At 50.5% G+C, this 70464-nt stretch overlaps 2 protein-coding genes and 1 pseudogene across 3 annotated transcripts in view; all 3 read left to right on the top strand.

Annotated features, from left to right (window-relative positions):
• The window catches only part of Emc8 (ER membrane protein complex subunit 8), a 10075-nt gene extending 9632 nt beyond the window's left edge, over positions 1-443 (top strand). Inside the window, exon 5 of the mRNA XM_034522239.2 lies at positions 1-443. This exon is cut by the window's left edge and continues 22 nt beyond it. Coding sequence (XP_034378130.1) covers positions 1-138 — 138 coding nt within the window. The 3' untranslated portion in view covers positions 139-443.
• Positions 444-22975: 22532 nt separating this feature from the next.
• C18H16orf74 (chromosome 18 C16orf74 homolog) lies at positions 22976-51866 on the top strand. Of its 2 annotated transcripts, XM_034522241.2 has the most exons (4): positions 24490-24739; positions 30294-30339; positions 48909-49049; positions 51431-51866. In XM_034522241.2, the coding sequence occupies exons 1-4, from the start codon at positions 24653-24655 to the stop codon at positions 51487-51489; spliced, it is 333 nt and encodes a 110-aa protein (XP_034378132.1). In that variant the 5' UTR covers positions 24490-24652; the 3' UTR covers positions 51490-51866. The 2 variants fall into 2 exon arrangements, with proteins under 2 accessions (XP_076772091.1, XP_034378132.1); XM_076915976.1 differs by lacking the exons at positions 30294-30339; positions 48909-49049; positions 51431-51866 and adding an exon at positions 27163-27339 and having other exon boundaries at positions 22976-24739.
• Positions 51867-61281: 9415 nt separating this feature from the next.
• Positions 61282-61922, top strand: LOC117722991 (large ribosomal subunit protein uL15 pseudogene; annotated as a pseudogene).
• Positions 61923-70464: the final 8542 nt, after the last annotated feature.

The following is a 70464-nucleotide window of genomic DNA, read 5'->3' as shown; positions in this document are numbered from 1 at the left end:
GAGGCACAGAGGATCTCCGCCTCACTCCTGGACAGCCGCTCCTATGAGACGCTCGTGGATTTCGATAATCACCTGGACGACATTCGGAGCGACTGGACAAACCCTGAGATCAACAAAGCAGTTCTGCACCTGTGCTAGGCGTGGCCAGGACTGGAGAGCGCACTACAGAGAAGATGAAAGCTTATTTTTAAATGGAGAGGAATAGTGGGTTAGCCCGAAGGGAAGCTGCAAGTCTGATGTGTGCCTTGAAAGGAAGGGATGTGGTCAGCGTCCTGCAGGGCGGGGCTGTGGAGAGAGAGCCGAGGGCTGCCTAGGCTTTGGGGTCTCAGTCCTGTACTGCCGGGTCCTGCCCGTAAAAGTTCTCTCTGCTTGTCCCAGTTAACAGGAATGGGACATGTCTGCATTCCCATTAAACAGTTCTATCTAGCCTTTTATAATCCTGAGAGGATGTATTTCAGTCTTTACTCTGGTGAGTGTGTGGGTCTTCTTAGCCTAAGCCTGCTCCAGGATCCTGACACTGGCACATCATCTGAGCAGCCAAGTAGACATGGGCTGAGCCAGCCACACTGCTCCACAGGCTGCACTGTGGGATTGGGCAGTGCTGTTGCCTGAGAAACCACAGCACATTGGTGATGAGAGCAAAGATCCCAAGAGAAACCAGTTCATCCTGACTCAGCTACTCCACGAATGAGAGCTGCTTTGTATTTACAATGGGGGGTGGGCTTAGCACCCATGATGTCCCAAGCAATGTGCTTGTTAGCTTGGATCATTTGACCAAGCGTTCTTGACCATCTTAGGAAATAGCATGTAGGCTTTTTGGTACATTGTTCCCTGTACATTAGTTCTTAATAAGTGGGAGAGCCAGGGTCACCTTACTGAGTGGACTCTTGGAGTGCTTTCTCCTCTTTATTGGACATTTTGCTTTTTTTGTTTGTTGGTTGGCTTTTGTTATTGTTCAGAGGAAATGTTTAGTTTTGTTTGGTTAAGAATATCCCTTTATGATCCTACTTGGTGTGGTGTTCACTATGAAGGAGCCTGACCCTGGACGAGCAGTGATCCGGCAGCCTTTGCTTCTTAAGAACATGATCACCATGCCTCCAGCTCCCCTGAACCTTCTAAACTGATTTCCTCTGTGTCTGAGCAAAGGAAGATGTGGGGCACCAACCCCACTCTTCCTCACACCCCCCCCACCCCGACCCCAGTGCTGCCTTGTTTATTTTTGAGATAGGAAGTGTCAAGATACAACCAGGGCTGGTGGGCAGTAACTCAGTTCTGTCTGTCCTAGCACCAAAGAGGAATCACAAATTCAGTCCAGCTCTTCATAATGAGTTTGAGGCTGACCTAGACTGGAGTGGGAACCTGTTCTGAAAAGACTGACTTGTCAAAGCACCCTTGCCTAGCTTTGAACTCCTGTCATGTGTTCAAGGACAGCTGCTCCTTTACAGCGTGGCTAGCAAGTGGTCCTGATGGACGTCTTTCCTGAGAGCAGAACCCAGGGCCTCAGCCAGGAGAAACTCCCTATACTCAGGTGGATATTGAAACCTCTTCTACAGTACCTACCCTCTGTCCTGGTTACATTTCTGATGCTCTGATGAAACACCAAAACTAATAACTCAGAACATAGGGGAGGAAGCTAGAGGCAGGAACTGAAGCAGAGGCCATGGAGGAGCTGCTTACTGTCTTAACCTCCATGGCCTGTTCAGTGGGCTTTCTTACGTAACTCAGGACCACAGTCTAAGGACAGCAGTTCCTCAGTTGATAGTCCCTCTTCCCAAGTGACTAGTTTGTCAGTTGGCAAAAACTAGCTAGCAGTGTCTTAGGGTTCTCAGAACTGACAAAATGGGGAAGGTGTGTGTTTGCACTTTTGTGTGTGTGTACGTATACCTATATATGCATATTTACATGTGTGTGTAAAACAGCGTTTATTAGTCATAGGCTATGGTCCAACTATTCCAGCAGTGGCTGTCTCCCATTGGATAGTCCAACTTTTTCCTGTTCGGTCTGCAAGGCCAGATGCTGATCTTAAGTATATGCACAAAGTGGGCTCCAGTGGCATCAGAGGGATGAGTTTATGGGTGAGCAGGCAGTGAGCAAAAACTTCCTTCTTGCATATTCTCTATATGGGCTGCCACCAGAAGGTATGGCCAGACTCAAGCTGAGTTTTTCCAACTCAGATACAATCAAGAAAAATCCCTCACAGGTGTGCCCAGCAGCTTGGGATGTAGTTACTTAATTCCATATAATGTAATATAGTGATTCCAAGTAGTACACTCGAGTTGACAACCAAGAATAGCTACCACAGACATCACGATTGGGCCATAATCTTTCTTGTTTATCTCCAAGTTGCTTCTGGTCAGTGTTTTAGCACAGCAGAAACTGAACTGGGGTGCCATTGAAAAGTGCACATGTAGTATAAACTAAAATATAAAATGTTTTAGACATTCAGAAAAAACGAGAAAGGATTTTGAAGGCCCCACCATAAAGCAATGATGAAGAGATAGATCTGTCTAGCGTGCTTTAAATGTTTAGTGTCTGTGTGTATCAGTTTAAAGAAAATTAATGAATTTCCCACTTAATTTTTGTTTTTGAGACAGTTTTATTATATAGCCTTGGCTGGTCTAGAACTTGGTGTGTAGACCAGGCTGGCCTTGAACATGAAGATCCATCCACCTACTTCTGCCTCCTGGGTGCTGGGATTAAAGGGGCTTTTTCACTTCTAGAATTGCCTTTTAAGATGGGGACTAGAGAGATGGCTCAGCAGTTGAGAGAGCTTGCTGCTTTTGCAGAGGACCCAGGTTCAATCCCCACACCAACATGGTAGCTCACAACTGAAACTCGCTTCAGGAGATACAATGCCCTCTTCTGACCTTCACAGGCACCAAGGCACATGGGGTATACAGACATACATGCAGGCAAAACACCCATACACAAAGAATAAATAGTTTCAAGACTAAAAAAAAGAGAATTGCCTTTAAGAATGAAGGATACTAAGCCAAGCCTGCTGGCCTTTAATCCCAGCACTCTAGAAGCAGGGAGATGTCTGTTAGTTCCATTCAGCTTGGTCTACATAGTTCCAGGACAGCTGGGGTTATTTAGAGAAACACTGCCACTAAATAAATATTTAAGGATACTACCTAAGCATGGTGACATACACCCATAATTCTAGTGCTCAGTAGAATTGCCACAAGTTGAGGCCAGCCTGGGCTACATTTTGAGTCCCAAGACAACCCAAGGCTATAATAAGGACCTGTCTCAAAACAACAGGAAATAATACACAATGATACTAATATGTTAAACACAACAGCTTCATCAGGAACAAAGTGGTGAGCTGACCGTGTGTGTCCAGTGCCTGTGGACTGGAAAGCAGCTTGGAAGTCCCGGGAAAGTCTGTATGGTCAGCAAGATGGCTCAGCAGGCAAAGGCACCTTAAGCCCCACATGTTAGAAATGTGCAGGTTGTCCTCTGACCTCCACACATGCACTGTGACATGCACGGTTGATAAATGTTATTTTTAAAGCCTTTGTATAATTAACATCATTTATTCTAAGCTTATTTTTGATGTCTAGAGAAACCTATTGTTTCTGTGTGGTACTTTCCACTCCGTGCGAGACCTCCATCTCAGCTTAGGCAGGAAGCTCAAGTGTCCAGCCAGCTGGAAGGGGAGGGAGGAAGAAGTGGTGAGAGGGTCTGTGGGGGAGGGGTGCTCATGGTGCTAGAGATTAAACTAGGGCCTCATGTGTTCAGTGAGCACTCTTCCCTGTGATACCCATCCTCTGACCTATAAATATTTCATCTTCAAATTGGCTGCAACTATCTGTGTGCCTGTGATATCCTCAGTAGGACCTGTGTCATCCTTCACAGCCGCTTCTGAGAGCTTCCATCCCCAAAGACCTGCTGCCTGAGAGCTGCCCCTTACAGGTTTCTGAAAGGCTGCAATCTAGAGTCTGAAGTGCTGGCTCTGGAATCAGATCTAGGGCCTGCAGAACAGTTAGGGACCCACCTCTGCTGCCCCAGCTTTCCAAGCAGGCGACACCAGCACAGCCAGGACCTGACCCATACTAGAGGTGAGCTTTGGTTCAAGCTTGTACCATCTCACAAAGTGGAGTAGCATGCAGTGTTTAGTGCTGGCTGAGAAAATTCCAGACGCCATCATATGTCTAGTGAGTTACGCTTCCTAATACTTGTGACATCCCGTGGGCAAAACCCCTGCCCACCAAGAAAGGGGAGTCAGCAGTGTCCAGCCTCAGGATCAGCCTCGCTCCCAGGTTCTCTGTTACCTCCCCTGGAAGGGGTCTGGCGTTTCTGAAATAGATGCAATCTTGGACCCTCCTGGGTTCCCAACAGGCCTTGCCCCCTTAGAGAGATGGCTTAGCACCTGCCAACTGGTGCCAACAGCCCTACACCACACTGGAAAGTCCAGAATGGGTTGGGTGAGCCCCTTGTGCTACACTGTAGTTCTGTGGCCCATGGCATGTCCCTGTCTACACCCCTCTGATAACACCCACAGGCAGGGCCATGCACAGCAGAGAACATGCTCGCCTAGTAATGTCTAGAATGTGTCACTGGCCACATGCGTCTGAGGGCGCCAGGCCATGACAACGGTATGTATCAAAAGGCCAAGTGATAAAACATTGAAAAGCTGGCACAGCCACCTCATCCCTCCATGTCCATCCCTTCACCTGTCTCCAGATGTCTTACAGATGGCATGTGTGAGACCCAGGTTTGGTACACTACTGCAGAAAACCCTCTCTCTGCACTCGGTGCCCTACCAGCCGCAGCCCAGTCCAAGTACCCGTTATTACAGAACCAATATAGGAAATGAGGAACAGGCAGGTACCTCGTATGAGTGTATATGTGTACCTGCATCTGCCTCTTGCCGTTCCCTCCACTAATGAGTGATCAGAGATGCAGCCACGTTGCAAGCAGAGGTGACCAGCGTGATGCCTGCCTGTGTTTGAGAGCACCTGCAGTGAAGAAAGGCATGGTGGTAATGATCTGCCTCTGGCCAGAGGATTCAGACCCAATGCCAGGGTTTTCAGCAACCTGAGCCAGTTTGTTTCGTTTGGTCCATTGTCTGTCTGTGCTGAAGACTGGCCTTGACTCAGTCTTGTCTCTTCTCCCCAAATGGCAAGTGCAGCCATGCCTGGGGTAGTTATCTAAATATCAAAGTAAATAGCATGGCTCCAGAGCCAGGTGTGTGCCAGCCCTCAACTGTAGTCCTAACAGGAAGAGGCAGGAGAATTGTGGGGTTCAAAGTCAGCCTTGCTACAAATTTGAGGCCAAACTGGACCACAGAACCTTGTCTCAAAACAATAAACAAATAAAAACAAGCAAAGAGGAAAAATACCACTTCTGAGTAACACTCCAGGGATTGTGACCTCACAGGTGGCATAGATTTTTTAAACAGGGTGCATACATAAGTGATCGATTGTGCTACATTAAAGTTTCAAAAAAATGTTCATAAAAAAGGGCAATTAGGTTGACATTCAGGAAGCAAGGCTGGGAGATGGCCTAGAAGATAACGCGTGCCGTGGAACCATGAAGATCAGAGCTCAGATCTGAGGACCACAGAAAGCCAGACAGAGCCACAAGCAGCTGCAATGTCGGCACTGGTGTCCCTAGAGCTCGCTGAATCAGAGCTCTAAGTCAAGGAAGAGACCCTATCTCAAAACAATAAGGTAGAAGGTTGGAGAATTGTTGAGCAGTTGAGAACATGACCTGAGTCAGCTTCCCACTCACATTGGGTGGCTCCAGCTCAAGAGCCAACACCATTCTGGCCTCTGAGGGGTGTGAGTTCACACACACACACACATGCACACATCTCAAAAAAAAAAAAAAAAAAAAGAAGCCAGGTAGGTATGGTGGCGCACACACACCCTAATCCCAGCACTCCAGAGGCAGGTGAATTTCTGTGAGTTCCGGGACAGGCTGGGCTATGTAGAAAAAAAACCTGTCGCAATAAATATAAATACAGTGGGGAACAATCAATGAAGATATTGAACGTGCATTCCTGGATTAAAATGTGTACACACACACACACACACACACACACACACACATGCAAAAATAAATTAAAATCTGGGAAGCGGGTATGGTCATGCATGCTTTCTAATCCTGGCCCTCTGGAGGCTGAGGCAGAAAGATCCAGAGTTCTAGGCCAGCCTAAGCTACATAGACCTATTCAAAAAAGTTGAAAAGCTTAGCAAGCGGCCCATTGTGAGAAGGTCCTTGCAATAGAGTCACCTAATGAAAGACTTCCACGGCCGTGCTTACTAGCACGTGCCTGTGGTCCTACACGTGGTCCTAGCACTTGAGAGGCTGAGGCAGAATCTATGCTGTGAAACATTTCCTTAAAACAAGGGAACTACAGAAGTGTATCGGCAGTTAAGAGCACCAGTTGCTCTTACAAATGACCAGGCTTCCTTTTCCAACACCCACATGGAGGCCCACAACTGTCAGTAACTCCAGTTCTGTAAGATCTGTCTTCTGGCACCAGGCATGTGCATGATACAGAGACAAAAAAGCAAGAAAAAAGCCTGTGTTAGTTTGAATGAGAATGGCCCCCTGTGTTCATTAGGTTTTACTGCTGTGAGCAGACACCATGGCCAAGGCAACTCTTATAAGGACAGCATTTAACTGGGGCTGGCTTACAGGTTCAGAGGTTCAATCCAGTATCATCAAGGTGGGAGCATGGCAGCATCCAGGCAGGCATGGTGCAGGAGGAGCTGAGAGTTCTACATCTTCATCTGAAGGCTGCTAGTGGAAGACTGACTTCCAGGCAGCTAGGATGAAGGTCTTATAGCTCACACCCACAGTGACACACCTACTCCAACAGGGCCACACCTACTCCAACAAGGCCACACCCAATAGTTCCACTCCCTGGGCCAAGCATATACAAACCATAACACCCTCATAGCCTCATGTATTTAAATTCTTGGGCCCCAGTTGATGGAACTGTTTGAGAAGGATTAGGAGCTACTATCGCGGAACCATGCCTGCCTGCCTACCTGCAGCCAGGACGGTCATGGACTCTAACCCTCTGGAACTGTGAGCCCCAACTTAAATGCTTTCTTTTAGAGTCAGCTTTGGCCACAGTGTTTTGTCATGGCAATAGAAGAATTAATTAGACACCAAACAGATATATAAAATAGGAATGGAAATAAAATATGTTTCTAAAATAAATAAATAAATAAATAAATAAATAAATAAATAAATAAAAGGAACTGGAGAGAAGACTCAGTGGTTAAGAGCACCGGATGATCTTCCAAAGGTCCTGAGTTCAATTCCCAGCAACCACATGATGGCTCACAACCATCTGTAATGGGATCTGACACCTTCTTCTGGTATGTCAGTGACGGTGTGTGTGTGTGTGTGTGTGTGTGTAAAATCTTTTTAAAAAGAACAAAAGAAATTCAAATAGTGTACTCATCTATACATATAAAAATTACTGAGTCAAGTGGCTCTAACTAAGCAGGCATTTTCCAAAAGTCACCCAACAGCTGGCAGATACACAAATATGTGTCATTGGTGTCCCCAAGCAAGAACAAGTTGAAAACAAGAGGTGACTCCTAAACAGGAAGTCACGTCCTAGCACCTGGAGACCTGAATGTACATCTGATGCACCCACACTCACAACCTCAGAGCTAGTTGTCTCACACCAGGGGGTAGGGTTCTGGATATGCATCCTCAACACCAACCTCTGGATTGAGAGTCACAGCTGACAGGCTCTCCAGTGCCACTCCTACAGGCCCCTGGGGGCTCCTGAAGGCCCCTAGTGTCTCACATTTACCATGAGTGTCTAACACCTGTCCACACCTTGTCTCTCCCAGAGCTCAGACCTAGACCTTACAATGTCTCATGTTCTTGGGCTCAACACTACCCCCTGAAGGGCTTAGAGCTATTTGGGTGCCCACTGGAGAGCAGCTGCCCAGGGTGCCAAGCTCTGCTCAGAAGCATCTGTTTTGCAAGCCTTTTCAAAGCAGCAGGCTAGGGCCCTGAGCCTTGAGATGCTCTGAACACTTATATCAGGAAGCTGACAGTCACTGTGTTCCAGCATCATGAACTGAATGGAGAAGGGGGTTCTGTGCATTTTAGAGAACCTGATGAGCGAGGAGAAGGGGGAGGGCAGAACTCAGAATTTCAGGCCACTAAGAGCATCTCTGCACAGCTGTTTCCTGAGAACCTCATGCCTCATCCCAGCATCCCTGGAGCCCTGCCAATGGCTGCCTTGCCCCTGGACTGCCTCAGTGTTCCAACTGGCCACTCAGACCTCCCATTTGCAGTGTCTGATCTGGGCTAACATTCTCCAGGGTTTCATGCCAGGGTTTGAACCCAAGGCCTAGCCCATGCCAGGCAAGTCTCTCAATGAGTGAGATCCCCACTCCTTTCTCACCACAGCCTTCCTGGGCTCACCAGAAAGCTGAGAAGAGGACCCTGCTACAGCAACAGAGGAAGGACTGTGTTGGTGGGGAGACTAGAGGTAACAGTGAGAGGTACCCTGGAGGCTCAGAGCACAGGGAGGATCCAGCAGAGAGGAGTCTAGATGGGGCTCCCACCTACCTACCCCAGGCAGCAGGGAAAGTCCACTCCTTCAGAGCAGTGACAGGGATCGTGAAGAGGAAGCCAGAGGCCCTTCCAGCCTGGAGTTTCCAGCTGCTGTCCTTCCCCTGGGGCCACTACTGGGGGGTGGACAGAGCTAATGATGCATGGGCCTGGAACCAGGGTCTCAGGCAACATGTCTCATGTAATATGTGTAATCCAGAGTACCCAGTGCCCTCACCAACCCACATCTAGCAAGTGTGGGTTCTGGCCACACAAGCTCCTCCAAGAAAATACCTAAGAAGGGCAAGATATTCCCAAGGAACCATGAGAGAAGTCACCTGATCACATACGGATTTTCCCCATCACTGGGCCGTAAAACTTTGGGGCTAGGAGCTCACGCCACCCTCTCTTTCAGTAGCTACTAGGTTCGTACACTTCCTAGTCTGCTCAACATCTTGCCTAGCACCCCCCACCAAGCACCCTAAGCAAGGTTCTCTTCAGCATCCTCTCTAACATCCACACACAGTATCCCTGCCCCCTCCTTCCCGGACTCCTGCAGCATCCCTGTCCAGCCTCCTGCCCAGCATCTCTGCCAGTCTCTTGCCCAGCTTTCTGTCCAACATCTCTGCTCAGTGTCCTTGCTCAGCCTTCTTTAAATACTTACCTCTAACAAGATCCTGGAGAGAAGACTGTCTATCCATCACAGCCCTAGTACCTTGTCTCTCCTGGGAGTGATTTGGGTGGGAGAGCAAGAGTCCCTCGCTGAACATGGCACTGGCTAATATACTATTTTCTGCTCCCCAAGGGTCTGCAGCTGCAGCAAGACCTTACATCCCAAGACAGTTCAGCCAAGATTGGTGCTGCCTCATAGAGGCTGAGAACTGAGGTCATCTGACGACTGTTAGCCGGTCTCTCTCACAGGCTCCATCACTCTCTCCCAGGCACATTGGATTCACCAGTCGGAGCCTTCCATCTCCACCCACTGAGGTGGGTCCCCTCCCTCCAAGGACTGAGAGGAGGAACCAAAGTCAAGAGGTCTTCCTCACACACTGGCAGAAACGGTTACCCACCATCCTATAGGGGCCATGATGCAGTAAGTTGGACAGTCCTCGAAGGCCTAACCTGTCCCTGAGGACAGACCATCTGCACTCATTCCACTGAGAAGTGGCAATGTAGTTAGGCATTCTCTAGATACCATAATGTGAGACCACAGAATCTAAACATCCAGGCAGGTCTCAGGAGAGGAGCACCTGCCATTTCTGCAGCCCACTGCTCCCCTAGCTGGCGTACCAGGGTGGGGCACTGGCCCGTCTCTTGCACTTTCCACTTCTGACAGCTCCATGGTTTGCTTGCATCTTTTAAAAAATGTATTTTAAGATGCGTGTGAGGCTGGGCGGTGGTGGCGCACGCCTTTAATCCCAGCACTTGAGAGGCAGAGACAGGTGGATTTCTGAGTTCAAGGCCAGCCTGGTCTACAGAGTGAGTTCCAGGACAGCCAGGGCTATACAGAGAAACCCTGTCTCGAAAAAACAAAAAAACAAAACAAAACAAACAAACAAAAAGATGCGTGTGATTGCTCCGATCTGTCATCCTAGTTCTCAAGGAGGCTGAGGCAGGAGGATTGCCATGAGTTCAAAGCCAGGCTCAGCTATATAGTGAGTTCAAGCCAGCCTAGAAGACAAGATGAGACTATTGTTTCAAGGGGAAAAAAATCATTTCAACAAAAACAGTTTGGGCCAGGTGGTGACGTCATACACCTTTGATGCCAGTGCTCAGAAAGCAGAGGCAGGCAGATCTCTGAGTTGGAGGCCAGCCTTGTCTACACAGCTAGTTCCAGGACAGCCAAGGCTACATAGAGAAACCCTGTCTTGGAAAAAAGATAGATAGATAGATTGGTAGGTAGGTACACAGATAGGTGGGTGGGTGGATGGACTGACAAGAAGGGAGGGAGGGAGAGAGAGGGGGGAGGAAGAGGAGGAGGAGGAGGAGGAGGAGGAGGAGGAAGAAGAAGAAGAAGAAGAAGAAGAAGAAGAAGAAGAAGAAGAAGAAGAAGAAGAAGAAGAAGAAGAAGAAGAAGAAGAAGAAGAAGAAGAAGAAGATTTGTATAGCTAGTGTTTAGGTGCCTGTGGCGGAAAGACACCCAGCTTGTTTGTTAGTGGTCAGTCACATCCTAGGACTGTATAATCTACCCAGTCTTGTGAGACCTAGGAGCTTGTGCCCAGGACAAGCCATGACCACATCTGACCTGGCCATGGCCACTGAAGGAGTATATGGTCCCCCAGCTGGGGCTCTTGGGGTTAGGAACAGTAGAGTTGAGACCAAGAGGGCATGCTGGTCTGATCTGCAGTATATACTACGGCCCCAAGACCTGAGGGTCTGCCCTTAGTCAATGGGACCTTTCTCAACACAGGTGTAAGAGAACAGCCTGGTGTACCCTGGCCCTGGCTTGATCCCTCAGCCTTCAGGGGTCCTCATGCACCCCAAGTGGGCTTGGCTACCTTTGGCTCCAGGCCATCTCCGGGGAGGTAGGAGGAGATGCTCCTACCATTGCTGCTTTCATTGTCAAAAGCACAAGGCCCAGGTGCCTTCTGCGGACAGGCTTGGGGACAGCCTCTGTGGCTGGCATACTGGTTCCAGGATTAGGGGGGGCATGGAATGTTCTAACTATGCCCTCGCTGAGAGTGACCCGGTCTCACTAGGATACCTCTGGCACCCAGCCTCCCTTTCCCAGGGCATTCCTATGACCTCACAGTTCTTCACTGGAGCCAGTCACAGCTGGCCACATGCAGAGAAGGGTCTTTGCTCTCTCTCCTCAGCATGAATCCTGCCACTCGGGTGTCCTTTAGTCATCACAGGCCTTGGGGAGAACAACACCATGTGGAGCTAAGAAACATGGCAGACACTGGCTTGGAAATGTTGTGAAGTTAGGCAGCCTGTCACTAACCAGCCTGTTCAGACACACTGGCCAGCAGGCATGGGTGTGGCTCAGGGGCAGATGCATGCTTAGCATGGAGTTCTGTCACCCACCACTCCAGGCTCAACCCTTTGTCCCCTCAGGCCCTGCATACACCTAAAGCCCCCACTGTTTTCTACTAAGGGTTCAGGTGAGATACCCACATCTGCCTCTCCTGGGATAGACACCTGGCTGCCCCTTTCCCACCCTTCTTCCTCCCCAGTTGCCCCCTTGCTCTGCCTAGGCTCCCATTGGCCCACCCCTTGAGCCCCAGGGCCAGACAGGGCAATCCGAAGCAAGGGGATTAAAGCTTCGAATGCCACAGGGGACACGCCAGGCCTGGGCTTAGGGATAATTTCCCTTCTCTGCAAAGGCCAGGCATTTAGTCCACATGGGCCAGGAGGGACGGGGAGCAGCCCGAGGGCAGATGGCCACCACAGAAGAGCAAGCCACTGTCCCCAGCCTGAACGAATTCCCTGAGACTAAAGACGGCCACTGAGCTCCTGCACCAACAGGTAGGAGGGCCGGAGTGGGGCGGGGAGTCCAAGAAGGTATGTGGGTGCCCACCTTCAGCCTCCAGGGGTCTTCACTCCCCCTTGTGCCCAGCCAAGTGCTGTGAGCTCCAGAACCTCTTCCCAGCGAAGGCCAAGAAATGTCATCTTTATTTTGTTAGAGTGGCCATCATGTAAGTTGTTATATTTTAAACAGAAAAGTTTACATTTATTTATTTTCACGGGGCGTGGAATACCCATGCTGCATTGTGGAGATCAGGTAGCAAGGCACCGGCGTTGCTTCTCTCCCTCCACCATGCAGGTCCTGGGGATCAAACTCAGGTCCTCAGGCTTCATATCCAGCACCTATTTCTGCTAAGCCATCTTTATCATTCCCTTGTTGGGTTATTTTAAGTTAAAGACACATCCACCTATACCAGTGAAAGGGGCCGGCCCTGCTGCAGTCCCGGCTTGCCTGCTGCAATCTCTGCCTGGCTGGAGCTAGTGAGACCCTGCCAGTATGGAAGGAGTGCATTTCTTCTCTCTGCTGGTTGGCAGTGCCCTGTGTGTGGAGGTGGGGGGGGGGGTGTCATTTGTTGCACCATCCGTTTGCTCCTGGAGTTGAACCCTTGCCTTAGTCAGAGGTTTTCTGAGTTCCTCCCTAGCAGAGACAGCCAAGGCTCACTCTCTTCCAGGACAGCCTGTGCAGATAGCTGAGAGCCCTCGGTGCTGGTGTCCCCTAGAGTCAGAAGTGGCTTTCTGGGCTCCCACGTAGGCTTATTCACATAGAGGACAGGCCCAGAAGGACCTGTAAGTAGCCAGAGAAGCCACCTCTGACTCCCAAGAGGCCACTAGTGCCAGGTGCTCAGAGGTGACTTAGCATCTGCAGACCTTAAAATAATTCTTGAGCCGGGCATGGTGGCTTACACCTGTCATCTCAGCATTCAAGAGCCTGACGCAGGAGGATTGCCATCAGCCGGGGCTGTGTAGTGAGTTCCAGGCCAGCCTGGCCTATAAAGAGTGAGACCTTTTTTCAAACACAAAACAGAACAGAGAGCTAGGGATGTAGATCCCTTGGTAGAGTGTTCAATGTTCAGGATGCCCTGGGTTCATTCTCCAGCACCACATAAACCAGGTGTGGTGGGACAGACCTCAAGTCCTAGCACATGGGAGGATGATGCAGGATTGCCTCAAATACAAGGTCAGCCAGGGCTATGCAGAACCAGGCCAGCCTGGGCTATGCAGGACCATGCCCAGAACAAGAATTTTTGTTATGTCCCCAAAACCAACCAAAGAAATGTCTTTCCAAGCACAGGAAATCACAAAGAACACCTGAATATCAGCCTAGTATTCCCCAGATTTGGGACTTCTGATACAACTGAGTGATTGGGTGTGTGTGTGTGTGTGTGTGTGTGTGTGTGTGTGTGTGTGTAAAGCAACTGCATCCCCAGGGAAGTGCTTCCCAGACACCAGCAAACAAAATCCTGTCCACTGCTCCAGCTGTGACACATCTGCTTGCCCAGGCCATACTCTATCAGATTATTGAACTGGTGACTACAGTGTGGAAATTGCTCAGGGTTTTCCCACAAAGCACTGTGCAGCCAAGAGCTGTGCCCAGTCACCAGGTGATGAGGTAGGGGCCAAATCAGCTGAGGTCGAAGAGTCCACAGGCCCTCAGTGGCTCTTGGTACCTGTGGCACTTACCAAGCTTGGCCTTACACTAAGACACTGTGACTGTAACTGGCTGCTGCAGACACCCGTTTTGAGACTGAGGAAAGAGCTGTCTTGAAACAATGTTTCTAGTAATGATGTCCTTAGTGAGGCTGTGAGACAGACCTGACTAAAGAAAGATGGTGCTCCAGTGAATGTCACGTGCCACTTAGGTTTATTTTGTTGAGAGGGGGGTCTCTTGTGACCCAGGCTGGCATTGAGTTCCTGATCCTCCTGCTTCCACTCCTTGAATATTAGAATTACAGGCCTGTGCTACCATACCCAGGTGTTTGTTTGTTTGTTTGTTTTTATATTTTTGTTTTGTTTGTTGATTTGTTGGTTGGTTGGTGTTTCTTCTTTTTGGTATTTTCAGACAGCGTTTCTCTGTGTAGCCCTGGCTGTCTTGGAATTTGCTCTATAGACCATGCTGGCCTTCAACTCACAGAAATCTGCCTGCCTCTGCCTGCCTCTGCCTCCCAAGTGCAGATTAAAGGCAGGGGCTACCGCATCTCTGGCTTCTTTTTAGTTTTTAAATGTATCTTCTAGTAAATCTTAAATGGTGTGTGGGATTCTGTTAATCCTTTGCCTAGCCAGTCCGCAGTCACAGTCACAGCAGAGACCTAAGGAAAGGTTCATAGACAATGGATGGATGGACACGTAGACAGCCAGATGACCAGGTGCCAGACATCTGAACTGAAGTACAGAGTGGCCAAGGCCTGGCAGCTCCCTCTTTGCTCTCAGACATCTAGACTGGTGTAATGAAGGGAGCCTCTCCTCTCTCCTCACACTCCAGGAAGCCTCAAGCACAGTAGCCCTGTGGGAGGGGCCTCTGAGCCCCCTGCCCTGCAGTCTAAGTCACCAGAGCCACCTGTCCTGGGACTAGCTCCCTGGCCCCCCACACACACTTGCTGTTGCATGTGACACTCTCACCCCCTTGGCACCATCCCCGGGGTGCTGGCCCCGAGCCTGGAGGGCAGAGCTACTCTGTGAAGGGGTGCAACCATCACCCTGAGTTCTCAAAGAGGAAAATGCCAGCACTGTGGTTGTCCCTGGGCACGGTTCCCAGGCCAGGGCAAGCAATGTCTGTACACCATGGTGTCTGCTTTGAAGCTGCCGGGCCAGCACTTCACCAAGGTCTGGGCTGGCACCCAGTTTGCCTGGGAATGGATGCCCTACACACACACACACACACACACACACATGCCCTACACACACACACACACACCCCACACACACACACCACACTGAGTTGGAAACACACGAAGTTGCCTAAGCTCCTGACCAGAGTCTGGAAGTCTGTACAGCTCAGGTCTGAGGGCCCCGAGCCCCTCCCTTCCCACTAATCCTGCCTAGTCTAAGGACAGACTTCTTCACAGAGGAGTGTCTCCTGGTCTGTTTGCTTTTTCCATAACTGGGAGTTTCAGGGCAAGTATTCTCCCTACCTCTGAGCTACATCCCCTGACGTCTTTTCACTTTTTAATTTGAGATAGAATCTGGCTAAGTTGAACTCACTCTAGCCTTGAACTCATACCGTAGCCTAGGCAGGCCTTGAATTTGCCATCCTCCTGCCTCAAACTCCTGAGTGGCTCAGATAACAGACCTGGCCATAGAGCCTGGCAGCATTTGTAGCTTGGTACCCTGAGCTCATGCTCCACAGTTTCTTGAGATCCTCCCAGATGTGCCAGGCTGGATGCAAGCTCTGACCTGAGTTTGGGACTGTCAAAGCTTTCTTGTACCTGGTTCTCTGTGGAGGTGTGGCCAGGTGAAAGATGACATAGCTGTCCTTCAAGGACACCTTGGCAGATGAGCAAGAAGACAGTCCTGCAAAGGTCACCCCCGTCAGGTGGCAGAGCTCCTATCCTTGTCACAACAGCTCAAGATTTCCCAAATTCTGACTTGAGCAATGTGAGTTCATTAACTCCCAGAGGATTCCGTGGGCTGAAGGAAGCACAGGACTGACTGACGTTAGGAGCCAGCTGGATCCCACCACCCTAGAGGGCGGATCCCGCCACCACGAATAGCCACACATGAGCCTCTCAGAGAGTCACTTTCTCCACAGTCCTCACCCTGACCTCACCCCTAAACCCCTTGCTGTGGGAAGTCCTCCACGGAGCCTACCCACATTCAACTTTCAATACCGTTTATTTTGCGGCATCCTTCTGTGCTGACTTGAAGTCCGTGTTAGTAGTTTCCGGAATGAGTCCGGTGCGGTTGTGTTCAACATTGCTTCCATTTGCTTTTGAACGTACTGATGTCAGGGAATCCGGTGTCCTGGACAAACTTCAGACGCTTCTATCTGACACTTTCTCAATATGTCAGAATCGTGCTTTCCCATGCTTCTAACTGATCTTGGGGCAAACAGCACACCCTCAGTCTTAGGCCACAGAAGGAGGCACAGGCAGGTGGAAGCCAGCAAGCGCTGCACCTTGCAGAAGCTTCCAGAACAGCTTTATACCCACACAGAGGTGGAGCAGAGGCCCACGTCCTTCTCCTTGTGGTGACTGAAGGACAGTCACGGGGCCCTTCCACAGCAGGACAGGGAGAAAGAGCTTTGCCACTCTTTCTTGTGGCTGTAAGACACTCATCAGTTTGTTCTTTCAACTCTGGGATCTTTTCCCCCCTTAAAACTGTTGATATAGCCAGGCAGTGGTGGCTACATGCCTTTAACCCAGCACTTGGGAGGCAGAGGCAGGAGGATTTCTGAGTTCGAGGCCAGCCTGGTCTACAGAGTGAGTTCCAGGACAGCCAGGGCTACACAGAGAAACCCTATCTTGAAAAACAAAACAAAACAAAACAAACAAACAAAAAACCTGTTGATTTAATTTTACATTTACTTATTGTGTGTCTCTCTGTGTGTGCTGTATGCATGTGAACCACAGTGTGCATGTGGAGATCAGAAGACATGTAGAACTCAGGTTTTTTCCATCTATGTGTAGGTGTCAGGGATCAAATTCATCTTGTCTGGAGGAGTGGCAGACACCCTTACCTGCAGAGCCAACTCAATGGCCCCTTGAGTTGATTTGATATGAATTTCAGTCCAGTACAAAGAAATTACAAAAAAAAAAAAAATACAGAAAGAGATACATGTGCTCAAAACAAACCAAGAACGAAGCAAAGAGATGGGCATGTGTCTGAGTGCAAAGCTTTTGCCTGACATGTGCCAAGGTCAGGACTCTGTGCTCATGGGAACTTTTTCTAGACAGGATTTCAAGTAGCCCAGGATAGCTCAAATTCACTATGTAACTGAGAATGACCTTGGGAACTTTTTAAAACAGTATCTCAGATAGCCCAGGCTGGCCTCAAATTCCCTATGTAGTTAAGGATGACCTTGAACTCCTGGTCCTCCGTTGCTGTCATCTTTCCTCCCCTGGGTGCTGGGAATGCAAGTGTGGCTGGCTCCCCAGTGGGACATCTTATGGCTCTCAAGAGCTCTAAGTTGGCGCACACCCCACTGCATTTCCAGGCCTATTTTTCTTCCTGTAGTCATCTCATTTGTACTTCCAAGCAGCAAGTGAACCTGCTCTGGGATCGTTCTCTTCCCGCACCGGTCAGCGAGCCCTGCAGCTATGCAGAGTCCAGCCACCACTGACCATGGTTCCCACTGCCTATGCTCTCAGGCCCCGGGCTGCCAGCCTGGCCTCCTGGCATGCTAACCTTGAGGCGCTCATCCTTCCTGCCCTCCTGCTTAACTTCAAACCCTGCTGCCTGCCCCTTCCACACCTCAGCTTGGAGTCCCCATCCCATCTTCCTAGGCTCGCCCATGTTAGGGCTCTGTCTTACCAGTCTAGTGGCTCCCAGAGGTGGAAGGCTTGCCTGACTCCAAGCTGCCAACACCCTCCAGAACCTTGACTTACAGAGACCTGAGAAGCCATGTCTGTAGTGAAGAACCAAGAATGAATGAGAGACAGAGACAGAGAGATGGAGAGAGACAGAGAGATGGAGACAAAGAGGAGAGGGAGACTGACAGGAGAGAGACAGACAGACAGACAGACAGACAGAGACAGAGAGATTGACTTGAGCTCTTGATTGGGATTGGGAGGAGACCTGACTGCTGATCACTATGTGACCCTGAGCTGAGCAGGGTGTCTAAGACCCCTGGGTATCCCTGCCTTTATCTCTCTCCCATGCCAGCCCCACACCCTCCTCCAGGGCAGCTGCTGCCTCTCAGTCCTCTTCTCTCTTATACCCACGGTGCCCTCCTGCCTCCTTCTGGCCAGTGGTCCACCTCTGCAGGAGGTTCTGGTAGCCCTCATTGGTGTGGTCATTATATCATACATGAGTAACTTTTATACCTTAAAGCTGCCCGTTATGAGTGCACGATTCAGTAATTTCCATAAATGGATGGCTCTTTCAGCCTGCTTGCTGCCCTTCCTTGGTCCACCTGCAGCCCTGGCAACCACTAATCCGATTGCTGTCTCCGGATTTGCCTGCTCTGGACGCTTCCTGTCAGTGGGATCACACACTCTGAGGCCTTCTGTGTCTGGCGCTTTTTTTTTTTTTTTTTTTTTTCCCAGAACACTATGGGTTTGGAGGGTATAGGAGGGTCATTCTGCTTTGGTTTTGGAGACATATAGCCCAGGCTAGCTTTGGACTTGAGATCTTGTCTTGCCCCCTGAGTAGGGATCATGGACATGTTCCATACCCATCAGGCAGTGTTTTGAGGTCTGTGTGCAGGGGAGCAGGGGAGTGTCAGCAGCCCAGTCCTCCCTCCCTGGCTGCCTGATAGACACTCATAGTGGCTCATCCTGATTAGCAACCTGACACACCTGGGAAGACAGAACCTCAAGTAAGGAATTGTTTCCATCAGACTGGTCAGTGGGACATCTTCTCAGTGATGTAGGAGGGCTTGGCCCACTGTGGGTGGTGCCACTCCTAGGCTGGTGGTCCTGGATGGTATAAGAAAGCAAGCTGAGCACACCGTGGTGAGCAAGCCAACAAGCAGCACCCCTCTATGGTCTCCGCATCAGTTCCTGCCTCCAGGTTTTTGCCTTGAGTTCCTGTCTTGACTGGTATCAGGATGATGAACTTTAAAACGAAATTAACCATTTCCTCCCCAAGTTGCTTTTGGTCCTGATTCTCACAGCAACAGGAGCGAATTGAGATAGCAACGCCAAAGTTCGGATGGATGGTGGTGGTTGTTTGCATAACAACCCGTCGTGAGCAGGTTACCCAGGCACACCTTCGTGAGTTAGCATGGGCATTCTCTTTGGTAGAGCGGCTGATAAGCAAATTTCTGACTCTAGAAGAATCTGCAGAACTGTTTCCCAAGAGATTGTACCATATCCCCAGCACCCACGCCCACATCCTTACCAAATATCTCTTTTTCCCTTTTCTGTGCATGTGTTTCTGTACATGTGTTTATATGTTGTGTGTGAGCACACGCATGCTACAACATGCGCATGAAGGTCAGAGAACAACTTTGAGGGACCGAGTTTTCTCCTTCTGCCACGTGTTCTCCGGGGATTGAACTGATTGACCCCAGGGTTCTCAGGCTTGGCAGTAAGTGCCTCTACCCACTGAGCCATCTTTCCAGCCTTTGTTTTATTTTGTTTTTTAAGAAAGGAGTTTCTCACATAGCCCAGGATGGTTTTAAATTATTGTTCTTTGTGCCTCCCCAGCTCCTGACTGCTGAGGTGACAGGTGGACCCACCACCCCCGTTTTGTGGTTCACTTTTGAACCACACCCCACCACCCCATTTTGTGTGTGTTAGTACCAAATCCCACAGGATGGCTCTGCCCTCATCCTCATTGACGGTGTGGAGCATTCTCTCTGCCTGCTGCAATCTGAATCTATTCCTTGGAGTAGGGGCCCCTAAACCTTTCATTTTATTCATTAGTTGTTACTGGGTAGGTTTGGGGTACAGGGACTAGAACCCAAGGTCTCCTGTGTGCTGAAGGCACTCTGTCATCTGGTCCTTGTGCTTGCTCAGGGGCTGTGTTACACTGAGCCATCCCCACAGCCTAGGCCTTCATTGGGTATTTGCCTTTAAAAAAAAATCCTACATATATCTCCTTGTGTCTGAGTGCCACGTGAATGTGGGAGCAAACTGAGGCCAGAGGTGTCAGATGCTGTGGAGATAGAGTCACAGGCAGTTTGGGTGCTGGGAATCACTCGGGTCGTCTAGAAGAGCAACACTTGATTTTAACCACTGAACCTTCTCTGCAGCTCCTCCTTGTTTTTCAATTCTGAGAGTTTTTTACATATTGTGGCGCACGCTGTTTATCAGATAGATGATCTGCCGGCACTGAGTCCCAGTCTGTGGCTTTTCTTTCCATTTTCTTTAGTTTTGTTTGGTTTTAGTTGCAAACGTGTTTCCCATACAGTGTTTGTCATCAGGTTTCTTCCCTCCCTCAACTTCTCACAGATTCTCCCCGCCTCTGCTTTTAAAAAAATCAATTTTATTATTTTAAATACTACGTGGGTGTATATATCTGCACGTGAATGCAGTGCCTGTGGAGGCCAAAGACATTTGACCCTTGGAGCTGAGTTACAGACGGTTACAAGCTGCCTGACCTGCGTGTTGGGCGGTTTCCCGGGCCCCTTCTCATGTTCTTTCTGGCATCCTCTAAAGGTTTCATGTTTGAGGACCTGGCCATCGATTCTGTGGCTTTCCCTCTATTGAGGTCCTGGTTTTGTTGTTGTTTGATTAGGTTTTTTGTTTGGTTGTTTGGTTATTTGATTGGTTTTTTTGTTGTTTTGGTTTTTTGAGACAGGGTCCCATGTAGCCCAGGATAGCCTTGAACTCACTTTATAGCTGAGGATTGAACTCCGACCTTTACCTTCTGGGTGCTAGAAAGAGTTTATTTGGTTTCCAGATCATAGTCCATCTTTGAAGGAAGCCAGGACAGGAACTCAAACAGGACAGGAACCTGGCGGCAGGAGCTGATGCAGAGGCCATGGAGGGCTGCTGCTTCCTGGCTTGCTCCTCATGGCTTGTCTAGCCCACTTTCTTATAGAACCCAGGACCGCCAGTCCAGGGGTGACCCCATCCACCATAGTCTGGGCCATACCCCATCAATCATTAATCCAAAAACAATGCCCTATTGGCCTCAAACTCAGAGATCCACCTGCCCCTGCCTCCCAAATGCTGGGATTAAAGGTGTGCGCCACCACAACCCAGCTTACTTATTTTTTGTTTGTTTGTTTGTTTGTTTAGGGTTTTTCTGTTTTGTTTTTCGAGACAGGGTTTCTCTGTGTAGCCCTGGCTGTCCTGGAACTCATTCTGTAGATCAGGCTGGCCTCAAACTCAGAAATCCGCCTGCCTCTGCCTCCCAAGTGCTGGGATTAAAGGTGTATGCCACCACTGCCCAGCTATTAGAAAGAAAGAAAGAAAGAAAGAAAGAAAGAAAGAAAGAAAGAAAGGAAGGAAGGAAGGAAGGAAGAAAGAAAGAAAGAAAGAAAGAAAGAAAGAAAGAGCAAGCATTTAAACAAACACCTTTAATCTTACCATTTGGAAGGTAGGGACAGGAAAATGAGGGATTCAAAGGTAGCCTTAACTACATAGAGAGTTTGGGGCTAGCTTGGGCTATCATAGGACACTACTCAGAATTAAAAGCTTAAGCCTGATCCTTGAGTCTGAGAGAGCTGGAGGAGCAGTTTCCTGAGGCTGCATCCAGCTGTGGGGACTTCAGGGGCCTGGGCTCCTGTACCACTCTCCTGACAGCTGCTACTGAGGTCCCTTATAGAGGAGTCACCACTGCCCTCTCTCTCAGTGCCACACACTAATTTATGCACCGGGATGTGTGTGTGTGTGTGTGTGTGTGTGTGTGTGTGCGCGTGCACTCCCCAAGAGTTTCCTCTCCACAGGCAGGGCCAGTCCCCCTTCCCACACAGCCCACGGTAGCTTCTCAGACTTCTTGGCAGCTGGTTTCCTCTGAGGATGGGTGCTGGCATCCACTGCACCCCCAAGCAGGCCTCCCTCCTTCCCTCCCTCCCTCCCTTCCCTACTTTCTTTCTTTCTTTCTAAAGATTTTTATTTAACTTATTGTGTATGTATGAGTACATAGTCTCTGTCCTAAGACACACCAGGAGAGGGCATCGGATTTCATTACAGATGGTTGTGAGCCACCATGTGGGTGCTGGGAATTAAACTCAGGACCTCTGGCAGAGCAGTCAGTGCTCTTAACCGCTGAGCCATCTCTCCAGCTCTCTCGGCCTTTTTCTAGTCTTCCCGTCTACCATGACAGCCTCTAGGACCTCCTGATGCTGTTTTTTGTTCTCCTTGGTCCTCAGAGTCTAATGCCAGGAAGGGTGGATGCACCTGACATAGGAAGTACGTGGATCCTTTGGAATGGCACACAGGAAACTGTTCCTGAGGCTGATTATTCCTTGGGGTGGGGAGGAGAAGGTAGGTGGGACCAACTGTCCCACTGCCCATGCAGATGGAAGGGGTCCCAGAACTCAAAGGGGACCTGACTTCATAGCCATCCACCCAGGGTGTTGACCAAGGATGCCCAGCCTGCCCTCTGCCTGCCCTAAAGCTCCAGATGATTCTGAGATGACTTCCCGAGGTATCCCCTGATCTTCAACGTCTCTGCAGCTGTTTTCTACGGCAGGGAGAGGTGACCCTCCTCCTCTAGAACCCAGGGTCCCTTGCGGAAGCTTCCAGAAGCTTCAATACCACCTCGCCATAAAAGCAGCCATGCACCTCAGCGCAGCCCTCTCAGCCTGGCTGTCTGATGAGCTCTTGACACTAGATTTTCAGGACTCCATTGTGGTCAGCTATCACTGAGTTCCTCTCCAGCCTTGCCTGGCCCAGCTGAGTCAGACTCCAGGCTGGACGAGGTTGAGGACATTACCACATCTGTTTCACTCACTTTTTCTTTTTCTGAGACTTTTTCTTGTAGCCCAGGCTGACCCTCTTTCCTCCATCTCCAGAGTGCTGGGATCTCAGTTTATCGGGTTCTGGTGATGGAACCCAGGGCCACATGCACATTAGGCAAGCTGTCCACAAATGAGTCACCCCCACGGCCATGTTGTGAGCTCCCCAGGTGATTCCTGCAGGTTGTGGCTCTGAGAGCAACTGGAAAATACTCAGGGCCTCTCATCTAAGGGTTCTTGTAAGTTCAGAGGTAGTTTTGTGTTCCTAACATCAGGAGACTGTGCCACTGGCATCAGGGGATCGAGGTGGGGACCTTACTGGGAGAGAAGGATGGAGAGAGAAGCCATAGCCCAGAGGCCCAGCCCCAAGTTCTCAGAGGCTGTGAGGAAAGCCCACCTAAGTACAGTAGGCGACAGGAGCATTGCCCTGTCTACCATATACACCACCCCACCCCCCAAGACTGGTGTTCTCTCGCTAAGGACAGATCAGGACTAACTGAAGATGTTCAGTCAAGACGCTCTACATGTTCTGTGGCCTGTGACTCCCCTAAGCCAAGGTTCTCACTATGACCATAAGTGATAATAACTGTCTAACCTGGAGAGGTGTCATAGGCACATGGGGACATCAAGGTCCCTTGCCTTGTTGGCATTACATCAGAACTAGTAGGAAAGAACAAACCAACTTCTGGGGCGATTTGAAGCCGAGAAGACAAGCTGATGTCTACCAGCACGGGCATTTGGCTAGTTCAGGTCCTTCGCCATCCAGAAGAGGAATTCAAGGACCCTGGCTGCTATCTCCAGGGGCGCCTGTACCTCCTTTGTCACAGCCCTGCCCCTTTGCTCCAGAGGACAGAACCTGGACATAGGGCCATTGGCAGCTGAGGAAGTAGTCTGTGGGGATTCACTGGAGGTGATGAACAGCTAACTGGCATGTCATCGGCCTTGGAAGGCCCCAGGGAACCCCAAAGAAAATCAGGGATCAAGGGAAGAAAATTTTTAATCAAATATATATGCACACGTATATGTAAAAGCATCTGCTCCCTGCCCCAGGGAAGGGACAGGGCAAGGGGAAGTGATGTAAGATGCTGAGTTATGAAGCTGGAAACCACAACAAATGCTCCGCTCCAGCACGGCTGTTCATGCTGGTTCGTGCCTGGAGATAGACACAGCCGGCAGGGAGGCAGGCACAAAATGCCCGCCCACTTCACACAAAGACCTGGGGGCTCAAGCTAGGGCAGGTCCCATCTTGTCTGGGGAAGATGGGACATAGGCTATATCCTGCCCACCTGTCCACTTCTGTTGGAATTCTGAAGAATATTTGATCCGTTTCCTATCACTGTGGCCTTAACAAAGCCAGGGTATGAAACGTCACTGCATTTTTTTAGTGATGGTTCAAAGTAGGTGGGTGAGTACCTGTGTATCCACCACAGGAATTCAACTTTCCTGCCCTGGACTCAGTTTCCCCTGAATCATTCCGAAATATACACAGCACAGGGGTGTGGAGACCTGAGGCTGGTAGAGTGGGCACGAACGACAGGCTTGCAACAAAGACTTGAGCTAGTCAGGTGAGATGGCTAGGCATTGGCCTCAAGCTTGTGATCCCGGCACTCAGGAGACAGGGGCCAGAGGATCAGGGGTACAAGGCAGCCTGGGTTGGCTAACAGAGCTTCTATCTCAAATAATACAAAAGAAACCGTGATTTAGGGAGTCGGGAGGCGCCAGCCAGAGGCCTCTTAGTCTGCACCCTCAGGTCCTCGGCCAGCTATGGCAGGCGGAGGCACGTGGCCAGTCAAAATGCCAGAACCCAGCAGCGGGGAAGTCCGCGGGTCACAATGCCACCTGAACCTCCCAACTGCGGCGACGAGCTGGGGGCGTTACCTCTGCGTCTCTGCACAGGAGGCGGAGCCGGGCACCCCTCTCCCTTCCACAGAACCGGGGACAGCCAGCGGATGCCCAAACTTTCCCGGGTGCGGGGATCCGCGGCTGGGGTGGGGGAGGCGGGCAGGGAGGCGCGGCCGCAGGGGTTGTGGCTGAGCCCTGGGCGGGCTGTGGGGCGGAGCGGCCCAGGCGGCGCCGCCCTCCAGGTGCCGGGCGGGGGCCGAAGCAAGCGCGGCTGCAGGGAGAGCAGGCCGGGCCATGACCCCCGGGGCCCACGGCTGCAGGCACGTCGCCTGGTGTCCCTCACGGCTACCAGCGTCCGCGCCCAGCGCGCCCCAGGAAGCGGTGAGTGTGCGCGCGCCGTGCGCGCCACGGCGGACGCACCGGGACCTGGGTTTTGGAGATCTGGGACATAGGGAGGGACCCCAGGATCGTGGAGACCTGGGACAATGTGGACCCCCAGGTGGGGAATCCGAGACGGTTGGAGACTTGAGTTGGGGAACCCGGGAGGGTAGGGAGCACGGGTGGGGTGGAGACGGGGGAGGGGTGGCCTGTGGAGACCCCCAAGGTGGTGGGGACTCCAGAGTCATGGGGAACCCTTTGGCCCCTGGCGTCCCACAACTTCCTGCAGACTTCGCTGATCAGCACGGCCTCCTCTGGCCGCGTGTCTGACATCGGGCGGGGGCGTGTCCCGCGCGTGGCAGCCTCAGGCCCCTCTTTGCGTCCGGCCAGGTTGTCAGGTTGCCAAGCAGTCGGGCAAGATGGGGGCAGGAGGCCTCGGGAGGAAGCGCTTCCCTCCACCAAGTGTTTCGAATGTATTATTGATGAGCTGCCTCGCTTAGGGGCGCCCAGTACATCAAAGCAGCTTCGCGACCGCAAAGGGCGACCCGCTCGAAGCAGGCGCTTCTCTTGGCTGGGCTGGCCCTGGCAGATCTGGGGAGGGCACTTATTAAAAAGAGGACCCGCAGCTCCCTTTGGGGACTCTGAGGGCAGGAAGGACTTCTGGCCTTTGCCAAGAGAACAGTGCATCGCAATGTAGGAGTCTTTCTCCAGAGAGTATAGAAATGTTAGAACACGCCCTGTTTTACAGACAAGGAAACTGAGTCCCAGATGGCTTCTCCTGAGTGGCAGACTCTGATGTCTCTCTCCAGCCTGAGACACTTCCCTGGTTGCTCTAGCAGCAGAGAGTGACGAGCAACCTCTTGCCTATTCAGATCCCTTTCCAAGCCAGGATACAATGTAGTCTGGTCCTGTCGTGGTCCCCCCTTTCCCAAGTCCCCCTCCCTCAGGTCCGGGTCCTCTGCACAGGAGAAAGGCTGTGTATTTATGGAAAGACTTAATCCCTCCACCAGCCCCAAGGCCGTGGAAAGCTGTGTCTAATCTGTCCCTGGAAGGCCTCAGCTGGTGGGCACACACCAGGCCAGAGTGTGTGTCCCCTAGGGAGGTGTAGGTCACTCGGGAGACTTACAAAGCAACTTGTCCTCAGCTGAGGACACTGAGACGTTAATGCTTAGCCAGCAGCTGGCCTATGCCAGACCTGCTCCTGCCCTGGCTATCTTCACACCCACATCAACCCTTTAACCAATGCCTCCTCTTGTCCCCATTTTAAAGGCAGGAAAGTTGGTAAGTCCAGGTGTTAGCCCTGAGGCAGCAGGGAATGGCTCTCATCTTGGGGGTTAGGGGAGGAGGCTGGGCCAGGCCTGTAGAATCATGGGAAATAAGCCCACCACAGAGACTGATAGAGGATAGCCCATCCAAGAGAGATCCACTTGGAGTGTCAGTCTCCTAGGCCCCACACAGCCATGGTCTCCTGCTAGTAGCCACCAAAGTCCCGATACCCCTTCCCCTGTCCCTGTGCTCAATCTTTGAGAAAAAAATTATTTTTATGTGTATGAGTGTTTTGCTGGCATGTATGTCTGCGTACCCTATACACAGGCCTGGTGCCCTTTGAGGGCCTTGGATCCCGTGGAGCTGGAGTTACAGGTGGTTGTGAGCTACCATGGGGTGCTGGGAACAGAATCCAGGTCCTCTGCAAGAGAAATAAATGCTCCTAACCATGGACCCATCTCCTCACACCATCTCACCCTCCAGGTTCAATCTTCACTGTTATAGAAAATGCAGGGATACTTTGTTGCACTTTGTTGAGCTGTTACACTTTGTTAAGTTGTGAGCTTTATTCAGATCTTCATAATGGAATGTAAGCAACAAAGTGGAGCGTGGATAGCCCCAAGAGGCCAAGAGCAGGCAGCAAACGGGCTGGTAGGAAGCCAGGGTTTGCCCCAGGTGGGGTCGTGGGGTCTTGGTGGTTGTTGGCATCTCTTGCTTCCCTGAGACTCTCAGGTTGGCCGCCTGGCCTTGAGGGGAGGTACCCCAAGGCTAGCATCTATTCTCAGCCCGGTGCTAGGAGCTGGAATTGAAAGAATTCTAATCCTGCCGCACAAATCAAGTGACTTTCCTAAAGAAGGAAGAAACCCTGTTGTGGGTGTGTCCAGCCGGAAACAGCTCCGTGTGGGAGCTCTGGAAACCAAGCCCAGGTTGCCCTACCCTGCTTCCCCCAGCCTCTCAGGTCCGCACACCTAGCAGTCAGTCACATTCTTCCATTCTGACTTCTCCTGCTCAGCCTGGTTCTTAAAGGATGGCTTTGTTAAGGAGGAGAGGGGAAGGGCCACTGTGACTCAGGCTCTCTTGGCAGAGGGCACTGGGCAGAGACCATGGTGAGGTGTGCTCCCAGCCCAACCGCCTGCTATTCAGTCTTTCATTCACAACAGCTGATACCGCACTCAGGACTATGGCTAAAGTAGCCAAGATTGCAAAGGAGGAACCAGAAGAGGCCTATCTCAGGCCAACTGCAAGTCCATACGGCATCACACAGGATGTACGTTTCCCACACAGGACCCAGGTATCCTGCCTTCAGCCTGGAGCCTGACACTTCATCCTACAGCAGATCTAGGTTTGTATGGCCCTGGAGCCCAATCTCCCCCAGACACAGGCTGGACCCTGCCTTCTATGAGCAGGTGCACATCATAACGTCGTCTGACTTTTTTTCTGTGTGTTGTAAACCTGTGAAAGCCAGGTGGCGAAATGACTTCTGATGTAATTAGTCTCCGAAGCCCTCTCTGCCTACTTTTTGAGGCTCTTCTCAGACTTGACTTCGTCATGTGACGTGGAACAGTGGTTGAGCCATCCTTCCCCCCTGCTCAGGAGGGAGTAGACTCTGTAAGAGAAAGTGGGGTTTTCTAACTGCCTGCCTGTCATTGCGGGGAATCTGGCGACCAATTGGTTTTACATCTCCGTTGTTCTGAAGGAACTGTAAACAGAGTCCAGTTACTCTAAAGGGAAGCTCTTCACCCTGCAAGGGTGTGAAGTGACAGACTTCATGCCTGGGGCCCCTCCTGTTCTTCAGGATAACCAGGAAACTCTCCTTTCCCTCTGCTCATTTGTTGCCACTGTACTAGCTGAACTGGGCTTAGGGATGGATGACTTTTGACCCCACACCTCAGTAGTAGTTGGAGAGAGTTCTTTTGAGATCAGGTCTCACTTGGCCCACTCAGGCCTCAAGCTCCCTATGTAGTCGGTGCTAGCCCTGAATGCCTTTATCTTCGAGCCTGTGGACTTACAGGGGTACTGCAACCATGCCTGGCTCAGTGTGCATTTCCTGCCAACAAGATTGTCTCTCACAAAATAATAACACCGTGACCTGAATCAGAGGCATTACAGTGGGCTTCATGCTACCACCTAAGATAGACATGACATTTTGTCGTGTGTGTGTGTGTGTGTGTGTGTGTGTGCACGCGCGCGCGCACATGTGTGTGCGTTTGTGCATGCTTTTGCATGTGTGTGGGCATCCACATGGAGGAGATGCACGTACATGTGTGTGCATGAGCACATGGAGGCCTGAGGTTGGTGACAAGTCATCCATTGCTCTTCGGCCTCGTTCATTCATTGAGGCAGGACTTCTCAATCAAAGCCAGAGCTCACCGATATGCTTGCCAGCTGGCTCTGAGGATTCCCCAGTCTCTGCTCTGAGACTGGTGGGGATCTGAACGCTGCTCCTCATTCTTGCATTTCAGGCACAGATATCTCCCCAGTCCTCATGTTTCTTTTGACCAATACTTTGCAAACATGTACTCAACCCTGTCCCCCAGCCTCAGCCTCAAAGTAGGTCCCACTCAAAGCTGGTTTTTCTCCCCCGCCCACCACCACCTTGACTCTTTTTCTGGCACAGTCCAGACATGACAAAGACTTCAACACCCTCACTGTTCTGTGCTCTGTTGGGTGGCTGAGAACAACTCCCAACTGACAGAACAGGAGGAGCCAAGCTCCCAAATGACAGTGCTTACCCTGTGCTTGTGTGCCTGTGCTGTAGTGAATGGGGCCCTGCTGAGGTGATTGACAAGCTTGGCTTAGGGGGGACACTGATCCTCTGGTTTGGGTATCTCAAGTGCTGGGCTTACAGGTGTGCACCACCAGGCTTCCTGCCTGCCAGGCAAGCATTCCTCCACTCACATCTTGCTTGCTAGGAGTGCCACCTTCACCACCCTCCCCACTTGTTGACAGAGCCCCATTTTTAAGATCATCTGTTTCACCTGCCCTGCCACTATGGAAGGTGTTTCGAGTCTGTCTGTTTGAACGTGGCTGAGCCAAGTGTCAGTCATATGGCCCCCTGTCTGCCTGTGTTAACCAAATAGCAATTGCTCCAAAGTCTAACTTGGAAAACCTGTGTGGACTGGGTGACTCACATGAGCCTGGTGGGCAGCTATGTCAACAAAGCCCACCCCAGCATGGGTGTCAGTTCTTAAAAGCTGGGACCCTGAGCTCTCTACATGACTTGCAGCCACTATGCAGGGCACTGAGCCTGGTACAAAGCAGTCCTTACCACTTCTTATGTGACCTGGTAAAAGGAGGGAACTTGGGAATCTAGTGGGTTTCGGGTACTTCCTGAGACTTCTACATTGTTCATTTCCTGAGTGTTAAGGAGCCCCTCCCTCTGGGTCTATACAACACCAGGCTATCCAGGCTGCTGGCCACTAGAGTGACCCACTTTGTGGGAAGTCACAGCCCCCTCCATACCCTAGCCTACCCAGCCAGGCACAGAACCCTGCAAACAGATGACTCCCAGAAGCCTCTCAAGGTGTGAGGCTCCTATCTCAGGTCTGCTGAGTCCTGTTAGCTGAGGCTGCTCCGGGTCCCAGCTCTATGACTCCCAGTAAGCTGGATGGCCTTAGGCTGCTGATACCACCTCTCTGAATTTTAATTGCAAAAGAGAGTGTTGACTGTATCAGGAAGGTCGGGTGTCAGGAGTAGAGATGGCTCCCCCTCCCCCTCCCTCCTTATATTAACCAGTTACTTGAGTTCTAAGGAAAGAGTGGTAGAAAGGTTGGGAGAACATGGGTGGGAACTTTTCTAATTCCCCATGGACTAGGGACGCAGCCTGGTATAGTTCAATTCATTCCAAGAATCTGTATTGAGAGGACAGGAGATGGGGTTGTGGCTCAGTGATCCAGTGAGTATGCCTGCTATGCCCAAGGTCCCCGGTTCAATCCCCAGTACCACAGGTAGACAGTGAGGTCAATGACTAGAAACCTTGAAAATCAGCAGGGCAGGGGTTGTAATGGAAAGAGTACCTGCTATGCTGTCACAGAGCCCCATAGCCTGTGGGTCCTCCATCTCTGAGGCCCTTAGCCCCGAGCAGCCTTACCTAAATTCTCCTGGACAACAGCCCTCTGCCCTCAGCACAATATTCAGCCCAGATGTGGTCAGCAGGCACTGTGACCTCACAGCTGGTTTGTTTCAGCACCTCTTCCTGTTGTGTGCTCAGCTGGCCAAGTAGGGGCCCGGCCACATGGGCTAGTACAATGACATCCCCCACCCCTCTCTGAGTACTCTCCTCTCTTCACAGGCCTGCAGAGGCGACGCCATGGGGCTGAAGCCCTCCTGTCTGAAAGGTAAGGCACAGTATGGGGTTTGGGGTCAAGGGGCATGGGGGAGCAAAGAGAGGGAGGCCGGGGTGGAGACAGTACAGGTTGACCCAGAGGTCTAGGGTGCTGGTCTAGACTGATGGTATACCCATTAAGGCAGTCCATGTATACAGTAGGGGTCCTATAAATGCTTGTTCAGCCTCTGCGACTTCCTCCAGTCCTTCCTTCACCAGAGCTCAGTACCCCAGGGCTTCAACTTCCTCCTCAGAGGGAAAAAAATCCCAGAAAAGAGGGTACCTGGTGAGGGGAAGCCAGGCATAGCTCTGGGAGTTACCTTCCAGGACACTCTGGATGCACTCAGGCAAAAGGTCAGCTTGGCTACCTCTGCATTGAAAAGCTCGAGAAGGGCACAGGGTCCATGAGAGGTGCTGCTGAGGCAGCACAGATCTCTGTTCTGATATCCAGAAGGAACTCAAAGCACCACAGGCCCAATGAAAGACATTCAAAGCCTTCTGATGTCCCCCTGTGGCACAGGCTTGGTCCCCACTCTTACCTCGGAGCCTTGAGGTCCAGATCTGCCTTGGACAGTCAGTCCTGCTGGTACCATAGGCATGGCCTAACTGCTCATCATTACCCAGCTTGGCGAGGGTGCCATCCGTCCCCATTGCTCTCGAAGACTGCAGGGCCATGCCAGCCTTACTCCTCACTGGCCACTGTATAGTCTGATGGCTGCTGCCAAACACAAACTCGCTACCTCACATGCTCAGCCACTGGCCAGACAGACACCAGGTTCCCCTCCCTGCCTGCCCCAAGCTTCTCAGTCCTCTCCTGCTTTCTGAGACGAGCCTGCTGAGAGGCCTGTGTTCCCCAACCTGCCCCAAGAGACCTGAACAGTGGCCTTGATTTCCTTGTCAGTAGAGTCATGACAGGCATAGGCTGTGGGTGTTCAAGAGTGCCAGGCTCCCAATGCTCAAACTGCCCCTGGGGTACAACTCTTGTGATTACGCCTTTGGCCTTCTGCTTCCTGGGCCTTCCAGCCCTTTCTCTGAGGTCTTAGGAGACTTAAGGTCCCTGGGTATAGACTAAAGCATTCGTTGGTTGCAGTTAACATGATGAACCAGACAGTGATGGCACACGCCTCTAATCCCAGCCCCCAGGGACACAGAGGCAGGCAGATCAGAGTTCAAGGCCAGCCTGGTCTACGGAGGGAGTTCCAGGTCAGCCAGGGGCTACACATGGAAACCCTGTCTAAAAAAAAAAAAAAAAAAAAAAAAAAAAAAAAAAAACAAAAACACACACACACACACAAAACCCATGAACTTCTAGGAAGACAGAATCTCTGCACACCCCCGGCCCCCCAACCGCAGAGCCCACCCCCTGCTCCCAAGAGAAATGAGAAGCCTGGGAAGGAGTGGATAATGGCTGAAGGTCTCCTGAGCGGGTCTCTCACTTTGTGTGTGTGGGCGGGGCAGATTTAAGACAGCATCCCATTGGCCCATCTGAGGTCTTGTCCTTGGCCTGGGAGGGTGGGGCATCTTGACTGACAGCTCCACTGGGATTGCTAGCTACAGGGGAATGCCCTGAGGCTTGCAAGGTAGCCCAGATGTTGGAGGAGCCCAGGCTGGCTGTCTCCGGGACCTCAGGACCACGAGAGCAGGTGAACGAGTGCCCACGTGTGGAGGTGTCTGAACGTGGGACAGCTGGTGGCAGCGGGGGGTCAAGGCTGAGTGATTTCTTCTCTTGCTGTGGCCGTGAGTCTTAGCCTCCCGTGGCCGTGAGTCCTCCCCTCTTCTGTGCCTGTGGATCCTTCTAATGCCTCCTCTATCTCTGTGGCTGTAAGTCCGCCCCTTTCCTGTGCCCAGCGCAAAGCATGTCTGTGATGTCACTTTCCGTAACCATGCAGAATACACATAAACTTCACCCTGGTAACCCGCGAGTGCACAGTTTGTTAGTTATAGAATGCCACTGTGGGCCACTGCCCCCTGCCCAGACATCCTGTACTTTCCTCTCTACAGTGCCAACAACTCTAATGCCTTGTGCACGCGGACCCCAGGCTTCTAAGATTCTCGCACCTCTTTTGCCTGGTTTTGTTCACTGGGCATTGCAGTTTTCTGGCTCAGTGTGTTGTGGCTCGTGCCTCTGTGTCGTTAGATTAGATGACGTTTGATAGTGTGGATTTTCAGTCAGCTTCGAGTTACTGCCACAAAACACCTGAGATAAACAATTTACAAAGACGAAAGGTTTATCGTAGCTCACGCCGTTCATCCACTTGTTACCTTGGGCCTGTGGGTACAACCAGGTATAATTGTGTTTGAGGAGTGTTAAGAATGAGACACTGATCTCCTTACAGTTAGGAAATTAGAAAGGTTGGGCCGAGGAGCCTAGGGTCTTAGTGTATCCCTCGAGGGCGTGTCCTCAATGACATAACTTCCCACTGGGCTTGCTTTTTACAAATGTCCCCGTGGGCTGAGGACCAGGACCATGATACATGGAGCTTATGGGATACTTAAAATCTAACTAGGCATATATATGTAATTCCACCACTTGTGAGGCCGAGGCAGGAGGATTTCTGCAAGTTTGAAGCCAGCCTGGGCAACATAGTGAATCCGAAGCCCGTCTGGGTTGTACTGTCACCCTAGTAAAGAAACAGTAGACCTGCTGTCAACATATTGGGACATATTTTGTTTTTCTCCCACCCGTCCATTAGGACTGGCCTGGTTATATCACGGTGACTGAAATAGTTCAACCTCAGGACATAGACTGATTCTCGGACAGGACACGCCTCCATCCCATACTGCCACAAGTCTAAAAGCCACATTGCACCAAGGGTCCCTGGGGCAGGAACTTTGAAAAGGACCCTTTGAGCCGGCCCTCTGTGTGGTTTTCATCGTGTGCTTTGTGTGTGTTAGTCTTGGCCTGTCCCGAGTCATTCAGCCTCGGTCCCTGGAGGTGATGAAGTCATTTCACAGAGGCCTGGGAGAGACTCAGGGCATGGACTGACAGACAGAGGACCACAGACTCCTCACTGTGTACTTGGGTCAAGACCCAAGACTGACCTACCAGCTCCACCCAGCCCCTCCTCCACCACCATAGAGCCTGTGCATTCTCTCTCTCTCTCTCTCTCTCTCTCTCTCTCTCTCTATCTCTCTCTCTCTCACTCTCTCTCTGTTTGTGTGTGTGTGTGTGTTTCTCTCTGTCTCTCTCTGTTTCACACACACACACACACACACACACACACACACTTACCCACAGTACACACAGGGTAACGTTGTTCCCACAGGCTTAGTCACAGCCCAGTTTTCTGTGTGGATGGCTCCAGTGTAGCCACAGGTTTGGCTTAGTGTTGCGTTATATGCTCTGTTTTGTTTCCTTGAGACATTGTCTCATGTAGCCCAGGCTAGCTTCGAGCCCTATATAGCCAAGGATAACCTTTATACTGCTGCTTTTGTAGGTAACTCATGTTGGATATCTTGGGATGAGGATGCTGATGGTTTGGATTAAATCCCAGGAATTAGAATGGTAAATGACAATTAACTGTTACCTTTTATTTGGCTTAGGCTGGGAAAGGCTCTTTTCTGTGAATTCTATGTAGATTAAGTCATTTGTTTCCAAGACAAGGAGGGTAAAGCCCAGAGAGGGAGTCCAGTTTCCCTGGGGTCTGCCCAGGCAGAAACTGTTCCTGAAGCCTTGTTCCAGTCACCCCGCCATCGGCTTCCATCCTCCTGCTGCCCCCCCTTCTGCCTTTACTTCTGAGTGCACAGTAGGGCTCAGTCTACCCTGTTCCCAGATGCTGTCACTGTGAGGCCCTCAGCTCTTCAAACCTTCAATCTCCTCATTCCAGTGAGGCTGGATTCACCCTGGAGCCAATTCACCCCTAGAGGCGGGTGGGGGTGGGGGTACTGATGTCACTCATGGGACAACAGAGACAAGGGACCCAACTCGGACCTACCTATGTCCTCCATCCCTGGGGCTCAGCTGTCCCCAGCCAGTCTTCCTTTGTAGGCTGCCCAGCTCCGAGCTATCTCAGGGCTCCAAACCAGCTCTGCTCCCTGCCCAAGCATTCATTGTATGCTGCAGGGCACGGCATGCAGCCATCCCAGAGCCTGGCTCAGCTCAGCACTCTAAGCTCATAAATCACTCGTTTTCCATAAATCGGGATACCCCCGTGTGTGTCTCTGGGCTCAGAGTTCTCAGAAAAAAGTGAGACATCCTCTACCCAGCCACGCTGTGGGCTGAGTATCCACTAGAGGATTCTACTGAATTCCACACAGAGACTCTGCTGAGGGCTCACTGAGAGCACCCGCCCCTTAGAGGACAGGGCCCTCAGAAATTATAGCTGTCATGGTGACAGTCTCTGGAGACAGAAGGATGGTGAGCTAGGGGTTAGCCTGGGCTACATAGTAAAACCCCATCGAAAAACTAACCAACCAACCAACAAATAAATTAATTAATAAGTTTTGGGCTGGTGAGATGGCTCAGCAGTTAAGAGTACTTCTTCTAACAACCTGTTCCAACTGGTTTTTTGGTTCCCAGTACGCACATGGTAGCTCACAATTGTCCGTAACTCCAGTTCCAGGGGTCCAACATCTTCTTCTAACCTCTGTCAGCACAGGTGTACCCACAAGCAAAACACTCATACACATAAAATATATAAATTTGTTTTTTTGGTTCTGTTTGGTTTTTCCTTGCCTGAGACCAGGCCATGAACACCCTGTGACAGGTAAGGTAAGGCTTATTTGGAGTTTTCATGGGTTTGGGGAATTTTTGAGTAGGGGGAATATGAATTTTTCAGTTCCTGAATCCACCACAAGTGATTGTTTATTAGGAAAGCTGTGAAAAACCTAAGGGCTGTTGTCCTTGGGTGGGCTCGAACCACCAACCTTTCGGTAACCAGCCTAACTCACCGATTGCCTGACAGAGACGGTTAAAATAGTCTTTTAAAAGATAATATATTTCTTTTTAAAAGTCTCATTTACTTTCAAGTGTGTGTGTATGTGTGTGTGTGTGTGTGTGTCTGTGTGTGTGTTTAGGTGAGACTAGAAGAGGGCATCAGATCCCCTGAAGCTGGAACTCCAGGTGATTGTGAGCTCTCTGATGGGGGTGCTGGGAACCAAAATTGGGTCTCAGGTCTTCTGCAAGGACAGCAAGTGCTCCTCCCTCTGTGCTTCTCACCAGCCTCCCACCCCCAAGTACTAATTTGTCAGTGGCATGTCTTGGTTCCTACAGTGCCACCCGCCTCAATGACCCCTTCTTCCCATGCCTGCCCTTCCCCCACAGCCTGCTTCTCATCCCTCCTCCTGTCTCAGGGTCTTTGAGCCAGCTGCTTCCTCTGCCTGAGACACAGGTCTCTATACTCCAGTGTCAGATAGTCCAGCCTAATGTTGGGGTCCCTCATGGCTCCTCAGCTTCTCTCCTTGTAGCCCCTTTGTCTGCAGCCTGGACCATATGTTCACATAGCCCTATGTGTCTCTTCTTAGGGCCCTCTGACCGCAATGGCATAGAGTGGGTACTCAGTTCACTCGTTGGTAAAAGAAAGCCCGCCCCAATTTACAACCCTGGTCTGGACTCCACCCCCGGAACAAGCAGTTAGCCTCCTGGAATCCTATGTGTGCCTAGCTTCTGTTTTAGGCTCAGATACACCCAGATCCCTACCTCGTGGTGGTGGCATTGCCAGCCATTGAGGTTGGGGACCCTTTGGTCCCTTGGAAGCTGGAAGAAGCCATTTTATAGATGGAGACATTAAAAGCTAGGAGGTCAGGGAGTTTGATCCTTGCAGGTGTATCAGCTAAGGATCTTTGTTGAGCTCACACTAGACTTGAGGGGTGCTATCTGCACTCTAAAACCCAATGATTGGCATCTGTGTGGCAGAGGACCAGAAAGGTGGCCATGAGAAGCTGCAGCAGAGTCTACAGACATGGAGCCACTTGGAACCAGAAGAAGCAGGAAGGAGCCGACCCTAGGCCTCCCTAGAGTTGCTGGCCCTAATACCACCTCTACTGCAGGCCGGTGGCCTCCTGAGCTGTAGGACATAAAGTCCCACTGTCTCAGTCACACAGTTTGTGGCCTCAGGACACTTGCCCATGCTGGAGAAAAATGTCAGCCCAAGTAGCAGACGGAGCAGAACACAGTCCATCTATTATACATAGTTAGTCAGCCAGTCTGTGACCTCCTGGGAGCTCAGAAGGAAGAGGGTGAAGAGACCGTATCTCTGTTGTCACAGCTCCTAAGACAAGAGTTCTCAATCTGTAGGTTGTGACCCCTTGGGAGGGGGGGTCACATAAAACCATCAGAAAACATAGACATTTACATTAGAATTTATAACGGTAGCTAAATTCCAGTTAGAGTGGCAACAAGAGTAATTTTATGGTTGGGGGTCACCACAGCACGAGGAACTGTGTTAAAGGGTCACCCACTGCATTAGGAAGGTTGAGAGTCACTGTCCCAGGGGGACAGGAGAGAAAGTAGTGCAGCCTCTGGAGGGAATACTGGCCAACCCAACTCTGCATGGCAGGACTGACAGGCAGGCCATGCCCCTCCTCAACTAAGCCTCTTAGCTCTGAAAGCCAGACTCTAAGGCTCTAGAAGAAGAATGGAAGGAGAGCCAGCCCCAGCCCAACCCCACTCCTACCCCTAACCATGGCTTACTAGCTAAATCCCCTCAAGACCACCAGCCTGCAAGAGTTGCCTAGGCTACCACTTAGGCCCAAAACCTGACAAGACCAAGGGCACTGAACTGTACACTGATAGGTAAATTAAACAAGGTACCTCCCATTTCTCCTGCTCTTCTCCTGCCCCCCAAGGGATCCTCAGATAGTTGGTACGCCGCCGACTCAGAACTTTCTAGCCCAGGGATGCAAAGCTTTGACAAACACGAGAGTCATCCCGAGTGTCTTTGGGGTCTCCTGCAGCCTGGCTTCCCAGCAGATTGACCTGGTGTCAATGTGCTGGGTCCCAACTATTCTTAATCCCCCTACTCTAAACAATAATGTATGATAATACATGTATGTAGATGTAGATTTTATACATGTATAATCTGTGTAGATTCGACCTGATAGGCTTAGTACAGTGTGCTACCATTGTACAAACAGAGAAAACAGTCAATGCTCTGGGCCAGAAAGCTTTTGATTTCCAGACAACGGTAAACTGGGGTTCATGTCTTCCAAAGCTGGCAGCACAAAGTCCTCAAAATGCAAATTATATGTGTATCTGTGTGTATGTGTGTTTATATGCATTTGTACATGTTTATATGTGTTTTGTGTATGGCTCATGCCTTTAATCCCAGAAGCACTCATGAGACAGGGACAGATAGGTCTGTAAGTTCAAGGCCTGCCTGGTGTTTATGTATGTATTTATATGTGTATGTATGTGTTTATATGTATGTGTCTATATGTATGTGTTTATACATGTATGCATGTGTTTATATGTGTATATATGTGTATATATATTTCTATAAAAAGATTGGTGATAAGGATGTAGATCAGTTGACAATTCCAGCATTCAGCAGGAGGATCAGAAGGCCATCTTCAAGACCATCTTCAGTGATATAGAAAGTTCTAGTCCACCCAGGGTGGTCAGCACAGAGACCTGAAGACTGATCTAGATTTCCTTCTGGAATCTTCTGTACAAAGCCTGCCCAGGCAGATCCAGCCCAGGCTGATCTTGAAAGGTGATTTTTTTTTTTTTTTTTTAGTTTTTCGAGACAGGGTTTTTCTGTGTAACCCTGGCTGTCCTGGAACTCACTCTGTAGACCAGGCTGGCCTCGAACTTTGAAAGGTGATCTTGAAAGCCTGTTTCAAACTCAGGAGGGCATGATGATCAATCGATCCCAACCCATCCCGTGCCAGAGGCAAAGTGCAGCTCCTTGCCCCACTCCAGGACTTAACCCTTCTTGCCAGTACTTAAGATAAGCCTCAGCGGTGTCCGATGCCCTCAGGAATTAGGGCGCCCGCCCTAGTATCAAGGAGCAGATGCCCTCCGTAATCGCCTGTGACGCCCCTACCCCACACTGTCATGACGCTCCCACCCCGCGCTGCTGGAACTGATCAGTGAGGACTCCTCCCCTTCCGGTTTGAAGCCATTCAAATCAGGAATCAGCACCAAGCTGGCTGTTTATCTGTCCAGACACAAACAGGGTCAGGAGGCTGGCCAGCCTGCCCCTCTCAAACTCCATTCACTGAACTCCCCCTTTTAAAAGAATACTTTGGGCCAGGCGTGGTGGCCCAGGCCCTTAATGCCAGCACTCAGTTTGAGACCAGCGGGAACTGCACAAAGAAACAAGAGTGTCCTCTCAGCAGGGCAGTAGTGGCTCACGCCTTTAATCCCAGCACTTGGGAGGCAGAGGCAGTCAGATTTCTAAGTTCCAGGACAGCCTGGGCTATACAGAGAAACCCTGTCTCAAACAAAACAAAACAAAACCCAAAGAATGTCCTCTCTGTATTCAGTGACAGCTTGGTGCAGGTACACAGCGTGTCTTGGGCCTTTGTCCTTGATAGCTTCAGAGCTTTGCCAAGTGACCCTTGGCGATTGAACCTGGTGCCTCACAACCCCCATACACCACATGGCAGACAGAAGTACTGATAGATATCTGTCCTTCTCATTTGGCCATCTCATTTGATGGTGGAAAATGCCTTCTTAGGAAGAAGTCAGCCTTTTTTCTTTATTTTTCTTTATTTTATTTTTTTGTGATGGGTCCAGACAGGTGTCCAACTCAACAATCCTGCCTCAGCTTCTTGAGCGCTCTCTGAGTCTTGTTTCATTCTCAGAGAGAGCAGGAAACTTCCTCAAAACACACAGCAAGTGGCAGGTATTCTGGAGGCATTGGGGCCCCCTGGTGGGTGTCGGGGGTGCTGCAGCCCCTTATGTGGTTCCTGCCTTCATAGGGGGCGGTGGGCTGTGGCAAAGACAGGAAGCCAAGGGCTATCAATCAGGTACCTGCTCCAGGCCGTGAACGCATTCTGCACCATTACCAAGAACAATGGCATATGAGTGCGTGTACACACACACACGCACGCACACACACATGCACGCACACACAAATGCACTTAATTTTCTTGAGCACAGTTTACTCTATAGCCCAGGCTAGCCTAGAACTTACTTCGTAGCCTAGAATAGCCTAAAATTTAATAGCCAACCTCTTGCCTCAGCTTCCCAAATGCTGGAATTATACAGATTACACCTGTGATTCTCAACCGAGGTTGATTGTGTGTGTGTGTGTGTGTGTGTGTGTGTGTGTGTGTGTGTGTACGTGTGTACATGTGTCCCACAGTGAGAATGTCCTAGATGTCGGAGAAACAAGAGCCCCACAGAGTGAGATGTGGTGATGCACACACTGTCAACAGAGAGGAGGCTGAGGCAGGAGCATCAAGAAGCGTTCAAGGCCCGCACAGAACAAGGCCTTCTCTCAAGAAGTAAACACATGAAATGAGACAGGATGATCCTCCTGCCTCACTCTCTCAGGTGCCGGAAGGCAAGTCCAGTTCTGCTTGTTTCTCGTGACTAAGTTCTTATGGTCACTGTCCTATGTCCAGTTCAGGGTTGAGAGGCTGAGGGCCAGGAGAAAGGACCAGAGCCTCTCAGTGATGAGGCTGGGGTTGGACCCTGTGAGCTCTCTCACCACAGCTGAGACCCCAGCAGCCTTCCCTGAGGGGCCTGCAGGGTGGCAGGGACTGGTCGCTGGATGTACAGGCGTGCAGGCAGGAGGTCAGCCCTTAGCCTGACCTCTCTGGCAGGCTCTTCACAGGCTCCTCCCAGTGCGAGCTCCAGCTGCATGTGCCTGACGCAAACAGGAGCTTTTTCCTTAATTGAAAAGAGATTTTAAACCATCTCTGTTGGGCCCAGGCCGCTGTGAAGAGGTAAAGACTACCAGAGCCATCAGTCATCGCCACAGCTGTAGTGACACTAGGCTTTCCTCATAGTTGGAGTTGTAAACAGAGAGTGAAGGAAAATGAACGGCCAGATGTCATGAGAGTTTCTTAGCGTTCTCTGCCTGTTTGGTCCCTGGTTCCTGCCCCAGGGCCTTTGCTAAGGCAGTGGCTGCCCCAGAGCCCTTCTCTGTCCCTTCTGCTGCTTTGATTGACCCCTCTAGACAGCCTCCTGAGCTCCCAGCATCTCACCTCAAGCCACCAATAGTCTGTTGTTTTGTTCTCTCGTTCCTCTTGTGACCAAGTCAGACTCAGGCCTGTGTCTCCAGGAGCCAGCATCGGACCCATGTGACCACACTGCATCTCAGTGTGGTGGCCCCTCCTAGCCTCAGATGGGGTCTGTCCTCTCTCTATACAGACTCTGTAATCTTTGCAGTTCTCTGGCTGGGAAGAGTGATCTCAGAGCCCCCCCCCCCCCCCAAAGAAACGGCAGAGTTTTTTGTTTGTTTGTTTGTTTGTTTGTTTGTTTTGTATAAAGGGTGGAAAGTGAGCACACCCAGGACAGAAGCTCACTGCTTTTATTCTGATGTAGGCAGGGCCTGACATGATTGCCCAGTTGGTACAAAGGGGAAGTGTGTGATAGAACTTGGGGAACGTCCAGGGTTGGGAAAAACAGGCACGAGGTCTGGGAGCTTTGTGGAATATTGGCTAACTACCACTGATAGAAAAATAACACGTCTCACTCTGTTTCTCTTGCTGGAACCTGGAGCAGAAGGCAGGGAAGGCTCAGAGAGCAGGCAGAGAAACATCTGTAGAGTCATTTTGATTTCTGTTCCGTGTCCAGTGCCGGGTGTTAATAAATGCCTGTTGTCAGAGTCTGAGCTCTTCTGGGGCCAGGAATAGGGTTTGTTCCTTTACCCAGAATTGGGTCACAGAAGCCTGATGCAACAAGTGGGCGGCTCTGACCAAGGCAGGCTTCATTCCCAAGTCCATGGCCATCCAACAAGAGAGAAGAAGGTAGCTCCCGACTGCCATGCCGAGCATGGACCTCCTGAGTGCAGGCACCACCACACCCTTTTTTAAAATGTGGTGCTGGGGATGGAACCCAGGGCTTCGTGCATGCTGGGCAAGCTCTATCTGAACTGCCAGCTAGCACCCACCCAGCTGTACTCAGAGAATGTGGAGAGCCCTTTATGGACACATAGATGGCTCTTAATGGTTGGATTGGTAAGGAGATGTTAAAATTAAGCCACCTGTATCAGCTGGTATTCCTGGGAGGTGCATTAAAAGGCACTCACCAGAGTGACTTGAGATAGAGTTGATGACAGTGTAGCCCAGTGGTTTCCCACCCTCCCTAAAGGTGCAACTTCTTTCATACAGTTCCTCACTTTGCGGTGACACCCCACCCCCACCCCCACCCCCCACACACACACCATAAACCAAGCGGCAACCATTTCGTTGCTACTCCATAACTATCATTCTGCTACTTCTATGAATTGTAATGTAAATATCTGTGTTTTCCAACAGTCTAAGGCGACCCCCCCTGAAATGGTCGTTTGTGGGGGTTACACAGGTTGAGAACAGCAAGTCTAGCCCCTCTGTGGGGGTCACTATGCACCCCCAGCAGGAGAGAAAACAGGCTGAAACAGCTGAGCCCACTGCCTAGGTAGAGTGACTCTCAGCTTTGCGACTGGCTCAAGCTGTCCTGGGCTGAGGTTGGAGCTTTTTGTGTGTGAAAGTTGCTTTGTTGGAGGAAGACAATGGGCCGGCTCCCAATAGAGCCAGAGTGCTGTTTGATAAAGCGCCAGTAGAGGGAGCCCATGAGCCATAATGCCGGCTCAGGGACAGAACTTTGAGTTTGTTTTAGAGAGGAGAGGTCCCGAGAATACTGAGAGGGATCCTTGCCCTGCACCTAGGACCCTGGGGTGTGCTAGGTAGAGGCTGGATGTGGGGTCATGGGCATGAGCTCACTTGGCCCCGAGCTTTAGGGCCAAGGATGAGAAATGGCCTTTGAAGCAGGAAGGGTTAGAGCCTCAGGAGCTGTCAGTGGGGACACAGGCTCTGCTTACCTTGTCTGGTGAGGCTGCAAAAGGGGGTAGCCAGCTTGGAGGGGAGATGGCACCCAGCTTGTGTCCCCTAGGCCCTTGTCAGTGGGGTTGCTACAGACCGTGCCATCCATATAAGTACATATGGTTTCTATAAGCTCTATTTTTTTAAAAGATTTATTTATTTTTTTATTTATATGAGTACACTGTAGCTGTCTTCAGACACACCAGAAGGTGGCATCAGACCCCATTGCAGATGGTTGTGAGCCACTACGTGGTTGCTGGGAATTGAACTCAGGACCTCTGGAAGAGCAGTCGGTGTTCTTAACCGCTGAGCCATCTCTCCAGCCCCCTAAGCTCTATTTTTTTTTAATAGCCGGGGACATTGAGGCTCAGAGAGCCATGTCACCCATTTCCATGGTCACCCTAGGTCAGGAGTTCCCAACCCTGGCTATTTTAATCTCCAGGAAGCTCTACAGACAGCCCCTGTCAGGGAAAGGGAAACTTCCTGGGTAACTGTTAAATCTTCCAAGGTAAAAGCCCAACAGAGCCAGGAGGAAGAAAACTGTGTGTGGTGGCGTGGTGGCGTGGTGGCGTGGTGGCGTGGTGGCGTGGTGGCGTGGTGGCGTGGTGGCGTGGTGGCGTGGTGGAGCACACCTGCAATCCCAGCACTTGGGAGTTGTGGGTAGGAGGCCAGCCTCTTCAATGGGAAGCCCTGGCTCAACATCAGAAGACACCTCTCAGAGGATTCCCTCTGGCAGCTCTGGGGTTACCACAGCCATATCCAGCAGAGGGCAGAGCTAGCTCTCAGCCCATCCTTGGCAGGCTGTGAGTCACCCTGTCTGAGTTCAGCTTCTCTGAAGGTGGCTTAGCCTGGATCTGTGGAGTCCGGTTTGCCTACCATAGAGACCGAGGTACTGCAGAAAAGAAAGCTCAAAGCAGGGGACCCCAGTCCTTGGCACAACCCCAGAAGACTTCCTGTGCAGGCTCCAGGCCTACCCCAAGCCTGGGTCCCTGGCCTGTGCCCTGCCTTACTTGTCCCCCTGGAAACGGGCATCTAATAGCCTGAGGCAGGCAGGGACGTAACAGCTCTGGCCCCAGGGTGGCTGGCCTTTGTTTTTTAATCTTCACTGTTGCCTAATCCTCCTGAGAGCTTTGCTTCTACCCAGAGGCTGTGAGGCTGTGAAAGTGTGCACTGGGCCTGAGGGGCCACAGACCTGCCCTCCCCTCTCCCTTCCTTCCCGCTCATCTCTCCTCCCAGTCTCCCTCCCTCTACTCTACTTAACCCCCTCTCCAGTCACCATTCTTCCTCCCTTCTCCCTTCTCCCTCCTCCCCTTCCCTCCTCCCTTCCTGCCTTTTCCTCCTTCTCCATCCTCCCTGCCTCCAGCCTTTCTTCTGGGCTCCCTGAGCCCCAGATACTGTCAGCTTAAGCTTTGGCCTCTGTCCTCAAGCTCCACACCCTGTTAGGATGTAAGTCCTGCTGGCAGAGTGTGACTCTTCTCTGTTGTGTCAGAGTAGTGGGGGCAGGGGGGGAGGAAGGGGCTCTAGCATTGGGGGGGGGCTCTGTCACTGTGGGGTGAATCTCTCACTCTCTTTTTGAGACAGGGTTTCTCTTTGTAGTCCTAGCTGTTCTGAAATTCACTCTGTAGACCAGGCTGACCTTGAACTCACAGAGATCTACCTATCGCTGCCTCCCAAGTGCTGGATTAAAGGTGTGTGCTGCCACCACCACCACCACCAACAATGGTGTGGGGGAGGCCATGTGTGTGTGTGTGTGTGTGTGTGTCCGAGTATCCACATGCACACATGCCTGTTTGTGCATTGGTGTTTTCTCTTTGTGTGTATGTCTGTGTGAGTGTATTGGGTCCTATAGACAGTTGTGAGCTGCCATAGTGGGGCAGGAAACTGAACTGAACCCAGATCCTCTCTGAAAGATCAGTCCATGCTCTTAACCCCCGAGCCATCTCTCCAGTCCAGCATCTCTCTGTTGCTGTCATGTGACCACGTGACAATGTATGCACGGTATGAGCATGTGGTGCTGACGTGACACTGTTTCCTGTGCTATTTCGGGTTGGACTGTGTCATTCCAAGATTTGTCTGTGAAGATGTCGTGGTGGCTCATGCTTGTAATCCCAGCACAGAGGGGGCTGAGGCAGGAGGAAGCACAGAGGGGGCTGAGGCAGGAGGATCGAAAGTTTGGGAATCCAGGGATGTGCAGTGAGATCTGTCTCAAACCAAAAAAAAAAAAAAAAAAAAAAAAAAAAAAAAAACCAAAAAACAAAAAAAAAAAGATAGGACAGGTTTTTAATCAAAATGGCCATGTGGGGGGTATGATCAGCCATGGACAAGTTGACTCTTGGCTGGTCATTGTCCTGTTCACTTACTGCTGAGGTGACTGACTGGTACCCTCAGGATGCTTGGGTGTGGTCTTACCATGGCTGACATGTTTACAGACTCCTACTTTCTGTTGTCCTGGCTTACTGCAGGTTGAGGGCACTAGTATGGAGACTGAGAATGTCTTTTCTGGGGATCAGGACACTGTTGAGGCCCACAGTGTCTCAGTCACTGTGCCTTCAGCCCTGAAAGGTGATGAGAAAGGTTTCTACATCTGGGACTTAGCAGTCACTACTTTAGACAGACATTCCAGGCATTCCCAGGCCTGTGTGTAGAGTGAGCTGGGAGATAGAAGCCAGACAAGGATGGTTGCCTGCGTCCATCCTATCCTGAGCTCCACGGCCCTGGCCTACTGGGTCAGAGCCTCCAGCAATAATTCTTTTTGGTGTTTGTTTGTTTGTTTGTTTGTGTTTCTGGGACAGGGCTAAAATAATTGAGTGTTGGGCTGAAGAGATGTCTCAGTGATTAAGAGCACTGACTGCTCTTCCAGAGGTCTGAGTTCAATTCCCAGCAACCACATGGTGGCTCACAACCATCTGTAATGGGATCCGATGCCCAATTCTGGTGTGTCTGAACACAGCTACAGTGTACTCCATAAAATAAATAATTCTAAAAAAATAAATAAATAAATGAGTGTGAGTGTGTGCATGTGCACATGAGTGTGTGAGTGTGTGTGTGGTTCTTTTTGTTGTTGTCTTTTGTTTTTTTTAAGACAGGATTTCACTATGTCACCCTGACTGACATGGAGCTCACTCTGTAGACCAGGCTGGCCTTGAATGCATTGAGATCCACCTGCCTCTGCCTCCTGAGTGCTAGGATTAATTGGCTGGCCTTGGACTCCTGAGTGTCTTGCCTCAGCCTCCAAGTGCTGGGATCAAGGTGTGCCCCAGAAGCCCAGGCTGAAGCAAACATGGCCTCCAGGTTCTAGAGTATCTGGTGTCCTCCTGGGACAGTATCTGACCTCCCACACAGCCAGTGGCCCCAATGGCTGTCACTTCTGCCCATACTGTTCTTTAAAATGAATCCTCTGAGTCCCCTCTTCCCTGGGACTGAAGCACCACAGCTCAGGGACGTCCTGACAGAGGCCACGGCTTCCCTGGATAAGTTAGAAACAGTGACTAAGAATTCCATGACTTTTTCTTTTTTTTTAATTTTATGTATATAAGCACACTGTAGCTACTATCAGACACACTAGAAGAGGGCATCAGATGCCATTGCAGATGGTTGTGAGCCACCATGTGGTTGCTAGGAATTGAACTCAGGACCTCTGGAAGGGCAGTCAGTGCTCTTAACCTCTGAGCCATATCTCCAGCCCAGGACTCCCTGGGTTCTGTTTTTTGTTTTGTTTTCTTTTGTTTCTCTTAATTGCCGCCCCCCATCACATTGTGCTTGGTCCTAGAAAGCTTACTGGGGCCATGTGAGAAGGAAGGAAGGACAGACAGAAAAGCTGGAGTCAGATAGGCTGTGTGTCCTCTGATGGACGGCAGTACTGAGGTCCTAACTGCAGAAGGGAAACTTGGTACGTTTCTTATGTCCAGCATAAGGAGGGGGGTTAGCAAGTCTTGGTGCCAGGTCTAGGTATAGGGGAGCAACATCTGGACTGCAAACATCTGGGAGAGGGAAGCTGCTATGAACATCTCTCCTCAGACCCAGGGAGCCTTTGCTGTTTCTGTGGATCTGAGGTACTGGGGTCCTTGGCGTGGCTGTGTCCATTCTAACAATACACATTCATTGAGGGCTTCATCCACGGTTCACAGCCCCAAGTCTGGTGATATTTGGGGTAAAGACAGGCCGTCAAATTCAAAGGTGTCTGAGGTGGCTTCACAGGGACCAATAAGGAAATGGTGGTCACCCCTCTAGGGTTAAGTGCCCTTAGCAAAAGCAGAGATAGGAGCCACCCTCTCCTACAAATAAGTGAGTGTAGACAGGCCAAAGAGGCCATGAGTTCATAGCCTGAGGCATCTTCTCTAAAGATGGACATGCTATGCTGGGTTTTGAGGGATGGATAGGAGGTTGTTTCCCTGACAAAGGATGAAAGTGTGTTTCAGGCAGGGGACCCACATATGCCAAGGTGTGAAGGGACTAAGGGAGCCAGGGGGGTGGGAGAGCAGGAAAGGTCTGGGGGCTGTGTGCTGATGGCCCTGGAGGGGAGGGTGGAGGTACAGGCTGGAAGCTGGGCTTAGAGACAGGACCTACATGTTCCAGAACTATCTTCATGACTCTTGGTTCTAGATGTGAACAGATGTCTCTCCAGATGGGACTCTAAGGTTATCTTAAGTTTGGGAAGCCTTGGGTTAGACCAAATTAAAACCCTTCTCACTAGGTATGGCGAGACAATGGCTCAGTAGTTAGGAACACTTGTTGCTCTTCCAGAGGACCCAGGTTTGGTACCCATCATACACGTAGTGGCTCACAAGCATTTGTACCTTGAGTTCCAGGGGATCTGATGCTTTCCTCTGGCCTCTATGGACACCAGGCACTTGGTGCTTTTCATGCTGTCCGTGGTGGCTCATGCCTACAATCCCAGCTCTGGGAAGGCCGGGGTAACAGGATCACTTTGCGTTTGTGGGCAACCTGACTGTGGAGTGAGTTCCTGGTTGGTCTGTGCTAGACTGAGATCCTGCTTCAAAAATGAAAAACAAACAAACAAACACCAAATCTTTTCCTCGTGAAGGACTCTCAGAGCCTTTGACTGGCAGGATTGTGAGTCCCCAGCAGGAAGACAAGGCAGATGGGATTCTGTCAACACATTTGTATGGTTCCCAAATTCATTTGATTACAAAGCCCTGTCCTAGATCATGTCAGAAGGCCAGGCGTTCCAGGGGACGGACCTTGGGAAAGGCTGCTCATACCTGTCCTTAAGACATGGCGTCAGGAGATTCTTAGTGTGATCAGATTCACAGGCTTGGCTGCTGTGTCAGGGAGAGGAGATGGGGGAGCCAGGAAACCCAAAGAGGAATTGGAGGAGAAGCACAAAGGGAGAAGAAATAGACACAAGAGGGGGAGGCTGGACCAGCAGGCTGGGGTCTGAAGGTGTGAGAGGTAAAGAAGGGTGAGACGCTGGCTGCCAGTGGGTGCCAATGGATGCCAGTGAGTGCTAGTAGGTGCCAGTAGGTGCCAGTGAATGCCTGTGGGTGATAGTAGATGCCAATGGATGCTGGTGAGTGCCAGTGGGTGCCAATGGGATTGTGATGGGTACCAGTGGGTGTCAGTAGATGCTGATGGGTACCAGTGGGTGCCAATGAATGTTGGTTACTACCAGTGGGTATCAATGGATGCTGGAGGCTGCTGGAGGGCACTAGCAGGAAGGGAGGGAGGCAGGGTGGAGAACAGCAATGTCTCAGTTCCTTTTCTATTGTGGTGCAGAACACCATGGCCAATGCGTCTTATTTATAAAAGAAAGCATTTAATCTGGGGCTCACAGTTCTAGAGGGTCAGAGTCTGTGACAGTCCGGTGGGAGAACGGCAGCAGGCAGGCCATAGGGCTGGCTGCAGCAATAGCTGAGGGCTTACATCTGATCTGTAAGCATGAGGAAGAGAGAGAGGGCTAACTGGGAGTAGCATGGGCTTTTGAAAGCTCAAAGCCCACTCCGTGACACACTTCCTCCAATCAGGCCACACCTCCTGATCCTTCCCAAACAGTTTCACTGACTGGGGACCAAGCATTCAAATATACCGACCTGTGGCAGCCATTTTCACTCAAACCAGCACAAGCAGATAGTGACAACTCACCGGAGACCTGTAGCTCCGCACAGGGAGAGCAGCTGGACTGAAATAGGAATTTGGAGCCTTGTCTAAACTGACATGGTGCCATAAGCAACCTGAACATTTGAAATGGGGCAGCCTGGGTCATGGAGCAAGACCTTGTCTCACACATGTACACAAAAGGACCGGAACTTTCCCTCAAGAGCCCTCATTCAAAGGATATTCCCAGGGGCTGAAGGGATGGCTCAGCTCTTAAAGGATAGGCTCGCAATTAAACCATCAAGGGACATTCCCAGACTAAGGAGAAGCATGCATCCAACATGGAAACTTCTAGAAAATACTCTTAGGAGATGCCACTCAAGGGCAATCACTCCCATGCATACCTCTGGGGACAGACAGAGCTCAGGGCCCCTCGTGGAGCTTCGCAAGGTTGGGGATACCTTTCCCTTCCTTTCCTGGGCCTCAGTTTCCCCATCTGTGCAGAGTCCCTTTGTGGAGCATGGACACTCTCAGAGTGAGGTAAAGGGACTGGATGACTTTGGCAGGCAATACCAGGGGGTCTGACTCTCCCTCATGTCCTGTCTCCCTCAGGCTTTAAGATGTGTGTCAGCAGCAGCAGCAACCATGATGAGGCCCCCGTGCTGAGCGACAAGCACCTGAGCGTGCCCAACATCATCATCACCCCCCCAACCCCGACGGGTGTGGGGCTTTCCCGGGATTCCAGCAAGCAAGGTGAGACAACACCACTCTGCTGGTCCCCATCTCCCCTGCCCCCCAAGCTTGCTAATATATGGTCAACTCTATGGCCGTTCTGCTCTGAGCCCCTCGTCATAATGGCAGCACTGGCAAGATGTGGCTTGTTGAGCAATTGTCTGGGCAGTCCTTGCTGGCAGCTAGGAGGATGGTGAATTGGTCTGGGCTGGCCCCATGCCACCACGTCTTAGCCTCTCACTGGAACTCCATCCCTGCCAGAGGCAGGGACCACCTATCCTCCATAGTGTTTGTTGGCTTGGACCGCAGGATAGATTGGGAAGCAGACCCATGCCAGGCTGTGGCTGTTCTTGGGTCTTCCAGAGGTGAGGGAAGGGAAGATATGAAGTGTTCCTGACCAGACAGAGTGACGAGGTAGGGTGCAGACTGGCATCTTGTCTGTCTCTTCCTGATGCCCTGAGCTGGTAGGAGAGACCACTCTCTTGTGCGCAGAACAGAAATACATTGAGCCAGGCCTGGTGGGACCAAGTCCCCAATCTCAGCTACTGGGGAAGCTCACGCGGGAGAGCTACAAGTTCAAGGCTGCTGAACTCCAAAGGAAACTCAAGACAAGCCCAGGCAACTTAGCCAGACCCTGTCTCAGAATAAATATTGGAATTTATGACTTTGCCTCCTGCTCAGTGCTGGAGCGCTCAAGGCCCTGGGCTCTGTTTATCCCTAACTCCAAAGGGATGTAGAAGGAAGCGCTGGGTCAGTCGTGGCTGGTAGCCTGTACCTAGGAAATGGGTGCATTTCTCATAGCTGCTTGGGGGCCGACTTAGTATATAGATCCTCGGCTACAGATGGGCAAACTGAGGCTCACTGAGGCTGGTGAACACATGATGTAGAGACTTCACTGAGTCCCAGCAGTGTGGGTGGCATCCTGGGGGAGCAAGCCCGAAGGGAAAATGGGTCACAGGCACAGGGAGAGAGGTAGGAATCAGCAGGAGGGCAGACCTCCCTTGTCCAGTTTAACTCTTTTTTTTAAAAAAAAAAGATTTATTTATGTATTTTATGTATATGAATACACCATTGCTCTCTTCAGGCACACCAGAAGAGGGCATCGGATCCCATTACAAATGGTTGTGAGCCACCATGTGGTTGCTGGAATTAGAACTCAGGACCTCTGAAGAGCAGTCAGTGCTCTTAACCACTGAGCCATCTCTCCAGCCCCCAGTTTAACTCTTAAGAGAGAAGCAGCTCAGATTCCAGAGGACCACCCTAGATCCCTGTAGAGGGCAGCGGCCCCAGGAACCTCAACAGTCCCTCAGGCCACCCTCTGAAAAAAGCTAACATCTTTCAGCATCACCACGTGGAGAGCCGAGCTTCCAGCACACAGGGCCCTCTGGGGACAAGCCCGGCCAAACCATCATCCTTTGAGGCCTTTCCCAGAGCCCCTCACCAGGCTACATGGTGTATGCACACCTCAGTTAGCTCTTATTCGTGCCCTGAGCTGTAGGTATTACTTGTAGCTCTGCTTTAGAGAAAGGGAAAGGAGGGGATCCAGAGAAGGAAAGGGACGCACCTGAGCGCTCCCAAAATTGTGGGAGAGGAGCCAGGCTCCCAGCTCACTGCTTCTCAGCTTCGTAGCCAGTGTCTAAACAGACATCAGAGACCCAACCCTCAGCTTTGCCACAAGGAGGGACGCATCTCTCTCCAGGCCCCAGTACCCCCTCCTGTAAAGTTCCCAAAGCCATTATTTACCCCCACAGAATTGTGGGGTGACATTCAGCCTGAAGCTAAGCGCTTCAGAGGCCCCTGAATCCCGGGAGAAGGTCCATTTAAGCCTGGACAACTGTGGGGTGCGTGGTTCCAGAGGGGGGCGGCCGGCCCACACAGTCTCTCAGAACTCAGACTTTTTGGCTCCACCGTGCTTCCAACATTCCTGAGCCTGAATTTCACCTGTTCCTCATTGCTATGAGCGTCCCTGAGCCTCTAATGTCATCCTCTGTGCAGGGAGGACGAGAAGAGAGACAGGTTTCACAAGAACCTCAGGCCTTGCACGTGCTGGTGCTATTGATGTTAGCCACGGGGGTTAAGACAGGGAAGAGCAGCAGACTAGACCAGGGTCCTACAAGCTGGGAACACTTGACACAATCTCCAAGAGTCCTGAGAAAGCACCCCGACTCTGACACCTCCCCCAGATCTACAAGCCCAAGGAGACTCTAACACCTCCTCCAGTCCCCAGCGGGGCCCCAGGTGTGGGGGGGACCTGAGGCACTGGGGATCCCTTTCGGCCTCCGTGACTCTGATGCTCGGCTATGGAAGGCTGGGGTGTTGGCCTGAGATGAAGCGTGTTAGGCCCAGGGAGGAGGCTGACAGAGGAGAGCCCCTCTCTGATGCTGCCCCTCTCTTTCTCCTAGTCTGGATGGATGAGCTGGGGTCTTATCAAGATGACGGAGAGCTGGAACCTGAAGCCTGAGAAGTTACCACTCCGTGAGACCTGTGTGGTGGTGACCCCCGCTGCCCATAGCCCAGGGTGTTGGGGACATGGCTACCTGAGCAGCTGGATGGGGACAGCGAATTGCGCCCTGGACCAAGGCAGGGATGACCAGAAGAGCACAGCAAGTTGCTGGCCCCAGCGGAGCGGATATCTGTGGCCTCCTGCGTCTGCACCAACCCAGACCCCGGCTTGGTGAAGAGGAGGCCATCCTGCCCTACGGTCACCGTGACCGTGGACCTCAGGACCCCAGAGCACAAGGACTTCTCGCCAGAGCAGGGCCTCTGTTTTTTACAAGTTGTTTTACAGGTATGGAACCTACATCCTGAGCGGGATTTATAAATAAAGCTCCTTTGTGACTTGTGGGTCCTGATTTTTGGGTTTGGGGGGTGCCTTCCTCAACAGAATCAGAGGCAGGAGCGACATCTCAGGCAGTCAAGGTTGGGAGCCCAGTGTATCCAAGTTCTTGGCCTTCTGTCCCAGAGTGAAAATAAAACCCCCACAGAGACTGCAAAGCAGCCAGGGAATTGTTATTTTGAACAAGTGGCAGACAGGAAAATCACGAATGGACAGCCGCTATTGGCAAAGACACTCCAGGGGCTCAGTTACTGTTTGGGGCGTCCTTTCTTGGGGTGAGACAGATTGAGTGGTAGGGTTACTGAGGGGCGTAGAAAAGGTGGTTTCAGTTTCCTTTAATAACCGAGTACCTCGTGCATGCAGTACCGACAGAGGCCAGAAGAGGGCAATAGATCCCCTAGAACAGAAGTTACAGATCTTTGTGAGCCACCGTGTGGGTACTGCACCTAACTCTGTAAGAGCAGCAGGTGCGCGGTGCTCGTAACCAATGAGCCATCTCCCTAGCCCTAGATTTTGGTTTCGTTTGGCAAATTAGGTCCCATAATCACAGACCTACTATGCAATGTCCTGTTCTAGTTCATGTGATTTAAATCATGCAACGAAGGCATAATTATGCATAAAGCGACAAGCAGATTCTCTCTAAAAGTTCACTTGAGGACATAGTTTTGCTTTCCTGCCCATGGATCCCAAACTGGTTCAGGCTGGATTGGCCCTCCTACCCTCAGGCCAAGATGTATTGGGAATGTGTCTGAATAGGAAGTATCCAAATTTGGTGGTCACCCATGAGAGAAGAAACTTGACCCACTGTTCAGTGAAGGCTGTAGGTGCAGCCTGGTGCTGGTGGGGTCCGAGGTTGTTAGCAGCATTGCTTGGAGATGGGGTGTGCTTATAGTACATGCCAGTGAGGGGTGGGGCTTCCTAGGCCTTATGAGAGGGTGTTTGTGTAAACTACTCAACCAGAGTGAAACTTCCCTCGGGTATCCAGTCACAGGTACACAGTGTAATGACTGTGGCCACATACCCACATGTTGAATATTTAAGTCCCAACAAATGGCCTGAATTAAAATTGCTTGAACCAGTGAGATGCTTGGCCGGTAAAGACACTTGTCATGCACCCAGCCAGGAGACCGGAGTTAGATTTCCAGGACCCAAATAGTGGAAGGAAAGAACTGACACTGGCACACACACACACACACACACACACACACACACACTTACACACTTGCACACACACGCACACACATGTAAACACATATATATGCAACTATACCACACACATGTAAACAAATAGGCAAACATGCATGAATGCAAACACATACACATGCAAACACTCAGCCACACTTACATGAAAGCACACACACACACACGCACACGTACTTGCATGGAATAAGTAAAAGAGTTCAGTATAGAGGCATATGCCTTTAATCCCAGCACTTGGGGGAATGGGGGAGAGGCCAGCCTGGTCTATATAGCAAGTCCCAGGCCAGCTGAGGATACACAGTAAGACTCTTTCTCTAAATAAAGAGCCGGGCAGTGGTGGTGCACGCCTTTAATCCCAGCACTTGGGAGGCAGAGGCAGGAGGATTTCTGAGTTCGAGGCCAGCCTGGTCTACAGAGTGAGTTCCAGGACAGCCAAGGATACACAGAGAAACCCTGTCTCTAAAAACAAAAAAACAGAAAGAAAGAAAGAAAAGAAAAAAAGGAAGAGAAAGTAGTAAAGTAATAAAAAATATATAAATAAAATGAAAATGTTTAAGTTCATTTACTAATTTTGGAAATCTAGAAAACAGTCTGACTTAATACAGGATGATGGTAACATGGGCTTTTAACTAAGTATCAAGTTCGAAATCCAGAGAGGTCACCCATTTAGCAAATTCCTGTAGACTGGGGGATGAGCAGCCAGAGCCAAACTACACCTTGCACCTGCAGCCCTGAGCAGGGAAGGCAGCCACCATGGAGACTCCCTCCTACTGTGCTTACCTGTCCCCTTCCTGCCTCAGCTTAAACCCTCCAGCGCTGGCCCTCTCACAGATACCTCTGTGTGTTGACTTGTGTTGTTGTCTTCTCTCAGCCTGCCTTGCTCTGTTTCACCAGGGTCTAAGCCAGCCTGTCCTGCCCAGGTCCTGCTCAGCCTGCCACGATGGGTCTCTCCTCCCCTGCCCTTCACCCTGTTCCCACATTACACTCTAAATCTACCTCTGCCCTAGCCTAACCCTGACCCCACAGGCTTCCTGCTGGCTGCAAAGAGACCAGAGCTTTCCCTTCATTCCATCCTAGACCCAGGGCCAGCTTTCCCCTCCCTGTGTGCCTCCTGTGAGAACTGCTATGAAACAGCCCATATTGTGACAAACCCAACTACATCGGCTGTGGTCACAGCTCTGAAGTCTGAGCAGAGCTTGAAGGGACAGCTCATCCCTATTTCCTGAGACCACAGCTGAGACATATCACGTGAGTCTGGAATATTGACTTCTAAGGTGGTCCACTTGGGTGGCCCATCTCCCCATCACAAGGCTGGTGAAGTGGTCCCTGGCTCTCCATTTCTCTTCACAGATGGCTTGAGCTTCTTCACAGGGTGGCCTGGTTTCAGATGAGTGCTCTGCATGACTGCAGGGACCTTGTCTCTGCAGTCACTTGGTTAGTTACTTTAGCAGTGACTTGAGACCACCAGGTATTTGCAACCTGAGGGGAGGGAACTACAACCCTGGCTTCTCTTGTGAACCACAGCAAAGGCAGTGGAAGAGCACGTGGGGCGGAGAGAGGTGTGGCCATGCTGTGTGTGAGGCAGGCCTCTCAGAGGAGTGTCTGAATGCATTTGTATAGATTCTGGAAGGGGTTTGTTAGATTTGCTTACACAGTCCAGGCTGCCTGCACAATGCAGGCGCTGAGAACCCAGTGGACTCCTTAACACTCCTTCTTGGACTAAAGACAAGGGAGTTTCCTAGAACAGAGAAACTGGGGTCCAGTGTTAGTAAAGGGTGAGCAGAGTGAAGGCAGGCACAGGGTTGCCCTTTAGAGGGGAAGCCCACATGAGTGATGGTTCTCCACCTCCTCTGCCCACACCATCCTCTATGGAAGCACCCCACAAACAGATACTTGTTATCTTATGTATTTATTTGGGGTAGGGTGTGTAAGCATGACCATGGTGCCCCTGTGGAGCTCAGAGACAATTTGGGGCTGAGGTCTGGTCTCTCTTCCACTGTGTGCATCTGAGGATCAAAAGTCCTGATCAGCCTGGATGACGCTTATGTACTGAGCCGTCTTTTCTTTTTCCCTTCCTTCCTTCCTTCCTTCCTTCCTTCCTTCCTTCCTTCCTTCCTTCCTTTCTTTCTTCTTTCCTTCCTTCCTTCTTTCCTTTCTTCTTTCCTTCCTTCCTTCCTTCCTTCCTTCCTTCCTTCCTTCCTTCCTTCCTTCCTTTTAAAAGGTTTGTTTACTTATTTATTGTATGTGAGTGCACTGTGGCTGTCTTCAGACACACCAGAAGAGGGCATCTCGGATCCCATTACAGATGGTTGTGAGCCACCATGTGGTTGCTGGGAATTGAACTCAGGACCTCTGGAAAAGCAGTCAGTGCTCTTAACCACTGAGCCATCTCTCCAGTCTCGACTTTTCTTTTTCAATTTTTTGTTTTTGTTTTTGTTTTGTTTTTGAGACAGGATTTTTCTGTTCAGCCCTGGCTTCCTTGGCTAGGCTTGCCTTCAACTTAGAGATTCATCTGCTTTTAGCTCCTAAGTGCTGGAATTAAAAGTATATGCTACCATACCTGGTTCTTTTTTTTTTTAATTGAGATTTATTAATATTATTTTAAATTGTATGCATATTAATGATTAATGCTTTGCCTGCACCTATGGCCGTGTGTCTCATGTACATTCCTGATGCCCAAGAAGGCTAGAAGAGGTTGTCAGGTCCCTTGGAACTGGAGTTACAGATGATGGTGAGCCACGTGGTTGCTGAGGACTGAACTCAGGTTCTCTGAAGGAGCAACCAGTGTTCCTTTAGCCACTGAGCTGGGTCTCCATCCCCACTGCTGAGCCATCCTGTAGGTCCCATCTTGCCGGCCCCTTCGACAGCTTTTAATCTAGTCAACATCAACATAAGGCTTGCATGTTCCCCCTACAGGTTCAAATGTGAAAAGTTTGCTTTTGAGATGGGGTGTCACTTGGTAGCAAGGGCTGTCCTTGAACCGAGTCTCCCGCCACAGGATCCCAGGAGTGCGCCTGTAACGAGCCCTGCGCTAGATATTTAATCTGGCAGATGGGACACATAGGAACTAGACCAGAGGCTTTTCATGATGGAATTAAATGAGATCTTGAGGGTGGAGCCCCTAGGTCAGTGTTGCTCAACCCCGTGGGTCACAACCCCTTTGGAGAATCAAATAGTCCTTTCAGAGGAGTCGCCTAAGACCATCGGAATACACAGACATTTACAGTACGATTCACAACAGTGGCAACATTGCAGTTATGAAGTAGCAAGGAAGATAATTATATGGTTGGGGGGTCAGCAGAGCACAGGGGACTGTGTTAAAGTGTCACAGCATTGGGAAGGTTGGGAACCACTGGCCTGGATGTCACAGGGAGGAAAGGCTTCATTGCTGCCCTGCTCTGCCCCACGGGGTGTCTCTGCTCTCATGGGGTGACATGGCCAGAAGACTAGGTACTCCAGCCTCAGGGACCAATGAGACAACAGGAACACTGCTTGTCATGTGTCTGGTACCTTTGTCATTACCTGTGCATATAGGCACATACACATATACACATGTATATACAAGCAACACATATATACACATATGGATGCACATATACCCGTGTATGTATATACTATCTTATATATATATTATATATTATGAATATAGATGCATACGTGTATATACATACCTACACACATAGGCATGAATACACACACATATATATACATATACACACAGACATACACACATATATATATACACAATACACAGTATGAATAAACACACATATACACACACGTATACACACATGCTTATATGCACACACTCATACACACAGAGGCTGGTGAACAGCTCAGTGTTTCCCTAAGAAGTATGTGGCCCAGGGTTCAATTCCCAGTGCCACAAAATAAATAGATAAGAAGGGCTGGGGTATAATTCAGTGGTAAATCATTTGCCTAGCCTGTATAAGGTCGTGGGTTCAAATGTATAGTTTACTACCCAACGGGAGAAGAATAAACCAAGAAATTGGGGTGTGATACCCTGGGGCCACAGTCTCTCTGCAGGCTGTGTTCTTAAAGACTTCATCTCACGGACAGAGAACTTGAACGACTCGGCCCTGCATCACTGCTGGTATTTAAGCCTAGGGCTGTGCTCCGCCCATCCAGTGTACTCTGACCTTTGACCTTTGTACTGGCCAAGGCAGATCCCTGAGGCATCCCTCAGCCCCAGGGAGCCGGGCCTGATACTTTTCTTCCTGCTCCCTCTTCAGTGCAAGGCACCTTGGAGCTCAGGGTTAGGGCTGAGTCCTCGGGCTGAGGGAGGCTCTCCCATCTGCCTGCCTTGCTCCGAGGCCTCCAGCCTGCTCAGCCATTAGCCCTGATTAGTTGCTCTCCTCATCCACTCTCTTAGTGCCATGGCAACAGGCCTGAGGCAGCGAACAGGGGAGTGGGTGGGGAGTGCTGGGCAGGGCAAGCAGCCTGGAGCTCTTACAGAGAGATCCTAGGCCTGGGAATCCACTTCAAACTTATATTTTAGGCTCTTGCAGCCTGAGGCCTCCTTGCTGGGTAGCGTGTCTAGAGAAGTCAGAATTTTGGAGGCTGTTACCGTGGTGATGCCCTCTGAGAGAGGACAGAGACCCTCCCTTCGAATACAGTGAGCTGGGCCTCTTCTACTGCACATTGCAGGTGTTCAGGGCTCTTGCCTTCAGAAGCACGAGGACAGGACTGCCTTGTGCAAGCTTCTGCCCGAGGAAGCATGAGAGCCAGGACATCCTGTGTAACCTAAGCCATCTCTCCACCAACAGAGTGCGGTTAAGCCCACTATGAGGAGCCCCAGAATGAGCAACAAGTCAGTAGAAGTCGCACAATCAGGCTGCCTGCCTCCCAGAGCCTGGACCGGCTTGGATAGTAACAATTCACATGGCCTGTGGAACTTTAGACATTGTGGTGGGATGGTGAGTAGGGCCTCAGCCGCAGACCTCCTGGGCAGCGCCTTCCCTTGCAAGGCCAGGAACGCACGTGCCTCTTCCCGCCCCAGCTTGTGGCTGAAACTTCCTCAGTGTCTTGCTAGGAGGATCAGCACCTGGATGGGGTGTGTGACCCCTCTACCCCTGGCTGCTTCAGCTGTGTAAGTGGCTATAGTTCCAAAGAGGGTCACTTGCCTCACAGGAGCACTACAGAAGCTTAGCCCAACACAGAACCTGATCTGGGAGGCCCCGGGGCAGCATCTCAGACTGGGCAATTGTTCTTTCATTTCTAGGGATGTGTGGTGGTTTGAATGAAAATGGTCTCCATAGGTTCATAGGTAACAGCACTATTAAGAGGCGTGGCCCTGTTGGAGGAAGTGTGTCACTGGAGGCAGGCTTTGGGGTTTCAGGCGCTCAAGCCAGGCCCAGTCTCTCTCTCTCTCTCTCTCTCTCTCTCTCTCTCTCTCTCTCTCTCTCTCTCTTCCTGTGCCTGTGGACCCAGATGTAGAACTTTTAGCTCCTCTCCAGCACCGTGTCTGCCTGCTTGACACCAATGGACTAAACCTCTGAACTGTAAGACAGACCCAATTAAATATTTCCCCTTTTAAGAGTTGCTGTGGTCATGGTGTCTCTTCACAGCAATAGAACCCCTAACCAAGACAGGATGGAATTCAGGGCCTGGTCCATGCTAACTCTTCCACTGAGCACAGCCACAGCCTCCCCCAAGTCTCTCTGTTTCTCTCTGCCTCTGTCTCTCTGTCTGTCTGTCTCTCTGTGTGTTTCTGTATCTCTCCCCCACCACACACACACACCCATCTCTTTCTGGGACAGTGTTTCTCTCTGTAGCCCTGGCTGTCCTGGAATTTGCTCTGTAGACCAGGCTGGCCTCCAACTCAGAGATCTGCCTGCCTCTGCCTCCCAAGTGCTGGGATTAAAGTTTTGTGCTACCACTTCTGGCTTTTTTTTTTTGACAAAATTTTGCTATGTAGCCCAATCCTCCTGCCTCTGCCTCTGCCTCTGCCTTCTGAATACTGAGACAATAGGCTATTGTGACATTATTACTGATACTTTTATTTTGTTTTGTGTTTGAGAGTCTCATGTTGCCCAGGCTAGCCTTGAGCTTCTGATCTTCCAGCCTCAGCCTGTCAACCTCTGAGATTACAGCCGGGCTTCACCACACTCAGATCCTCCTGAGAGCCTTAAAGGGAGCCTTGAGGGGCTGGACATTTAGCTCAGTGGTAGAGCGCTTGCCTAGCCAGTGCAAGGCCCTGGGTTCAGTCCTCAGCTGGGGGGGGGGGGGAACGGGGGGAAGGGCTTGAATCTATTATAAGTTAAAGATACAGGGGCTGACAAGAGGGCTCAGTGGGAAAAGCGTGTGCCACAAAGCCTGACAACCCAAGTTCAATCCCCAGAACCCACGTGAAGGCGGAAGGAGAGAACTGACTCCACAAAGGTTGTCCTCAGCCCTCCCCATGTGCACATGCACGCATGCGCGCGCGCACACACACACACACACACACACACACACACACGCGCGCGCACTAGCACACACATAATAGTAATTTAAAATTAAGGAGAAAGTTGAAGATGGTATTAATGTAGGGTGAGTATCTCCTTTAAAACGAAGGTTGTTTGTTTTTGAGACAAGGTCTGTCTTTGTAGCCCTGGCTGTCCTGGAATTCTCTAGGCTGGCTTCAAACTTTTTTTTTTTTTTGTCTTTTTCCCCTTCATTTTTAAACTTTAATTTTGTCAACTATTTAATTCATATGGCTGTTTTGCCAGTATGGTTGTGCACTGTATACATTGTATACATGCAATTCCAGAAGAGGCCAGTAGAGGGCATCAGATCCCCTGAGACTGGAGTTGCAGCTGGCCGTGCGCCACCATTGTGGGGCTCAGCTTGAGTCCTCTCCAAGAGCAGCCAATGCTGGTAACTACTGAGCCAGCTTTCCTGTCCCCGCCCCACCCCACACCCCTTTTGCCGACAGGGTCTCATTATGTATCTGAGTGGGTTCGAGACCAGCCTGTGCTATCAGGTAATGCTATCCCGTACAAACCAACAAAACAAAGCGGAGTGAGTCCAGCTTCTGGGGCCCGGTTCAGGCCTGAAGTTTTAGTGCTCTGAGAGACTGAGGAAGGAAGAGTATCTCAAACGTCAAAAATGCCGGGGTTGGGGAGGTGCTCAGGCGGAAGCTTCAAGTTTGAGGCAGGCCTGGGTTACATGATGAGTTGCAGGCTAGCCTTGGTTACAGACACCCTCAAAAGCCAAAACAAAACCATAAAAAGCTCTTACCTTTCTGCCGCCACTTCTTGTAGATGGTTCGATTCTCAGCACCTAACTGGCAGCTGGCAACCGTCTGTCACTGCAGTTCCAGAGTGTCTGATGCCCTCATCCAGCCTCTGAGAACACCAGGACATGCATGTAAGCAAACCCACATAGATACCTAAAACATTTTTTTAGTTTTGTTGTTTCTGTACAGTGTCTCTCTATGTAGCCCTGGCTGCCCTGCAGCTCTCTATGTAGACCAGGCTAGACTCAGAGTCACAGAGATCCACCTGCCTCTGCATTCTGAGTGCTGAGATTAAAGGTGTGTGCGTGCCATCATGCCCAGCTTAAAATAGAGAGTTTAAAGAAGCGTGGTGAATAGCTCCTGTCAGCGCCGGGGGTGAGCAGAGATGATTGCCAAGGGCTAGTAAAGAGGAAACGGATATACAGACGGGGTTCTGCTGCTTGCAGGCCACTGGGCCAGCTCCGGTGTGTGTGTCCGGGGATGGTTTTCAGGCTCCAGGAGATAAGAACGGGTCTAATCTCAACGCTTGGGATTCATGTCTTTTTCTGCAGGAAGAGAGATGGGGCGGGGAGTGTGAAAACAGATGGAAATGTAATTTTTTAATGACAGCAGCAGATGGTAAAAAGACACAAGAGTGTATTCACACCATGTCGGAGCTGCGTGAGAGCGCCTGGCCCAGCCAGAATGTGCACGGTGGGGCTGTCTCGATGGCTCCCCCGCCAAAACCAGGAGGCGGGCCAGCTGCGGGCAAGAGCAGGCCTCGGGGAGGGGTGGGACCCGCCGCCAGGCTGCGCACAGCCACAGGTGGGTGGGAAATACCTGTGGCCACCTGGTGAGATCCGGAGGCTCTGTGTTCCGGTCCTTGCAGACATGGCTCGGGGCTCCAGGGTCCATGGCTTCCAACCGCTCACGCAATACGTCGCACCCCTGACTCCATCCATCTCAAACCCCTACAGAAGCGTAGACAGCAGCCAGGCATGGTGGTTCATGCCTCTAGTCTCCCTCCGTACTTGGGAGGCAGAAGCTTCAAGTTTGAGGCAGGCCTGGGTTACATGATGAGTCGCAGGCTAGCCTTGGTTGCAGACACCCTCAAAAGCCAAACCAAAACCAAAACCAGCTCTTTCCTCTCTGCCGCCTCTGTGCCATCCCGACTGAGAAAGACTCGGGAACTCCAACGTGAGCCACCGTCAAGGTACCCACCTCAAGCACCCAGGAGGCCGAGGGATGCCAGAGGCATGCATCACCCCAGGATCAACTTCAACAAATACCATCCAGGTTACTTTGGGAAGATTGGTATGTGAGGCATTACCACTTGAAGGGGAACCAGACCTTCTGCCCAACTGTCAACTTGTGGACACAGGACAGCAAGCAGACACGGCTCAATGCTGAAAAACAAAAAACAGAAAACGACAACAACAACAACAAACCAAGTCAAAGCAACAAAACAAAACAAAACCAAACCCCAAGGCTGAAGGTTGACGTGCTAGCAGGCTACTATAAAGTTCTGGGCAAGGGAAAGTTCCCTAAGCAACCTGTCATCGTGAAGGCCAAATTTTTTAGCAAAAGAGCTGAAGAGAAGATTAACAGTGTTGGAGGAGCCTGTGTCCTGGTGGCTTGAAAATGCCACCATTTTCAGAACAAAAACAAAGCCAACAACACCAACAACAAAATAAGTTATAAAGTAAAGAAAATTTATTAAATGCAGATAGAGATTGACAGTCCTCCTTGTCCCCAAACTTCCCATGGTCCTGGGGCCAGTTTCTAGTTTTAATCAAAACAGACTTTTTTTTTTTTTTTTTTTTTACATGTTTTCCCCCTGTGTATGGGGTGGTGGTGACTGCCATCTTTAGTGTGGAGAACAGAGGGTGACTTTGTGGGACTGGTCCTCTCCTCTCACCTTTAGGTGGGTTCTGGGGATTGAACTCTGGCTGCCTGGCTTGCCCCTTTACCCCACTAATCCATCTGGATAACCAGTGCCAAGTTGTGTTTGTTTTGAGACAGGGTCACATCTCTTCCAGGCTGGTCTCGAACTTGCTCTGTAGCTGAGGCTGCCTTTACACTTTTTGTTTGTTTGTTTTTTTCTAGACAGGGTTTCTCTGTGTAGTCCTGGCTGTCCTGGAACTCACTCTGTAGACCAGGCTGGCCTCGAACTCAGAAATCCTCCTGCCTCTGCCTCCCAAGTGCTGGGATGCCTTTGCACTTCTGACCCCCTTGCCTTGCCTCCCAGAGCTCGGGAATCACAGGTGCTCACTACCACACCCAGCAAGTCTCAGCTGGGACCTGTCCATTTCTCCTGAGATGAGATTGGAGCTGTGGAAGTTGAGGGTTGTGTGAGAGGAAGGCAGAGGAGTAGAGCAACCGTCTCATCCCAGGATGTTAAGGGGTCACACTGCAGACTGATGGCTTTTAAGCCGCTGGCGCTGAGCCACACTGACAGGTCACACTGACAGGACGGGCATTAGGAAGTGCCTCCCAGAGGAGGGGGTCCTGTATCCCATTCAGAATTATGATTATCTTAACTGCCTTATTTATTTCTTTGTTTATCCTTCACGCTTCGTGGTCCTTGGTATCTTATACTTTGCATTATTGTCCAAGACCAATTTCTGTTCTCCTCAGGTTGGTCTGGCTTTCCCCTGGGAGTGCATTCTGTTGAGCTCCGTGTCCCTGTGGCACGTGCCCAGTAGGGGCTTCAGTCAGTCTCCTCTCATCCTGGGACCAGAGCCTCATCTCCCAACTGCTTCACCCAGAATCTCCTTTCCTTCTTCTCTTTTTCCCTTCTCCTTGATACCTTTGTTCTTAAGATAGTGGTCTGAACTATTAATCCTCCTGTCTCAGACCCTTGAGTGCTCCATTCTTGAAGGAAGACTGGTCTCTCATCCTGGAGAACAGTGTAGAGCCAAGTTCTGGTCGCTGGTGTGGGTTTTGCCCTCTAGTGGACAGATCAGGAACTGCATCGATGAGATGTGCTACCCCAGTTCACACCTGACAAGTCAGGTACAATGTCCCTCAGTGGCTGAGGAATGGTGTCTTATTCCGTAATAGTACCAGCTAGCCTTAGGAAGCAGCAAAAGGGCCGGGCGGTGGTGGCACATGCCTTTAATCCCAGCACTTGGGGGGCAGAGGCAGGAGGATTTCTGAGTTCAAGGCCAGCCTGGTCTACAGAGTGAGTTCCAGGACAGCCAGGACTACACAGAGAAACCCTGTCTCGAAAAAAACAAAACAAAACCAAAAAAACAAACAAGAAAAAGAAGAAGAAGAAGAAGAAGAAGAAGAAGAAGAAGAAGAAGAAGAAGAAGAAGAAGAAGAAGCGGCAGCAGCAGCAGCAGCAGCAGCAGCAGCAGCAAAGGGGCTGGAGAGATGGCTCAATGGTTGAAAGCATGTCCTATTCTGTTTTTGCAGAGGACCCAAGTTTGGTTCTCAGCACCCATATCAAGAGGCTCAGGACTGCTTGTAGCTCTCCGTCTCCATAGGGGATCTGTCTGCCTCTTATGGGCTTCATGTCACCTGCACTCGTGTGCACAAAACCCCTACATATAACTACATAAAATAAATAATTTTTAGTTGTTTTGTTTATTTGGTTTTATTTTAGTTTTGTTTATTTTGGTTTGGTTTGGTTTGGTTTTGGGGACAGGGTTTCTGTATAGCCCTGGGTGTCCTAGAACTTGCTCCGTAGCCCAGGCTGACGTCAAACTCAGAGATCCACCTGTCTCTGTCTCCCAAGTACTGCAAGTAAAGGCGTATGCAACCACAGTCCAACTCAAGTCTTTTTTTTTAGACAAAGTAACAACCCTGTCATTTGCTATGACTATGAATAGTATGTTAAGTGAAAGAAGCCAGGCCCAGAAGACAACTGCAACATTGTCTCATTTACCTGCTGCGGCATATGCCCACCCCCGCCCCCTCCTGCAGGGTAGGGGCAGGGAGAGAGGAAACAGCAGAAGGCACAAAGAGTGTACAGAGATGAGAGGTGGCCTCTGAGGGTTGCTGCCCAGGGTGGTGGCCACAGACCATAATAGCAATATCTTCTCTGAGCTAGGCACACAGGGGTCCACATCTGTAACGGAGCACCTGAGAGGCTGAGGGGGAGGATTTTACATTCAAGGCCAAAGTGAGCTCCTCAGTGAAGGCTCTCTCAAATACAACAAATCCACACCCATATATGCATCAAGACAGCTAGAGGGTGGGGATGCTCTGAGCTCTTGGGCTCCGTGTTTAGAGCCCAAGGCCCTGCACATGGGAAGTACCTGCTCTGCCCTAATCCAGAGAGCAGGTCTTAGATAGCCTCGCCACAGGGAATACCTGTATTTTAAGAAGGTAAACAGGTTAATTAGCACTTCTTGATCATCATTCTAATACATATACATGTATATATACTAAATATGGATATGGATTATACGTGGATATATGTCAAACTAGCATATCGAACTCAACGAGTAAATAAAATATGTAAAATGAATATTTTAAATAGATATTTAAGCTTTTACTTACATATGTACATGGCCTGCTTGTCTAGGCATACCACATGAGTGCAGTACACTCAATGGCCACTAGAGGGCATTGGATCCCCTGGAGATCCAATCAGAGAGTTGTGAGCTCTCTGATGTGGGTGCTGAGAACCAAACCTGGGTCCTCAGCAAGAGCAGCGAGCACACTGAACCATCTCTCCAGGACAGGTATATGTGGTTTGTTTGTTGTTTTGTTTTTTTTTTTCCCTTTTTTTTTTTTTTCCAGACAGTGTTTCTCTGTATAGCCCTGGCTGTCCTGGAGCTTGCTCTGTAGACCAGGCTGGCCTCGAACTCAGAAATCCGCCTGCCTCTGCATCTTGAGAACTTGGGTTAAACCCGTGTAGCACTGAGTACAACTGTTTATTTGTTTTTGAGAGACTGGGTCTGGTGTAGCCCAGGCTATCTTCAAACTGGCTATGTAGTTAAGGATGACCCCTTCTGACCCCTCCACATCCACCTCCCTTACACAGCTGTCTTGTTTTTTTAACAAATAACTATAAAAAAAGATTTATTGTGTATTTTATGTATAGTAGTGCTTTGTCTGCATGTATATTTCTATACCAGAAGAGGCCATTGGGTCTACACTTGTGAGCTGCCATGTGGGTGCTGGGAATTGAACTCAGGACCTCTGAAAGAGCAGCCAGGGCTCTTAGTCACTGAGCCATCTCTCCAGCTCTCAATTATTATTCTTTAGTTAAAAACAAAGTAAACTGGGTTTGGTGTGATGCGTGCACCTGCAGACTCAGAGTATAAAAACACAAACCAAAGCTGTTGGGATTGGTCAGTGGTGAGAGCATCTGCAGCTACAGCAGACAGCAGACAACCACTGCTAACTCTAGTTCCCAGGGATTCAGCCCCATCTCCTGGCTTCCTTGGGCATTACACCCACAGGGATACACACACACACACACACACACACACACACACACACACCCTTTAAAAGATCCACAAAACAAAGCAAAATTATTTCTCTAGGCTCCCACCAATAACACCTACCCCCCCCTTTTTTTTCCTCCCAAGCAGTAAATAATGGTGTGGGGTCCTAAGGATCCATCATAAGTAGCTCTGGAGGCTCTTAGTGCAAATTGTCATCTTGACACAATGTTGCCGTCCCAATGAGATATGGGCTAGATCAGGGTGGCCTGTGGGGGACTGTCTGCATCGATCTGGATAGATGCAGGTTCAGAGCAGGTGTAGCCGTTCCCAGGGGTGGGGCTTGGTCTGTGTAAGAGGAGAAGGCAGACTGGGCGCTAATCAGACTGCATTCCTGCAGGGAAGGCTTGTAACCTGGAACTGTGGGCTGAAGTAAACCGTCTCCCCCAAGCTGCTTTTGTTATTTCCTCACAACTGAAATGAAACTAGAACAAAGTTCCCAACTCCTGGACTCCAGCTGCTCCATCTCCCTTGCCCTCCCCCCCAACCCCCACGGCCCCATTCTCTGCTCTCTTTGCCCTTCCTGTCAGTTCATCCCCTGGGTGTCGTGGGTGGGTGGGTGGGTGGGGTCTCTGGGAGCTTCTTAGTATGCAGGGAACCTGGAACCCATCAGATGGTGTGGTGGCGCACACCTTTACTCCCAGGACTTGGGAGACTGAGGCAGGAAGATCTCTGAGTTCAAGGCTAGCCTGGTCTATAGAGTGAGTTCCTGGAAGGCCAGGACACCCCCCTCCACACACACACACAAAGCCCTGTCTCAGAAAACACAAAAAACATAAAAGGCAAAAAACACTGCCCTTTAAGCATGTGCAAGTCAGTGACTTTAGTTACAGACAGAGTTGTGTAAATATTACCCAGAACCTCCAAGGAAAAGTGAGTACTATGAACTGTCTCTCAGCTCTCCTTCCTCCCTCTAGGCAACTGCAAATCTGTTGCTAGGGACCTGCCTGTTATGGACGCATGGTTGAAGAGAATCACGCCGTTCAGACTTCCGAGTCTGGCTGCTGCTGCTTTTATAATTTTATCTTCTGTGCACGAGTCTTTTGGCTGCACAAATGGCAGTGTACCACATGGTACCCGTGGAATCCAGAGGAGGGGGTCAGCTCCCCTGGAACTGTAGTTACTGATGGCTGTCAATCACCATGTGGATGCTGGGATGGAACCCAGGTCCTTTGGAAGAACATAACCACTGCACCATCTCTCCAGTCCTATGTCTGGATTTTCTTTCTTTCTTTCTTCTTTCTTTTCCCCACTCAACATCTCAGGTTTTAGGGATTTTTGTTTTTGTGGTGTGTGTGCACACGTGTGTATGTGCATGCACGTGTGTAGGTGTGTGTTTATATGTGACAGGGATTCACCTGCCTCTCCCTTCCCAGAGCTGGGATTTCAAGTGTGTACACCATACTTGTCTTTTGTTGTTTTGAGACAGGGTCATACTACTATATAGCTCTGGCTGGCCTTGAACTCACAGAGCTCCGCTTGCCTCTGCCTCCCAAGTGCTTGGGTTAAAGGTGTTGGCTACCATAGCTGGCTTGCTCGTGAATGTACAGTGAATGCTTTATCATTGGAGCTGTCTCTTCTGCCTGGAATCATGGAGATTTATTTGTTTGATTTTTTTTTTTAGCTTTTAGTTTTAAATAATTAGGTTTTTTCATGGATACTTTGGTGTGTATACATCTTGCATGCTTGGTTTCCATAGGGGTCAGAAGAGGGTAGCAGGTTCCCAGAATCAAGCCAGGATCACCTACAAAATCAAGTGCTCTTAACCTCTGAGCCATCTCTCCAGTCCCTAGTTTTGGTATTTGTTTGATTGATTGATTGATTGATTGATTGATTTGATTGACTTTGTAGGATCTCATGATGTATCCCTGGCTGACCTGGAACTTTCTATGTAGATGAGGCTGGCCCTGAACTCAGAGATAGGCCTGCCTCTGCCTTCCCAGTGACGCGATTACCAGGGTACCACTGTGCAGGCTTCTTGTTTTTGCTCTTTGATACAGTGTCTTACTACATAGCCCAGGTCTATGACTTGGTCTGGGACTTGCTATGAATTCCAGAGGCTTTCAGCTCACAATCCTCCTGCCTCAGCCTCCATGTGGGATTGTAGTAATGGCCCAGGGTTATGGGGGAAGGGTCTCAGAAGCTTCAACCCCAGATAACTCAGATGAAGATGGCAGGAGTTGGCTCCCTCCCCCCTCCCAAACCTGGCACCATAAAGTCCCTCATCACTAACCCTGGCAGGGATTTATTCACTCATGGTTGACCTTATAAGGTCTTCCCCTATCACAGCCCCCTAGTGGGCAGATGAAGTATCTTCTGACACCCTCACAGCACCTACCTACACCCAGTTAAGCTTCCCTCCTTCCAGCCCAGCTTGGTGCACAATGGGCCTGACTGGGAGTGGGAGGGTGGGGGATTGGGGGAGACTGGACTGGATGGGTACGCACACACGCACGCACGCACGCACACACGCATGCACGCACGTACGGGTGCGCGTTTGCACCTCCAGTATGCTGGGATTGGAGGCATGTACCCAGCAGGCGTCATGCTTGAGGCTTTATCTGCACCCCAGTGTGGAGCAGCTGCTTTGGTGAGAATCACCCTTGGTGTGGGCTAGCCACCCTTTTTCGTTCTGTGTATGTGCTGCCAGAAGCTGGTCATGCCTGCGTCTTGGGTGTCATGAACTCTCTGCCATAGAGAGACGTGTTGACGCATCCTGCCGCTGTCCCTGTGTAGTGGACAGGGTGCAGGCACTGTCATCAACTGCCCCCAGAAGCCCAGTGACCACTGAGAAGCACTGCCTCCATCTTACAGGAGGAGACACGGAGCTAGCTGCTGTCCTACCAGCCTCCTGTCTGTCTCCTAGCACCATTCTCCCTGCACCAGTGCCTTTGCTCTTTTAGAGACTGTGCAAACCAGGAAGTGAAGCACAGCCAACTTGGGAACACAAATATTTGCCAGTCAAGAAAACACTCCCCTGTCAATCAAAACCCAGACAAGCTGGCACACATAGTCTGTAGGAGCGGGAGGCAGCTTCTGTTTTGGCATGGTCCAGGTGGCTGATGGCTTCTCTTCTGAATGTATCTCAAGCTTCTTCCCTCCATCCTTAAAAGATGAAGACACTGAGGCTCCAGGTAGCCACTCAGCGTGCAGTGACCTTTGACTTGTTTCTTTTGAGAATATTTGTGTGGATCCATAACCCCATGAAGGGGACAAAGGGTTTGCAAGGGATAATTTCCAACACAGATAAGCAGCAGGTAGGTTTCCAGGCCATGGGCTGGGTGGAGCCTGAGTAGTTTTATTACAGCGTTTCCAGGGTCCCTGCAGGGAGCAAGATACAGCCCAGTCAGGAGCCATAGCTGAGATGGAGCAAATTTTCTGCCTGGCTACAGAAAGCCCAGACTGCACATCCTTTATGCCATGGTGTGTGTGTGTGTGTGTGTGTGTGTGTGTGTGTGTGTGTGCCCATGCATGCGCGTTTGATAGGATGGAACTCAGACTCAGATGTCTTAGTTTTCTATTGCCATGATAAGACTCTGTGAACAAAGCCAATTATAAAGGAAAGCATTTAATTTGAGGTTCGCAGTTCCACAGGGATAGAGTCCCTGACCATTAAGGCATGGTATTGAAGCAGTTAGCTGAGAGCTTACATCCAATCCACAAGCCTGAAGCAAAGAGAACACAAACTGGGAAAAAACTAGGGGCTTTTGAAACTTGAAAGCCCACCCCCAATGACACACTTCCTCCAACAAGGCCACACCTCCTGATCCTTCCCAAACTGTTCCACCAGCTGGGGACCAAGGATTCAAAGACATGAGCCTATGGGGGCCACTGTCATTCAAACCACTGTAGCAGGGCTGTGCACGTGGGGGGGAGGGGTAACGCCTCTATCACAGAGTAGACCCCTACCCTTGTGCACCTTTATTTTTTGAGATAGCAAATGCTGAATCACTCAGACTGTCCCCAACTGGCCATCTTTCTGCTTCCACCTCTGGAATACTAAGATTACACCTCACCTCAGATTCTAATGGTGAGGGTTTCAAACTCAGATCCAGCCCCTCTCACCCTTACCAGTTGTAGATTAACTACTCCTCTCTGGGAGCTACCCTGGTCTGCTGGCACCCTGCTGGAGTCACCCCAATTATAGCACCTATTAATAGTTCAGCTGTGCTCACCAGACTCCTGATTCAAAATTCCCCCACGGGACTACATTAATGCAGGGACTCAAGGGCTGTTGGCTCACCAAGGCCTCTGTACAGAAGGCTTGAGGGCATCAGGTTCCGGGGTAGAGCTCAGTGTAAGAGGTGTGCTCATCATTTTTTTGAGGACTGGGTTCCATCTTCACAATTGCAATAAAAAAACCAATAATAATAAAAGAATAAAACGTGTGCAAACTTGTCCCCGTGGTCTCACCTGACGTTTGGTTTGCCAAAGTTCTTATTCTGGGCTCTGTCTCGAAGGATCTGTATGGCGCAGATAGGGGAGGCGCATTTTCATTGCTTTTTAACCATCTGTAGAAAAGGCAGATTGTAAAATTAAAGGGAAGACCCTTCCCTCAGGATGGCGTCTGTGTGGACCGGGCAGCCATGTCTGGGGACCCGGAACTGAGCTTGAGATTAATGAGTTTATTCCTGGATTTGTGCTTAGCGCAGGTGAAAACACGGAAACCTCTACCCTCAAAGAGTGGAGGCAGGCGAGGGACTCAGCCTGCGGCAGGACTCA

Source organism: Arvicanthis niloticus, chromosome 18, assembly GCF_011762505.2.
Source record: "Arvicanthis niloticus isolate mArvNil1 chromosome 18, mArvNil1.pat.X, whole genome shotgun sequence".
Taxonomy (NCBI): Eukaryota; Metazoa; Chordata; class Mammalia; order Rodentia; family Muridae; genus Arvicanthis; species Arvicanthis niloticus.
Note: the sequence above shows the minus strand (reverse complement) of the source record. Positions and strands in the feature narration are given on the sequence as shown.

What these genes read in the sequence shown, in the direction of transcription:
- C18H16orf74 (XM_076915976.1), top strand. Translation starts at nt 24,349, where the DNA reads ATGCCACCTGAACCTCCCAACTGCGGCGACGAGCTGGGGGCGTTACCT. An exon ending in CCAGCGCGCCCCAGGAAGCG is followed by an intron (nt 24,740 to 27,162) that starts GTGAGTGTGCGC and finishes CATTCACAACAG; the next exon opens with CTGATACCGCACTCAGGACT.